This window comes from Microtus oregoni, unplaced genomic scaffold (genome assembly GCF_018167655.1).
Source record: "Microtus oregoni isolate MIOR12 unplaced genomic scaffold, Mior012 000012F_ref0000307, whole genome shotgun sequence".
Lineage (NCBI taxonomy): Eukaryota > Metazoa > Chordata > Mammalia > Rodentia > Cricetidae > Microtus > Microtus oregoni.
Window position 1 is genome coordinate 44,970,227 of NW_024543071.1, and position 72,089 is coordinate 45,042,315.

The following is a 72,089-nucleotide window of genomic DNA, read 5'->3' on the forward strand; positions in this document are numbered from 1 at the left end:
AATTTTAGATCACACATCTAAATAAAACCCATATATATCTTCAAAGCTTTCTAAGAGAGCACTTTATTCAGAAATATACATTCTAATTCTCATAAATAATATAAAAATATTATACTCCTTTGAGTATCATTTTGTCATATATTAAAATGCAGGTTAAAATGGGTGATTAGTTCATAGTTCACACATAGATTGTACTATACATGGTGCAGACAACTAAGCAGCCATAGAAAACTCAAATTAGTTGAATAAAATTTCCTCCAGGTTGAAGTAGACAATATTTGGTTCTTGCAAAAAAAAATCAATATGCTGGAGAGTTACCTGCTCTCAGAACTCATTAGAAGGAAAAGAGCAGGTGGGTGGAAAGAATGGACTAAGCAAATGAATTTCCAGGCTTAAAGAAACAAGTTAATGTTTTCTGGTATCCGATCAAATGTTAAGCAGACAAGTAAGGAATCCATTTAAGAAGAAAAGACAAAATTATGAAGTTGTGGGAACTTGGCCTACATTAATTAATATAGGAAATCTTTACTTTTTCTTGTTTTATATTAGTGCACATTGAGGTAAATATCATGAATTCCTTTATGTATTCAATGTGCTTTGGATATATTATTCATATATTATGTCTTTTTCCTCTTATCTCTCTTCCACTTTCTAACTAGCCTCTATGTCATGTCTTTCTTTCAAAATGTTTTCCTACATGTGAGAAAAAACAGTCAGTATTTGCATTGTGATTATGAATTGTTTTGCTTAACATGATGATCACCAGTTCCAACCATTTTTTTGAAAATAATATGATGTAATTCTTTTTTATGTCTGAAAATTTGTCCATTATGCACATATACCACATGTTATTTATATATTAATACATTGCTGTACACCTTGACGAAGTCTATAAGTTAGAAACTGTGAAGAGTGCTGCAATAAATAAGAGGATATTTTTATGTTGTGTAATTGCTTGTATTTAAAATATATATATACAGCTGTGATATAGGTGGATTATATATAATGACTGTATTTTAGTTTCCATTTTTTTTTTAGTTTTTTGAGACAGGGTTTCTCTGTAGCTTTGGAACCTGTCCTGTAACTAGCTCTTGTAGACCAGGCTGGCCTTTAACTCACAGAGATCTACCTGCCTCTTCCTCCCAAGTGCTGGGATTAAAGGCTTGCACCACAACCAGGCTAGATTTGGTTTAATTTTTTGTATTATTTTTTCATTTTTGTTTTTGGAGTTTCTTTTTTTTAATTGATTTTTATTGATCTGTACATTTTTCTCTGCTCCCCTCCCTGCCTCTCACCTTCTTCCTTCAACCCTCCCCCAAAATCCCCATGCTCCCAATTTACTCAAGAGATCTTGTCTTTTTCTACTTCCCATGAAGATTAGATCTATGTAAGTCTCTCTTAGTGTCCGCATCGATGTCTAAGTTCTCTGGGATTGTGGTTTGTAGGCTGGTTATTCTTTAAAAACCACCTGTGAGTGAGTACATGTATTAATTGTCTTTCTGTGTCTGGGTTACCTCACTCAAAATAATGTTTTCTAGCTTCATCCATTTTCCGGCAAAATTCATGATGTCATTATCAGTGTTTCGTTTTTTCAACACAGGATTTCTCTGTGTATCTCAGGTTGTCCTGGATCTCACTCTGTATATCAGGCTGTCCTCGAACTCAGAGAGATTCACCTGCCTCTGCTTCCCTGAGTGTTGGGATTAAAAGCGTGTGACACCACCACGTGGCTTAGTTCCTAAATTTTTTTAAAATAATTTGAATATACCTTCACACTAATGGGTTTTTATTTCCTCTATTTTGTTTTTGCTGATTTTCCATTTCACTTCCCTATCCAGTTCAAAAGTGCCTTTCATCTATTTTTGATCTTTTGTGTTTCCATTTGAACTGTAGGATTATTTTTCTTGCTCTATGTAGACTTTTCAAGAAATTTTAAGAAGATTTTATTAAATCTGTAAACCACCTTTGGAAATATACATAAGAAATAAATCTTATTTTTTTAAGACACTAAGAGTTTATACAACTTACTTCAGTAGTGCAGCTTAGCATAACTTATTTAAAAATCTGACCTCTTGGGAGAAGAAAAAAATGAATAAGTAGTCTGTAAGATAAGTCTAGAACATACCTTCTATATATCAAAAATTTTTAGTACTTTTTAATTTATTCTTTTCTCAGGCAATTCTGACTGCAGTTTTTCTTCCCCCAAGTTTTCTAAGATCCCCCCACCTTATCCCCCAGATCGACTCTCCCCTCTTTCTCTTTAGAAAATATCAAATCATTGAGGGATATCAACTGAATGTGGAATAACAAGAAATATTGTTATTATTTCATTTATATTTTACATTTTAACAATATTTCTGACATATAAAACACATTACATAGAAAAATATACATGGATTTTCTTATTTTTACATGTATTTTTAGGTTGAAAAATATATTTCTGAATCAGAAATACAATTCCAACAGCTCTATCAGAGGCCAGTCTGGTCCTATGTACCAAAGTAGAAGATTCAAGCTTTACTGGAGGCCAGGCCTGGCCAGATCTAGGAAGACTTTTGCTTTTTCAGAGACCAGACCCAATCAAGGAACCCAAGGCCCCCAAACCCCAGAGTAGAAGCCCTACTTTTGTGGCTATTGTTAGGGTATTGTTTCCTTGATTTCTTTCTCAGACCTTTAATTTTGTATAAGAGAGCTACATATCTTGAGATAGCTCTATCCAAGCAAGTGAAAGACCTGTATAACAAGCAGTTCAAGCCTTTGAAGAAAGAAATTGGAGAAGATATCAAAAGACAGACAGATCTCCCATGTTCATGGATCAGTAGGATTAACATAATAAATAAGGCCATTTTACCTAAATCAACCTGTAGATTCTGTTGTTCTTAATTCCTGCGGGTTAGACGAGGGTTACGCGAGGAAAGACACAGACACGCGGCGGTCCCACGTGGTACACTTTTAATGGGAGGGGGAAACACACTAGGAAAAGTGAAAGGAAGGGGCAAAAGGGAAGGGACAAGAAGGGGCGAACTCGTGGCTTGTCTTTGCTTTTAATGGGGGATGCAAAGGCTTCTGGGAAATGTGTCCCACGCTTGCGTGTGCTGGAGTCCAGAGGGATGTTGGGAGTTGTAGTGTTGCAAGAGAACAACATTTCACCCTTTTGGTTTGATTAAAAAAAAATTGGGGGACCTTAAAGGGTAGGGAATGGGGGCGTAGTCCAGTCTCTCATGGCTGCTTCCTGCTGGCTTTGGGCCAACGTTGAGGGGTCCAGGGAATGTCCGATTATCTTGGCAATGTCCCATTGGCGTTTGTGGTCGCTGGTGTAGTTGGTCACTGATGTCCAGGGTTTCTGGCTGGTGTAGTTGGTCAATGATGTCCAGGGTTGCTGGCTGGTGTAGTTGGTCAATGATGTCCAGGGTTGCTGGCTGGTGTAGTTGGTCAATGATGTTTGAAGTCCTGGCTGTCATCTGAGGCAGCTGATTGAAGAAATCTGTGTGGCTTTTCCTGAGTAGCTGGGTCATCATTAAGATGCTGGAAGGCAAAAGTTGCATTAGTAAAAGAAAAAAAAATTAAAAGAAGGGGGGGAGTTTTTGGGGAGCTGGGGTGAAGGGGGGGGGAGAGGGTCTTAGGATGTCCGGGGTTAAGAAATGATAAAAAAAAATTAAGTGATACTTATTCCTTTGTGTTTGATCTGTTGGGCTGGCATCTTGAAGCTTAAGGAAACTGTCTTAAAAGAACTAGATTCTAACCATACATCTCTTGACATTTCAGGGGCCACTGCTGCAGTCAGCGGCTGGCCTGTTATGTTAAAGAGCTTTGTAGAGGAGAATCTGCTTACCACTTGACTTCGTATTTGATGGGGGTACCTGTAACGACAGCTAGACGGTTATTTATGAATTTAAAGAAGGGAGGGTGTGTTAACACAGCGACGGATCGGGACCATTGTTTTCCTTAGACTGTAGTAGGGGGGCTGAATCCGGCGTCCTTTGGAACTTAAGAGTACAGGGTCTGGTTTGAGTCACCGTGTACGAAGGATTATCTTGAGCTGTGGAGATAAACGGTTTAAGATGTGACAGGTGAATCCAATGAGGAATTCCTTTAAGCTTGGCAGCTGTGGGAGTTAAAAGAATTACTTTGAAAGGGCCCTGCCATTTAGGGGAAAGGGGTGAAGGGCGCTGGCCTGGGGGTGAGAGTAATACCTCATCCCCTATTTTAACTGGCGGCGGACATGTATTAGCACATGGTCGAGATAGTGAGTGATCTGTGAAGTCCCATAGTAGTGAGCGTAAGTGGAACAGGAGGGGAGTGAGCAGGTGGTCAGGAAGGGGGGCAGTCTCCGATGAGAAGCCGGGGGTTAAGACCGGCCACCCATACATGAGTTCAAAGGGTGAGATGAGGAGGGGGCCCCTTGGAAGGGCTCGGAGTTGGAAAAGAGCTAAAGGCAGGAGCCTTACCCAGTCGAGGTGGAGTTCTTGTGACATCTTAATGAGGGCTTCCTTTAAAGAGCGGTTAGTTCGTTCTACCTTACCTGACGACTGAGGATGGTACGGTATGTGAAAATTCCAGGGGATCCCGAGCGCTTTAGACAGATTTTGAGAAATCTGAGAAGTAAACTCTGGAGTGTTATCTGACTGAAGAGAAGTTGGGAGTCCAAACCGAGGAATAATCTCTCGGAGAAGAATATCAGAGACTGTCTGGGCCCTCTTGTTAGAGGTGGGGAAGGCTTCAACCCACCCAGACATTGTATCCACCAGAACCAGGAGATATTTAATCCTTCTGACTGTGGGCATATGAGTAAAATCCAGCTGCCAATCAGTTCCCGGAAGGGAGCCCCTTGCTTGGTGGGTAGGGAAAGGGAAGCTACGATATTTAGTCCTGGGATCTGACTTTTGGCAGATCTGACAGGAGGCAGTGGTGGCTTTTAGAAACCTGATGTCCTCAGGCATGGGTTTGATATGTGTTTTTACAAAATGAAGCAGAGCTTTTTCATTAGGATGAAAAAGCTGGTGCAGGTAGGACAGGATCTGTTGAGTGTTAGGAGGTGTCTGTGAGGTTGTAGGCTGTGCTGTAAGGACTCCCTGAGGTAACTGAGGCAGGTCTGAGCTAAGTGCTGCTGTCTTAGCTGCTCTGTCAGCCCGATTATTTCCCTTGGAAACAATAGAACTGTCAGACTGATGAGACCGACAGTGAATAATTCCTATAGCTTTAGGTAGATAGGAGGCCCTCAGCAAGTCCATAATATACTCTGAGTTGGTAATAGACCCTCCCTTCACTGTGAGAAGCCCGCGTTCCTTCCAGATGGCCGCGTGGGACAACAGGATATGAAAAGCATATTTAGAATCTGTATAAACATTTAAAGATTGTCCGGCGGCTAACTGGAAGGCACGGGTGAGGGCTATCAGCTCAGCCTGCTGGTTGGTAGTATGAGCAGGGAGTGGCTTTGCCTCGACTATCTCTGTGTCTGACACTATGGCATAACCTGCTCTGCGTGTCCCATCACATAGAAAGGAGCTGCCGTCCGTGTACCAGGTGTGGGTGGCCTGGGGCAGACTGCCCTCCTGTATATGTGAGGGGTGGGGCAGTAGGTCCTCTAGGACCTCAATGCAGGAATGGGATGGGGAATCATTAGCACCAGGTTGAGGTAGAAGATTTGAAATGTTGGGAGGTGGGCAGCACTGGAATGTGAGACTCGTATCTTCCACCAGCGTCACCTGAAGTGAAAGAACTTGAGAAGGAGGTAGGGTCTGTAGGCCTTTGTAAGTTAAGAGGTTAGACAAGTTATGATGGGAGAAAACCGTAGTAGGTGCTCCGAAGGTTAACTTTTTTGACTCACGAATAAGAAGTTCTGCAGCTGACAAGGCCCGTATGCAGGGTGCCCAGCCCCGAGTGGTGAGGTCCATCTTCTTTGACAGGTAAGCTACAGGTGCGAAGGAAGGTCCCAGTTGATGGCCTAGAACTCCCAGGGCATAGCCCTCTTTTTCTGCTACGTAAAGAGAAAAAGGGCGGGTTAAATCCGGAAGATGGAAAGCTGGGGCCTGGGTAAGGGCCTGTTGGAGTCTCCGGAAAGGTTTGGTGATGGGGTGAAGCAGGGGCTCATGAATAGAGCTGAGGGCTGCTTCGTATAGGGGGCGGGCGAGGAGAGAGAATGAGGGAATCCAGGATCGCAGGAAACCGGCCACTCCCAGGAATGACAGAACCTCTTCTTTGGTGGAGGGAACTGCAAGAGATTGAATTAGTCTCTTTCTGTCTAAGGTGATAGCCTTTTGTGTTGGGGTTATAGTTAACCCCAAATACGTTACCTGAGTGGTGGACAATTGAGCCTTCGAAGGCGAGACTCTGTAGCCCTTTTTGGATAAAAAATTTAATAAGGTGGCAGTGTCAGTCCTGCTAGTCTCCAAAGAGGGGCTACATAGCAGGATGTCATCAACATAGAGTACCAGTTTTGATTTAAGGAGGGAGAGTGAGAGCAGATCAGAGGCCAGAGCCTGGCCAAAGAGGTGTGGGCTATCCCGAAATCCCTGAGGGAGGACGGTCCAGGTTAGTTGTGTGGAGAAATTAGTATCAGGATCTGTCCAGGTGAAGGCAAAGATGTTCTGAGACTGAGGGCTGAGAGGAATAGAGAAAAAGGCATCCTTTAGGTCTAAGACTGAAAAGTGGGAGGTCCCTGAAGGAATGTTAGACAGAAGTGTGAGAGGATTGGGTACCACTGGGTGTAGGGGAACGACAGCAGAATTAATGAGCCGGAGGTCCTGAACCAAACGATAAGTTTCGTTAGATTTTTTGACAGCCAGTATAGGAGTGTTAAAGGGGGATGAGGTGGGGCAGAGCAGCCCCTTCCTCAAGAGATCAGAGATTATAGGTTTTAGTCCTTTGAGGCTTTGGGAAGGAAGCGGGTACTGGGCTTGAGTGATATACCCAGTAGGGTTTTTTAACTGAATAACAACGGGGGGGGGTGTTTAGCGACAGCTGGGTTTTGGATGTCCCACACGAGAGGGTCCACCTGGGAAGCTGGGAGGGGAAAAGACATGTTAGTATCAGAGGGTCGCGGAGCCAGGAGAAGCAGCAGCTGTGTCACTGACGGATCTGAAACGAAACGGGTGGGGGGGGGCAAAAGAAATGGAAGCTCCCAGCTTGGTCAGAAGATCCCTTCCCAAGAGTGGAACTGGACAGATTGGTAGAACTAGGAATGAATGAGTGAGAAAGATACCTTTAAATATGCAATTGAGAGGTGGAGTTTGGAGAGGTAGATAAGGCTGTCCCCCTACCCCGACAATAGGGGAACGTGAGGGGGAGGTTGGCCCCCAAAATTCCCTTAGAACCGAATATGTTGCTCCGGTGTCCAAGAGAAAGGAGATGAGGCGCCCCGACACTGTAAGAAGTACCCGCGGCTCCTGGTTGCAGATGAGCGTAGCAGTCGGGTTGTCGGTGGAGGAGCCCGGGAACCTTCAGTCTTCCAGAGCCAGACCCAATAGGTCAACCTGGGGGTCCTCTGGGGCGGCTGCCCCAGCGTCATCGAACGCACGAGGGCAGTCTGTGGACCAATGACCCTCCCTGTGACACTTTGGGCAGGGGCCCCTTGGGTTGCGATGGGGATTGGGGCACACCTTTGACCAGTGACCTGTCTTACCACACTTGAAGCATGGGCCGGGGGGCGGGGGAGCCGCGCGCGGAGGGCGGGCAGTGGAGTCCATCACCTCGGCTGGCCTGGCGGGTGCGGTGATCACGTGGCAATGATTTCTGGCCTTGTCATTCCTTGAGTGGTAGATCTTGAAGGCCATCTCCAGGATCTGTGCCTGTGGAGTTAAGGGACCCTTCTCCAAACGTCTGAGCTTCGCCTTGATGTCTGAGTAGGACTGGTTGACAAAGTGGGACATCAGGAGTTGTCTGCCCTCGGTGGATTCTGGATCCATGTTTGTGAACTGTAGCATAGCTTTGGTGAGAAGGTCAAGGAATGCGGAAGGATTCTCCTTTGTATCCTGAAATATTTCTGCAAGTTTAGAAATATATAGCTCTGGTTTGAGAGCTGCCTTTCTTAATCCCACCAGGAGGCAGGTTAAGAATCAGTCTCTGGCCAGAATGCCCCCGGGGGAGTTGTAATCCCAGTGGGGTTCTTGTTTGGGCACCACATCTGCACCGGGTGGATGAGAAGGCTGAGTCTGGTGTACTTCGTCAGCATGCAGTCTCGCCTGCTCCCAGACCCATCGGCGTTTCTCAGGAAGCAAGTTGTTAAAGAGAATCATATAAATATCATGATAAGTTAGGCTGTAAGATTGGGTTAAATATTGAAACTCTTTTGTGAAATTAGTGGGGTTAGCCGTATACGACCCTAGTAGCTTAGAAATATGTGAAAGTTCCGATAAGGCGAAGGGGACGTGCACCCGAAGTGGGCCCTCGACCCCAGCTACCTCTCGTAAGGGCAGAACGGTAGCTGGTTTGGGTTGATCAGGGTCTGCTGCTGCGGCAGCGGCTCGTGAGCATGTAAGGGGAGGGGTGAAATTAGGCGCAAGGCGGCAGGTGGGGTTAGTGCCTGAGGGGGTCTTGGAAGACCGAGGCAGAGGGGTGGGGCGGGGAGGTGAGATGGAAGAATCCGAAGTCGATTCAGCCAGCCTGCTGCGCCTCCTGTGATGGGAAGAAATTGTTAATTGTCTTCGCAGTCCAGTCCTGCTGGGAGAGAAGTTAGGTGAAGCTGGATCGGAAAGGCTGGGATATATGAGACAGGGGAATGAGATTTTTGGGGGGATTCAGAGGAACGGGAAGGCGACCCAGAAGGATGTTTACGCGGAACCCCTGGAGACCTAGGAATGAAGCATTTAGAGGCATGGGGAGAAGGTGTAGGCGACTCCTTTTTGTACCTAAAAGAAACTTTTGAAGGAGGGGGGATAGAGGAGGTGGCCCCCGATTGGGCAGGGCTGGAAGGAGTGGTCCCACGAGGTCGGGGAGGTGGGGGGTCGTCAGCGGGGTCCATGGTCGGAGCGGAGGGTTCCTGGAGGGAGGGTAGAGCCAAAAACATGTGAGCTGGTGAACAGTGTGACGAGGTAGATGGGTCAGTTTTTAGAGCCATATAAAAGAAGGCCATCACGTACATTAATTCCTTCCATTTAGCTGACCGGTGACAAAAATTTGCCAGCTCCCACAGAGTGTCAGGGTCAAATGATCCCTGGGAAGGCCAGCGGATGGAACCTTGTAAATTGTATTTAGGCCAAGTCTTGGAACAAAGCTGTGTTAACTTGGAAAGTTTTATGGAGGGAATGAGGGCGTGAGGTTCGAGAGCTTCCAGAAGCTGCCCGAGCGGGGAAGATGGAGGGATTGGTTTAGAATTTTTTGAGCCCATGGCCGAAGTGTAGCCCAGCCGCAAAAAGGTACCAACAGAGTACCGCGAACATGGCAAGCCAAAAACGCAGGTGTCCGAGCGAATTTGGGGTGTGTTAACACTTAACTGCCTCGAGCCCAGCAACTGTAAGGGGAAGAAAAAGCCCCGGCTGGGAGGAGGCGATTAAGCTCTTTAGGAGGTGCCGCAAGGAGCGGCCTGAAAGGGGACAGGAAAAAGTTAGAAAAAAAGGAAGAAAAGTAAAAAAGAGAAAAAGCTGAGAGCACCGAACTCCGGGTGCGCGGACTGAGTGTTTCGGCCGAGGGCAAAAAACCGGGGGAGGCAAGTTAGCAACCCAGCCCTAGCCCGGGGTGCGCAAAGAAAGCCGGCCGGACAGTCTTTGAACGCCCCGGGGGGTAAGGAAGCCAACTCAGGGTAACTCACAGATCAGGATGAAGCAGTGGAAATGGCCATGGAGAACAGGTGGCGGTGAGCAAAGGCTGTCGGTTCTTTAGACCTTGTCGGTGAAACCCAGAGGCAAAAGCCTCGGGCACCAGATGGAGAGGTCTCTGGGTTGAGGACGGCACCAAAATGTTGTTCTTAATTCCTGCTGGTTAGACGAGGGTTACGCGAGGAAAGACACAGACACGCGGTGGTCCTACGTGGTACACTTTTAATGGGCGGGACACATTTCCCAGAAGCTTTTGCATCCCCCGTTAAAAGCAAAGACAAGCCACGAGTTCGCCCCTTCTTGCCCCTTCCTTTCACTTTTCCTAGTGTGTTTCCCCCTCCCATTAAAAGTGTACCACGTGGGACCGCTGCGTGTCTGTGTCTTTCCTCGCGTAACCCTCGTCTAACCCGCAGGAATTAAGAACAACAGATTCAATGCAATCCTCATCAAAATTCTAGCACAATTCTTTACAAACCTTGATAAACAATACTCAACCTCATTTGGAAAAACACAAACTCTAAGACAGCTAACAGAGTGCTTTACAATAAACGAACTGCCAGAGGTGTCTATCCTTGATCTCAAGTTCTACTATAGAGTAGTATTTTTAGTAATTAGTAATACAATGAAATAAAAGCAGACAAGTGGATCAATGGAATTGAGTCCAAGTCCCAGACATAGATCCATATACCTATGTACACAGGATTTTTGATAAAAAGTCAAAATTATACAATGGAAAAAGAAAGCATCATCAACAAATGGTGCTGGTCTTACTGCATGTCACCATGTAGACTTCAAATAGATCCATGTTTATCCACATGTACAAAACTCAAGTCCAAGTGAATCAAAGACCTCAACACAAATCCGGTTATACTGAATTTGATAGAAGAGAAAATGGGAAATAGCCTTGAAATTATTGGCATAAGAGACAACTTCCTGAATAGAATATCAGAAGCATAAACTCTAAGATTGAAAATTAATAAATGAAACCTTTTGAAGGTTTTGTATAGCCAAGGACACTGTTAATAGGACAAAATTGTAGCCTACACAGTAAACATGCTACTCAGAGCAGAAGCAAATGAAGTGTATTTAGACTATCCCATACTCAGTCTCACATTCAATAATCACATTTCCTTATGAAATTCTGAGTAGATAATGAAACTAGCTGTTCAGTCCTATGTTGTGACTGTATAGCAAGACTGAAGGTAAATGTGATATAAAGAGACTGTCATGGAAAGTCCTCAACTCCAAGCTCCAGTACCAATACTGACTCTGAATAACAAGTTGAGCAGAACCTGAGTTACGTCAGTGCCAAAAGTCAATTCCCTGGAGGAGTTGCTAATTAGATATATAACTCAAGATGTTTAGGAGTTTCCATGTAATCCCAAAAGGTTTTCTTTTATCGTCTAGGCTGAGTGGAAGGGATGAGATAATGAACGTCTTCTAGGGTTCAATCTCTCTGTAGGGCTTGACTTTCCACAGCAGCCCCAGAGGCATCTTTGGAGCTGATTTTTGATCAAAGGAAGCCTTTCCATGTTTTTGTTCCCACAGAAACAAATACCAAACAATTTTTATAATATCCATTTGATTAATAAGAATAAAAAATAAAAATATATGTGTTATGTTGAGCCATGTGGGTGATTTTAGATGCTTTCTGCAAAATGTTGTTCAAAATTGTTTCAACAACAATTATTAGTTTGAATTCAAAATCAGTCAACTAGATGACTTTATTAAGTATTTTTTAAATAACTATTGCTCTGGAAACTCTGGGAAGATACTGGCTCTAAAATAAGGGGTACACAAATTAGGGAAGGGGAACAGGAGAGAAGATTTGGCCATGGACAATGCAGACAGTCATCACACGGGACTTTGTTTATCATAGGAATATAATAGGTAAGATTGAGTTACTTCTTTGAAACTTTTGGTTGAGACTATAAAAACATAGTTTTGTGCAAATGAGTCTGATTATATTATATAGTATTGTATTATATTATATTAGACTATAGAGTTTATACACAGATTTCCCTGTAATTATTCTATGCTGTATTCATCCACTTTGAGGAACCAACCTTGTACATTTGATTTCTGATTTAGAAAGATTATGTAAGGTTGAAGATTATTTCCCAGACTAGCCATGAAAACTTATTCAGCTATTTGAGTCCAAGTCTTCTTAAGGACAAAATAACTGTTTCATAGGATCATAGAATTGTGTAAGATAATATGTGCAGAATGTGTCATGTTGTGATTGGCTCAGGACAGGTGTTAACCAAATGACCACCAGTATTTGGAAAAGAAACAAGACCTAAAGGAGATCATCTGTAGTCTGGGAAACCAAGGTAGAATCCAAAAAGCTTTTTTTATTAGTTGTCGTATGCTTGAAAAATAACTGAGTATTCAAAGCTCTGATTCTTTATATCTAAGGTAAGGTTGGCTGTTGTTACCTCATATTGTTATTGTCAAGTTGAATTGGGACTGGCACCTTTAAAGTGCTTAGCATGTGCTTGAAGCAAAGTAAGGACACAATATTTAGGTAGAATAATTTTGAGACATTAATTCCATAAGTGAAGAATTTAGCATTGTAGAGCTTGATTGTCATCAATGATAATTATCCTTTGGAAGATAAAGAAGAAAGAGTTTGAGAAAAGGTTGCAACTAAAAGTGTAAGGTAACTGGGGCATTGTTCTTGGCTAAAATATTTCTCTTTCCCTAGGGATCTCTCAGAGCCTCCATCTTATTCTGTGCTGGATGTTGTATAATAAAAGCATATCACAGGTAATAAGTACTGTCAACTCATACATGTTTTAGGATTTATTAAAATGTTTATAAGCCTTGTAGTCCACGCGTCACATCTGCCTTTCATAATTTTTCTATCTTATCTTCTGTAATCATCCCTGAGCCTTGGGAGGAGAGGGTATGTAATATGCAGCTCTGATTTATGGCCGAGCATTCTGAAGTTTCTGATTATTTGTTCATCAGACAGTTGTTGGTCTTTTTGTTCACCACATTTTACTGGAAAAAAGTTTTAGGAACTCTTGGCAATTAATAGATGCTGGAGGAGGGAGAGTCAGGTTTTAGATCATGTTCCAGTAAATGATGCACGTTCTAGAGCAGATTTGCAGCACAACGTAGACTTTATGGATTTAAACAAAAAGGATGATACAAAACTGGGTGGGTAGGGGAAAGGGTGCGGCTCTAGGAGTTGGGATAGGAGAATGAATATTATCAAAAAAACATTTTTGCAAACTCTCAAAAAACTAATAAAATGTGTTGATTATCCAATTTTCCATTTTAAAGCAGTTTTCAGTTTAAGGAGGCTATTCCCTCTCTCTACTCTGGCCACAATCTAAAATACTAGTTCCCCAAAACTCTTCTTAAATAACGTCACACAAAATATGAATATACCAGGTGGGTCGTCAAAATATTCCTTCTGTAAACTATGGCTAAATTGTCCTTAGATGAACCTAGGCAGCTTTAGAACATTGGTTCTAAGTTGTTGAAACACTCATTCATATTTGCCTCTTGGTTAAGCAATTTACTTAAAGACCCACCAAGAAAAACATGGGGCAAGAAGGTCTATGTCAATCCAGAATCATGAAAGAAAAAAAAAAACCCACACAAGTATTGCAAAAGTTCAAAGCAAACCTTAATAATTATTTGCCTAAAGATCTTTAAGAAGTATGTGTGTGTGGTTAAGTTTTGGAATGGGGTATGCAGACAATTTTGTTTCTGAGAACAGAAATACAATGTGGTTGAAAGAGTACAGAATTTGGCATTAGAAAGTCCTAGGTTCAAATACAGTATGATGAACAAGTTCCATAGTCACTCTGAACTTCACTGTGTTTGTTCATCATGTATGTATTCCTGTCAGAAGCAGGAGAGGTAATATGATGTGGGTTTGGAAAGAGAAAGAGAGACAGAGAGAGACACACAGAGAAACAGAGAAAGTGACAGGAAGAGGCAGAACGACAGAGACACAGTCTTAGTGTCCTGTATTTTTAGCTGTACCCAATTTGCTGACATTTAGTCTCTGCTCAGGTACTTTGAACACTAAACCTGTCACAAGGATTCCACAAGCCAGTCATTAGACAGAAAATGTAATTAAAAAGTTTACCAGTTAGATGATAAAAACATGTTAATAATTAGCCAATTTTTTTCATCGTTTCAATGTAGGAAGCTTGCAATGAACCACAGGGGAACTTCTCCATACTGTGGATATGAACATGTGGGAAAATATAGTAAAACAAAAATATAGTACTTCTGATGCGGGATTTTCCTCTGTATGCTGTGATTTCCATTAACGAATAAAGAAACTGCTTTGTCCTGCTGATAGGCTAGAACTTAGGTAGGGATAGCTAGGCTGAATGCTGGGAGAGAGAAGGGCAGAGTCAGAGAGACGCCATGGAGCCACGAGAGATAGACAGAAACTTTGCTGGTAGGCCATGATCTCATGTTGATGCACATATTAATGGAGACGGGTTAAATTAAGATGTAAGAGTTAGCGAATAAGAAGCTAGAGCTAATGGACCAATCAGTACTTTAAATAATATGGTTTCTATGTGATTATATCGGGTCTAAGCTAGCCGGGTGACCAGAACCAACAAGCAGCCTCCCTGCAACATATTTTCTTATTATAAATTGTAGCAAATGAATATAGATTTAAACATACACACATAGTGGCATAAAAATAGAAAGGGCACTTATGGGGCAAGAGGATGTAACCTGGATAGGAGAGAGAAGGGAGGAAGAAATGGTTACTGAGAAAGAAAATCAAAGAGTATTTCTTTTCTTTGGTATGAGGAGGCTGTATTATTCAGAGAGTGTACTATTTCATGAAAGGAAAGGTCCGGAAGAAAAACGACTGGGGTAAGTGGTGGGTAAGAGCAAAGAACACTTACATGTATGTATAAAATATCACAACAATGATAAAAGAATTAATGATGGAAATGAATGCAATCACAAAGGAATAAAGAAACAATAAAATTAGATTATGTGACCCAAGTCACAGAACTAAGGCATAGGAAGATTGTGGATTTGGATTATTTAATTTTAGATGTTGTATATTAAAAACTCTTGAAGCACAGTATATTAAATGTGATGGGTAAGAATTGAAGTAGAAAAAATTGTTCTAGTATTATCTGAATAAACAATATCCTGGAAAATGATATAATAGTAAGAAGAATATATGGATGTATGTATTAAGGGATTATTCAACACAAAAAAACAGACTAATCAACTTTCTATTTCTTTATCACTTTCATGAAAAGATGGGTTACATTGATTTGAGGATAATGACAAAAGCTAAGGTCAGTGTGTGGAGGGGAGAGAGAGAGACAGGGTCCAGTTTCAAGAAGAGAATTGTACAGGTTGTACTGCCTGAGGATATGGTGGCTCATATGGACAACAAATAAAAACATGTTGGCATCCAGCAAAGAAGACTCCTTCCTGTAATGGGGTTGGAATGGAGGTACAAAGGGTCATTTTGGTCTTCCCCAAACCTGAGGATCATCTCTCTTGTCCTCAGAGAAACCTACAAATGTAAAGCAGAATTCATTTGAAGCAGAAAGAGCAACTGAAGAGTCACCTCATATGCTTTGGAAATGTCTAAGGAAAATCACTGAGATTCAACAATTCCTGAAAAACACTTGTATAAATAGCCTCAGAAATACAAATTAACACATACTGTAGAGAAAAAGATTGGTCATCAGTCCTGGATTCATTGCATTTCACTCTTATATTCTGATGAGTATATAGTCCACACTGAATATGACCAATAGTAATTATACCACAGTAACTGAATTCATTCTTGTAGGTTTTACTGACTACCCAGAGTGGGAAATTCCTCTCTTCTTAATGTTTTTGAGTTTCTATCTTGTAACCATCCTGGGGAATTTGGGTATGGTCATTCTTATTCTGGTGGACATCCAACTTCACACCCCAATGTATTTCTTCCTGTGCCATCTCTCTGTAATGGATGCATGCTACACCTCGGTTATCACCCCTCAAATTCTGGCCACACTGGCCACAGGCAAAACCGTAATTACCTATCATCACTGTGCTGCTCAGTTCTTCTTCTTCACCTTCTGTGCAAGCACAGAGTGTTTCCTCTTGGCAGTGATGGCCTATGATCGCTATGTTGCCATTAGCAATCCTCTGCTCTACACTGTGGCCATGAGTCCGAGAAAATGCTGGAGTTTGGTAGTGGGAGCCTATGTGTGTGGATTGTCTGGGTCCATTCAGAGGACCACATGTACCTTCTCCCTCTCATTCTGTAAAGACAATAGGATAAATTTCTTCTTTTGTGACCTCCCACCTCTACTGAAGCTCTCCTGCAGTGATACAACAAATGCTGAGATTATCATTGTGTTATTTGGGAACTTTGTCATCTTGGTTAATGCTTTGATCATACTCATTTCCTACCTGCTCATCATCAAGACTGTCATCAGGATGAAGTCTTCAGGTGGCAGAGGTAAAACATTCTCCACATGTGTCTCACACCTCACTGCTGTGGTTCTTTTCTTTGGGACCCTCACCTTCATGTATATAAGAAGTGGCTTAGGAAAATCCCTAGAGGAAGACAAAGTTGTATCAGTCTTCTACACCGTGGTCATCCCCATGCTTAACCCACTGATCTACAGTTTGAGAAATAAAGATGTAAAGATTGCCTTCAGAAGGGTCACTAATAGACGACAGATGTCCTAGACTGTATAGAACTGAGTGAGATGACTTCTCCTCATTGTCAATTTTCTATGAAGATCATTAATTACATAATAGACAGCAACAATATAATCATCTTCTATCTATGAACAGAGTGGATGCTTGCAAGTTGTTTCAGGCAAGATGAAAAGTTGTCATGCATTTTATATCCAGAAAATAAAGTATCTTTCTTTCTTCTGTCATGGTCTCCTGATGCTCTCTGATACCATCACTTAGAGAAGGTTTAAGAGACCTCATGATTTTATGCTCTAAATTCTGTTATACTTTCCATATTGTCTTTGCTGCTGTGCATGTCATTGTGCTTATTGTGTCAGATATTACATTTCAGGACTCTGTGCATGGAGTTATTTGACTTTTTTGTTTCCTTTTCCATATGTAAAGTATACAGTATAAGCTTCTCCTTCAATATTACAATGTCTTTCTTTTTTCTGGGCTTATAATAAAAGAACTTTCAAACTGTTTTTATAACCCACTTATTTTCTTTTCTATTGATATGTTGATGACTTCAGAATGAACCTAGCCACTTCACCTATAGAAAGGTGTCTACAAGGGTCAATTCTGGCCTTAGTAGGATGATGCACTGTCATTCTTCCTCACTCTAATGCCTACCTTGTTGGAAGCTCTCGTCCCAGTATCATGCCTTTAGGATTAGCGATGTTAAGATAGCACAGAAACAGACAGTTAAACCACTCATTCCCTTTTTTTGTAGTAGACTTTATGACCTGTGAATACAATACCAGGCTGTAAAACATAAGATAATTTTCTTTCTTTTCTTAATTTCCATGTCAGAAGTCAGATGAGATATCAGTAATTGCATTTGAAAAAGATTCTGTCACATACATAGTTCTATTTGCATTTCATTTTAACTTCAGAGGCAGATGAGAAGATGTTGCCAAATAGGAAATTTTCATTTAGTAATAAGTAAAATATTTCCTTCAAACCCAGAGTACTCAGAATACAAAGCACACACAGCAGTAAGCTAGGTATGGGTAGTTTGAAGATAAAACTAATTTTGTCTCTAATTAATTGTGAGAGTTTGGATAAATATTTCACACTTTTTATATATATTATATATTATAAAATATATAAATATTTTAGACTTTCAGATCTAAAATAAGTATAGCAATTCCAAATTTAAATACACTATAATAATTGAGTAAGATGATAAGTAAGAAATTTCCTAGTGTAAGTCAAGTGTCGGTATAATTTGATCTCTTTCTTTACATTCTCTAACTCTATGAAATTAATGCTATTCTCTTGCTGCAACTGCATGACTCATTCAATATTGATATAAAACAATAATGACAAAAGGTAATGGATAGAGGAAGATGAATTAATCAAACATATTTCATGTTTATCTGGGGAATTATACTTATGGCATCTCATATAACCAAAATAACTGAAGAACTCCTTCTTTGAATTTTCTTTTTTTTTTAAATTTATTTATTTATTTATTAAGGATTTCTGCCTCCTCCCCGCCACCGCCTCCCATTTCCCTCCCCGTCCCCCGATCAAGTCCCTCTCCCTCATCAGCTCGAAGAGCAATCAGGGTTCCCTGACCTGTGGGAAGTCCAAGGACCGCCCACCTCCATCCAGGTTTAGTAAGGTGAGCATCCAAACTGCCTAGGCTCCCACAAAGCCAGTACGTGCAGTAGGATCAAAAAACCATTGCCCATTAAGTAGGTTCAAAACCCCGTGCCATTGTCCTTGGGTTCTCATCAGCCATCATTGTTCGCCATGCTCAGAGAGTCCAGTTTTATCCCATGCTTTTTCAGTCACAGTCCAGCTGGCCTTGGTGAGCTCCCAATAGATCAGCTCCACTGTCTCAGTGGGTGGGTGCTCCCCTCGTGGTCCCGACTTCTTTGCTCATGTTCTCCCTCCTTCTGCTCCTCATCGGGACCTTGGGAGCTCAGTCCAGTAATGTGCTGGCTTTGTGGGAGCCTAGCCAGTTTGGATGTTCACCTTCCTAGAAATGGACGGAGGGGGGAGGACCTAAGGACTTACCACAGGGCAGGGAAATCTGACTGCTCTTTGGGCTGGAGAGGGAGGGGGAGAGGAGTGGGAGAGGGGGAGAAGGGTGGGAGGAGGGGGAGGGAAATGGGAGGCTGAGAGGAGGAGGAAATTTGTTTTTTTTTTCTTTTCTCAATAAAAAAAAAGTTAAAAAAAAAACATTGCCATTGTTCTTGAGTTCTCAGTAGTCCTCATTGTCCGCTATGTTCAGCAGGTCCGGTTTTATCCCATGCTTTTTCAGACCCTGGCCAGCTGGCCTTGGTGAATTCCCGATAGAACATCCCCATTGTCTCAGTGTGTGGGTGCACCCCTCGCGGTCCTGAGTTCCTTGCTCGTGCTCCCTCTCCTTCTGCTCCTGATTTGGACCTTGAGATTTCTGTCCGGTGCTCCAATGTGGGTCTCTGTCTCCTTTCATCGCCTGATGAAGGTTAATATTCAGGAGGATGCCTATATGTTTGTCTTTGGATTCACCTTCTTATTTAGCTTCTCTAGGATCGCGAATTATGAGCTCAATGTCCTTTATTTATGGCTAGAAACCAAATATGAGTGAGTACATCCCATGTTCTTTTCTTTGGCTTTATTTTCAAATTATGTGTTTGGGTGTTTTGTCTGCATACTGCATGTGTGCAGTATCCATAAAAGGCCAGAAGAGGGCATCAAATCACCTGGAATTGGAGTTAGAGTTAGCCATGAGCTGCCTTGAGATGCTGGAAACTGAACTTGAATCTTCTGGATGAGCTGCCATCTCTTAACTGTGAATCCATCTCTCCATCTCCAATGACAACTTTTTTTACTGAGCATATTGTTTTGTTACACTGAAATCTTTACCCTGGCTGCCATTTTTGAGACATTGTTTCTTTTCCTTCCATATTGAGGTCCTTTGGGGTCCAGTCTCAAGGTCCTCTTCAGAGTTCTTATTGAATGCTACAGCAAGAGCTGTTCCAAACAAGTCTCTTTATTCTTCTGCTTCTATTCTAATTGTCCTTCCTTGATTCTATTTCCCCTTGTAGGTTTTTGGTATGTTGTGTTTTCACTCAATTCTTATATTTTTTAACGTTTCACTTTTTTTATTTCCTCAACAACCCTTTTATCACTTAGTAGTATATAATCTTCATAAGCTTCTGTATATCCTATAGTATCTTATGCTCCTGAGTTTTAGCTTTATTTCACTGTTGTGATCATATAGAATATGGCATACAAACAAATATTTCATTATTTTACTCTATTTGTCACATTGTCTTTGGGTCCTAATAGGTGATCTACTTAGAGAAAGATCCATGGGCTGCTGAGAAGAATCTAAATTCTGGAGTATTTTAATTGGATAGTCTGTAAATGTTTAAAAAATGTACTTGATATACAGTGTCATTTAATTTAGATATTTCCATGAATTTATGACATGTGCGCATGTGTGTGTGTGTGTGTGTATGTATGTGTGTGTGTTGACCTGTCAATTCATTTGAGTATTGAGGCCAATCACTACTATTGTGCTGTGGTTAATTTGTGACTTTGCATCAAATAGTATTTCTTTTATGAAACTGGATTCACCCATGTTTTAAAGCATGCATGGGTTTAAAATTAAGATGTCTTCTTGATGAGTAATTCACTTAATTGCTATGAATTGATATCCTTTATCTCTTCTGAAGTTTTGCTTGGAGTCCATTTTGCCAGATCATAAAATCACAACTATTGCTTGTTTCCTACATCCCTTTCCTTTGACTATCTTCTCAATGTTTTTATCCTAAAGAAGCATCTGTCTTTTATGTTTAGTTACATTTTTTGGGGGGCAAATGATGGTCCTAGACCCAAATGATGGTAACCCAGACCCAAAAAGATGAATATGGGATGTACTCACTCATAATTGGTTTCTAGCCATAAATAAGGGTCACAGAGTCTACAATTGGTGATCCCAAAGAAGCTAAGTAAGAAGGTGAACCAAAGGAAAAACATATAGTTGTCCTCTTGGCTATGGGAAGTAGACAAAATTGCCGGGGAGAAAATTGAGATCTTGGGGGTGGGGTGGGATGGGGGTAAGGGGATATGGGGAGAGAAAAGTGAGAAGGGGAGGATGGGGGGAACTTGGGGAAAAAGGAGGATTGGGATAAAGGAAGGTTGGATAGGGGAGCACGGAAGCACAATTTTTAGTTAGGGAGCCACCTTAGGGTTGGCAAGAGACTTGAACCTAGAGTGGCTCCCAGGAGCCCAAGGCAATGTCCCCAGTTAGTTCCTTGGGCAGCTGAGGATAGGGAACCGGAAATGACCCTATCCTATAGCCATACTGACAAATATCTTGCATATCATCATAGAACCTTCATCTGGTGATGGATGGAGATTGAGACAGAGACCCACACTGGAGCACTGGACTGAGCTCCCAAGGTCCCAATGAGGAGCAGAAGGAGGGAGAACATGAGCAAAGAAGTCGGGACCACGAGGGGTGCACCCACCCACTGAGACAGTGGAGCTATCTATTGGGAGCTCACCAAGGCCAGCTGGACTGGGACTGAAAAAGCATGGGATAAAACCGGACTCTCTGAACATGATGAACAATGAGGGCTGATGAGAAGCCAAGGACAATGGCACGGGGTTTTGAACCTACGTAATGGGCTGGCTTTGTGGGAGCCTAGCCAGTTTGGATGTTCACCTTCCTAGAAATGGACGGAGGGGGGAGGACCTAGGACTTTCCACAGGGCAGGGAACCCTGACTGCTCTTTAGACTAGAGAGGGAGGGGGAGAGGAGTGGGGGGAGGGGGAGAAGGGTGGGAGGAGGGGAAGAAGGGTGGGAGGAGGGGGAGAAGGGTGGGAGGAGGGGGAGGGAAATTGGAGGCTGGGAGGAGGGGGAAACTTGTTTTTTTTTCTCCTTTTCTCAATTAAAAAAAAAGAAAATTCATGTTCAGAGATATTGTGGGAAGATATGTATCAATTATTGTTATTTTGTTGATTTTGTAGAGCTTGTTGTTTTCTTACTCCTCTGTTATGTAACTATTATTCCAGTGTGCTTTCCTTCCTTTGGGCTTATGAATATATTTTTTTAATTCTTTCTCTTCAAGTCAAAACTTTCCTTCAAGTTTCTTAAATAGCTAGCTTCATGGTCATAAAATACTTTAGCTTATTTTTTATCACAGAAATTTTATTTTAATCTTTTAATGATGACATAGCATTACTAGTTATAATAGTTTGAATTGATAGTTATTTTTCAGAACCTGAACTGTATCATTCTCTGGATTTCTATTGAGAAACTCATGAGGATGCCTTTATATATAACTTGGTATTTCTCTCTTGCCACGTGAAATATTTTTCCTTCTTTTTTGTTTATTTGTTATTTAATTATGATATGATATAAGATCTCTATTGTTTTCTTTTTTTTTTTTGGTCTTCTCAGCTTGCTGTTCTAAATGCCTATTTTATTTAGATTGTATATCTTTCCTTATTTTCTGGATAATTTTCTTGTTTGATTTAAAATATTTTCCATGCTTTTAAAATGAAATTATTCTCTTTGCTTTGTATCCATAATTGTTAGGTGTGATATTTTCACACTTTCTCATATATCTTTTAAGTCTCCCTTTATGCCTTCTCTTAAATAAATTAATGAAATGGAAGTTTGGGGCGCATTTCCTGGGAATATTTGTGGAGGTCAGAGGACAACTTGCAAGGAAATGGTTCTCTCCTCCCATCATGTGGCTTGTAGGGATTGAACTCAGTTAGTTAAGGCTCTGCAGAAAGCATCTTCATCCTCTGAGCCATCTTGTTATGCCAACTTTTGCATGAATACTGTCTTTTTCCTCATTGGATTGTTTTGATTCCTATATCTTTTCTTCTGCTCACATATTCTATCATCTTCTCATATCATCCTGCATCTGCACGCTCAAAACCATGGCTAAGCCAAATGCTTGTTAATTATCAAAATATTTATTCAAACTTCGATACTTAGGAAGTATATTACATCATTGACACTTCTAGTGCTAGAATACTGTGAATCTTAGAATTCCAAGTAGATGAAAGCAAACAGGCTAGGCTGAGTTAACTGAAAAGAACATTTGAGAATTTACCATGAAGCTGAAGAAACAAGACTAACTACCAATGAATAATGACTATGTAATGCAAATGCAATTTTGGCAAATTGTATGTTTCTAACAAAAATATTGGTGGTTTCAAAGGCAGGAAATATAAAAACGGAACAAAGAACGTTAGTCACAGAGCTCTGGAAATGGATCTTGAAGGAGGTGGGAAAGTATTCTGCTCAGTGCAGAAACAGTTGAAGTATGGTTATACCACCATAAATTTGCTGCCCTTTGAGTAAAAACTCATACTTCCTTATGAAAATTGAAACCTTCTGTGCTGTTGGATTTCAGATCTGAGTTGTTGTAACTGGACAATGGCTGTAAAAATATGTATACTGTAAAGATACCTTTATGTGGGGACCTCTGATCTGAATTTCAGGCCTTTGACTAACTGAGCAGAACTTGTCTGTTCCCCGTAAAAGCTATGGTTGATCTCCAGATCCTAGTTGGAAGTTGCCATGAAATATCAAAGGTAAGATTTTATCCACTAAGAGATGTGTAGAAGACAGAAAAATAGGCTTCTGCCTGAGAGAAATGGCTGGGAAAATGATGGGGGAGCTTTCCCCAAGAGTTTTAGAACCTGTTCCTGGAACTGATTTATGATTCAGGGGAATACTTCTTTGCTGCAAAGCTTCTACTTGGCCATCCCCCAAAGCATTTTAATTACCCATGTTGCTATTCAAGAAGAAATCCCCAAATGATCCATTACATTGAACTATGTGTGCAATCTTAGCTGCTTTCTAAAAATACTTAATGCATTTGTTAATTTGAATTCAAAGGCTTCAATTGAGTTCAATAGGTAGATTCTACCACCTTACAATCTTTTAAAGATAATAAAAATTTCTAGACAAACCAGCAAATGACAATTAGGGCTAGAATAAGGCCATTGCTGCTTGACCTTTTTTAAAATTTCTTCTTATTTGTGTGTATTAATGCTTTGCCTACACACAGTATGTGCACCATATATGTGCCTGATACTTGCAGAAGCCAGAACATGGCATCAGATACCCTGGAACAGATGATTGTGAGATTCCATGTGGCTACTAAGGGTGGAACATAAGTCAGTGATGAAAGATGAAAGAAAAACAATGCTCTTAATCAATCAGGTATCTCTCTGGATCCAGACAGTCCCATCTTAGGGTAGCATAGCCATTCGAAGAGATCAGTTTTCATCTAAATGCATGGGTATGTACGGATCATTTTGTTTTGCAAATACCATCTTTCATGTCTTTGCAGTTGGGTATCAATAAGTACCTTTTAGAAAATAAAGTTTCTTAAGAGATATTCTCACCAGATTATAGAGTTTAGTTTTGGTATTTCTCTGAGGACATGAATTTTGCCCTTCTAGTAGCTATGCTGAAAGATGCAATAACCACATATATTACAGTTACATCTTTGGATTAAGATAAATCTACATTAGATTCCAGATTTACTAGTTGCTTTGACCTTGAGAAGTATCCTTTGTTATTTAATCTTAAACTCCTCAAGGACAAAAATAACACCTCTTTCCTAGGTGTAAGATAATGTGTGATAAACATGACACATGGTGATTGTCAAAGAGCAGGTACTCATTGAACAAAATACTAGTGTTTGGTAAGCATAAAGTCATAAATTGATTTACTTGCACTCAGGGGATCAAGGTGGGACCTTTTTTGTTCAGTAGTAACATTTCAGGAAAATTATTTAGTATCTCTGGGCTTCATTTTTATCTGTAAAATAAAAGTAAAATTTTGAATATTGTAATATGGGATTATCAAATTGAAAGGAAATAATAGCTTTAACATGTTCAGCATCTACCTCACTCCATGAAGAAGCTCAATAAGTGTGTAGTAGTGTTTTGAGAAACTGATTCTGGTGAAGTGAGGAAAGATACTATTTTTGAGCTCCTTTGATGATAACCCTCCAACCTCCCAGGAACTCAATCCTTGCAAGAAATAGGAAGATGTTGAGGGTAGGTTGAAAGTTAGACTAAGTATAATTTTTAGAATTAATCTCCTTTTTAAAGTTTCTATTTAGATATCATACCCTTTTAATTCCCCTCAAGGATCTAATATTCTTTATTGTATATTATAAATATGATATCAACTCATAAAAATCCCCTGTGTTTTTATCAAAATGTTCACTAGGAGTAAACTGGTTTCAGTAAGGCTGTTGACTTCTATTACTCTAGGGTCAAACCAACTTGATGTTGCCTCAAACCCTTTAAAAAACATCTAAAAAAAGTGGATATTTCCAGTCACATTCTGACAGTTTCCTTTGTAAAATACCTTAGATATTTATCTGTCAAACAATAAGGAGTGTACAGGCATTTGTAGAGGTGTATGTTTATAAATATTTATGAAAATGGTAGAGACACATTACATTAAATTAGTCATTTTATTATGATAAATTTTATAAAAATGGTAATTCCATGTTACTACAGCAAATAATAATTTATTTGTAATATATTTTGTGTGTTCATGTATTTTGTTAAAGAATCAGCAACTTTAAGTAGTCAAGTTTTAACCCGAATCCCATGTAGGGAATGTGGTGCTAAGCTAATGGGCAAATGGTTCTAGGGAAGAAGTTTAGAGTAATAGAAACAGGGCTCTTTAAAATGGACAGTGATTCCTCTGCATGTGAATTCAATGGGGAGTTTTCATATCTGGTTTTAGTTTCTCTTCCATAAATAATGTATTGATAGCAACTATCTAATGATATTATTGACAGTAATCTTTAAAATATTTAAATATCAATGCCTTTAAAGTAAGGATTATGTATCTGGGTTTCCATGAAGAAATTTTCAATGACCATTTGGATGTTAGGAACGTTCATGAAAAGACAGAATGCATATGAGAGATGGTAAGTAGCATGCATGTTAGTGATGATGTGACTCGGATCTGTGTAGTGGCATTTCATTTGTTTTAATAAATAAAGCTTGCCTGAAGATCAGAAAAGTAAAATAGTCACACTGGCCAGCCTTATGTACCAGGCAGTGGTCACACACAACTTTAAACCCAGTAGTACACTAGCTTGCCATAGAAACCAGGCGGTAGTGGTGCATGCCCTTAATTCCAGAACTAGAGATGAATATAAAATAGAAGGAGAAAGGTCTCAGTCTCTGTCACATTCTGAGGTTTCCTGGAGGCAGGATCACTATTTTCAGACTGAGGTTGAGGTAAGAGCCAATGGCTGACTGCTTTACCCTTCTGGTCCTCAGGTTGAATCCCAACATATGTCTTTGCATTTTATTAATCATATTATAGATCTGTGACATATGGCAATAAGAAATTGTAGGAAATTCAAATTGCCATAACTCATTATGAAACAAGTTAAACATAATTATCTTGGAAAAGTGATAAAACATAACATAAGAACATTAGTTTCACTTGATATTTGAAATATCTCCCCAGAATCAACAGAATCCCTTTAGTGTATGGTACATATGCAATCATAATAGGAAAACACCACTTAGCATTTCCATAACTGAGCAATCAATTCATGAATCTAGCCATAAGAACAAGTATTTGTACAGGTATGGAATGAAAGACAAGATTTCTTCTAGGAGAAAAAAACCTGAATTAAGAGGGATTTACTTTATGTAATGAGAGGCCAAAATAACTCATTATTGTGCCAAACTTGCTTATGTAAATCAATCTGTCACTCAAGAAATTTCTAATATGAAAATACATTGTTAATGAGATGCATAGGTAAATATAGAGAATTTATATGAGGGAAATATATTATATTTAAGCAAGAGAACAATATGTCATATTTAAAATCTATCATAACATTAGCAATAATAATAAATAAATATATTTAGGTCTTTTAGAACTGAACATTATATCTCTTACACACATTAAATTACTTAATACTAATAGAGCAATGGTGATGTATGCTTTTAATCCCAGCACTGGAAAGGCAGAGGACGGTAAATCTCTGTGAGTTTGAGGTCAGCCTGCTCTATACAGCTAGTTCTAGCACAGCCAAGTCTACACAAAGAAACCCTATCCCAAAAAGAAACAACAACAAAAAAACACTTAACACTCACAACAATACTTTAGTATAGGCATAATCTTTCCATATTATAGATAAGAAATTGATGCAAATAAGGAAATACTAAAGCCACATAATAAGGAGAAGAATGAAAACACAACATGTTGAATATGGTAGCTTTTGAGTTAGATGCTAAAAGACTGAAGTGAAGATAAAAAGGAATATGTATTTATCTATTGTCTCTCTCTTCTCTCTCCCTCTGTGTGTGTGTGTGTGTGTGTGTGTGTGTGTGTGTGTGTGCGTGTGTGCGTGCACCCACAGGCACTCAATGCTCTCTGTGGAGATCAGGGGACAACTCTTTGTAGTTGATTCTCTCCAGGCACCTTGTGAAATATGGGAAACTAATTCACATTATTAGGCCTGTGTGCAAGTGCCTCTATTAGCTGAGCTGTCTTGCTGGTCCCTGAGAAGGTATTTTTTTCTCAGCCTGCTTAAATAAACATATAAATTAGAGAAAATATACATGAATGTGTGCTACAGGGACAAATAGAAGAGAAAATATATCACCTTCAAATTTCTGTCAAAAGTTCATGAAAAGAAGGCATTAGGTGAATTCAAGTGTCATGAAAAGGTAAACTGAGGCCACTCAATGAGAGGTTTGGACAGACAGATTCCATTTTTATATGTAATGATAACACTGTGATACAAGAGATGTTGGAATATATGTTGTCTTGGTCCTTTTCAAGCCTAGGGTCACTTGTGTCTTTTCTTCACAGGAATTTCCAAATATAAACCAGAATTCCATTGAATCAGAAACAGCAGCTTAATTCTCAGCTCTGTCAAATTTAGGAACTGCTATAAAAGAATAAGCCTGGTTCAGAATTTCTGAAACAAGCATTGAAAATAAACTATAGTTGCAAACTCAGCTTCTACCATAGACAAAGGGGGTTTGTACTTTATTCCCTTATTTTTTAATTTTACTTCATTCTCATACTCAGACTAAAGGTCACATTGATTGACCTGTTATGGCCAATAAAAACCTCACTACAGTATCCAGGTTTGTTCTCATGGGCTTTATTGACCTTCCCAAGTGGGAAATGCCCCTTTTTTTGGTTTTTCTCATGGTCTATCTTATCACCATTTTGGGAAACTTGGGGTTAATCATTATCATACAAGTGGATATACAACTCCATACTCCAATGTATTTCTTTCTGAGCCACCTTTCTATGCTGGATGCCTGCTACACCTCAGTCATCACCCCTCAGATCCTGGCTACACTGGTCAAAGACAAAATGGTCATCTCCTATGGCCAATGTGCTGCTCAGTTTTTCTTCTTTACCATTTGTGCAGCAACAGAATGTTTCCTGCTGTCTGTGATGGCCTATGACCGATATGTTGCTATTAGTAACCCACTGCTCTACACTGTTGTCATGAGCCCTAGAAGATGCTGGAGTTTGGTGGCTGGAGCCTATGGTGGTGGGCTGTTTGGGGCCATCTTAAGAACTACATGTACCTTTTCTCTCTTCTTCTGTGAAAATAATCAAATAAATTTCTTCTTTTGTGACCTTCCACCTCTGCTGAAGCTCTCCTGCAGTGACACAACAAATGTTGAGATCATTATTGTTTTCTTTGGGAACTTTGTCATTTTGGTGAATGCCTTGGTCATACTGATTTCCTACTTGCTCATCATCAAGGTTGTCATGAAGATGAAATCTTCATGTGGCAGAGTCAAGACTTTCTCAACATGTGTCTCCCACCTCACCGCTGTAGCTCTTTTCTTTGGGACCCTCATCTTCATGTATATACGAAACAGCTCAGGAAAATCCCTGGAGGAGGACAAGATAGTATCTGTCTTCTACACTGTGGTCATCCCCATGTTGAACCCTCTTATCTATAGCTTAAGGAACAAAGATGTGAAGGCTGCCTTCAGAAAGATCACTGGTAGATTCCAGGTTTCTCAAACCTTGCACAATTGAGTGAAAGGATGACTTAGTCATTTTTGTTCCTACTATCGGTATTTCCTAGGTGGTATACTATTCTTAGAATAGAGGAAGCAAGTAAGTATTGGAGAGTGCAAAGTACATAGTGGTGAAATGTGTATTTGAAATACTATTGTATTCCCTTTTTACCTCTGTTTGTCACTGCCAGTTTGTTAGTTGGCTCTAGTAACTACTGGTATTCTGCCTCATCATTTATAAGATCAGATTTTGCATTAGTTCACTTGACTTGAATTCTGGACTATCTTTCTCTCTTGTCTTAGTTTTCATCAACATTGCAACTTATTTGTGTAAAAGTTTATATCATGGGCTTGCTTTAAATAGTGAAGTATGGATTTTCACTTCTCTTTAGATGTATAAATGCTTGGTCAATGCAGTTATGTAGCATGCTGATATAGTAACGATACAGTACCAATTCCCTGCTTCGTTAGATTTTCTATCTGCTCTGGCCAAATTAACAAAGTTTGCAAATTGCCTTGCCACTCCTTAAATCACTGTATTTCCTTTTCTTTTTTGTCATCTTCTTCTAAGAGTTTCAAGATGAGATAAGCCACCTTTTATATTCTTAGGCCTCCACAAGGGCTAATGTAGTGTAGTTTTTGAAAGACACAATACATTGCTGTTCCTTCTCACACTTTTATCCTGGTTGTAAGAGGCTCTTACTAAGCATCCTGTGTCATGCATAGCACAGTGACTATAGACAGATATAGATAGTTTAAGCACACCTTATGTTCTGGGTCAAAGATCTGATTAAGGAGGAGAGTAACTACGTGCCCTTCACAAAACTGAGAAATACTTCAAAGCATAGTATTTATTTCCTTCACTTCTAAGTACAGGTTCTACATCAGTCAACTGCTTTGGAAATATTTTTTCATTCCTGGAAATGGTCTCATTTGAGTTTCAAGAAAATGAGAAAGACATTGTGACAAATAAAATTTTCATTTTGAAATCAAGGAAATAGTTTCTTGTTCTTCAGTGTCCTCAGATTATATAGGAGAATCTAAATCCTATTTTCTTTCTAGTGATACTTTGGGTAAATTAATTTCTCAGTCTAAAAGAGGTATAATAACTCTGAATTAAGGAGATATTACAAAATTCATACAACGACGAATATGAGAAATCCCAGAAAAAATCAGCTCTCAGTATCACCCATTCATTTTCTTTTCCATTTCCTTAGTTATTTATGTCAACCTATGAGCCTTGCAAAAAGTCTGTAACAATTGACCAGACTGGAAATGTTTATAAACCAAAATGGTAAAGAGAATGAACTGAGGGAAAGAATTAGTCCATGATTCTCAACATAAAACAAAATCAACTTGTATAAAAATCTGGCAATCTACAAGATATGTTTCCATTGTATGCATTATTTTAAAAGTAACATTACTTTGTATTTAATATATTAAAATTTTCACAATGAATTTTATTTGTTTTAAACAGATATTTATGTTAAAAATTCTCTTTACAAATGGACAGTTTTTCTAAAGGGGTGGCTACTATATAATTCCTGTCAATTTTTCCAGGTTAAACATTAAGCAAATAGCTGTAAATTATAAATGAGTTGCCAAAATATTTCTAAAGAATGATAAAGACAATATTGGGACTTTGTGAATAAAACCAGTATGATTTATCTCTTAGAATTTTTGAAATACACGGAGTTAACAAAGAAAGGAAATGATGTGCAAGGAAAAGTTTTCCCACTATAGAGGAAAAATGCCTTTCTTTTTAAAAGGGTTCATGTTAATTATACAAAATAATTGTCTACCTATGACATTTTCATATATGCATTATATATATATGATTTTATTTGCATATTGTGTCCATAGAGAATACATTCAGTAGTTGTTTCTTAGGAATATGGTTATTTCATTCAACATGATGATTGTTAGTTCCACCAATTTTCCTTCAAATGATATGAATTTATTCTTGATGACTGAGTAATACTCAATTGGGTGTGTATACCATTTTTTTCTGTCTATTCATCTATTGATACACACCAATCTACCATACTGTCTTCAATAAAAGCATTCCCTGGTTCTTCCTTTTGATTTCTTTCCTTCTAAGTGATGCAGTGTTGAGTAAGAACATTATTATAATAATCAATCTCTGAGATTTTATCTGCATATTTGAGTTATTTGGGATTCAAATTGGTATTATTTGTAATTGAGCCTAGTGTATTGTGCATGGCAATGGAGCACTCTATCACTTAATCAACTCCTAATATCTCTATTTGGATTTTAATCCTGCTGACTTTTAAATTATTTCATAAACACTTGGACATTAAATGTGACAAGTTCTTTTGTTCTTTGAAATACTGTCTGGAGTGGTTTATGATGGATTCACGCACTTTAAATGTGAATGATTAGATTTCATGTTGGGAGTAAAGGGCAGGAAAAATGAATTTTTAAGACACCAAATTTTCATATTTTGTGTAAGTCCTTGGAGGACTAGCATGATGTATAAAGAATCAGCAAGAATCCTTAATCCTCTATAAGTTTGTGAAGTTTATATACAGATGCTCTGATTGAACTGAGAAACCTCATAACAATAGCATCAAATGATAATTATCTCTCAATACATATATCCATGAGGATTTTGGGTGTCAGGATGGCAGACCTTAACGATTTTCAATAAAATTTAGTTCAATTTTCAGTTTCTCTATATGTGGTGTCTTCTGAATTTTCATTTCTCTCTATCTGTGGTGTCTTCTGTGATCAACAAGGGATTTGTGTGTAAAGTACTGGTTAATTAGATGGTTCCTAGATAGTCATAGCTTGAACATAAACTCAATCATTGGCAGTCTTCTTATTTGGAATCTTAGACCATTTGCATGCAAACCAGAAAGCTTGAACTATTTGACTTATAATACTCCTTTTAATTTTAATATCTTATGATAACCTACAAAAACCCTGCAGGTCTAAAATATGTAAACTGACAGCAGGAAAAACCATTGTGAAATGAGAGGGAACTCTGAATCAGGGTGGTGCTGCCAAAGTTCTTTCTAGGGATATTTAGAGATACTAGTTGTTTTAAATCTTTATGACCCACCCAAGAAGATTTAACCATGAAAATTTACATTCAGACTTAAATGCTACTCAGTCACAGGCCCTGACTTTTTGCCTCAGAGGCCCAGGTATGTATGTATAGTAGTTAAATGAAAAGATTGCTTAGAAAAAGAGAGCGCCACTGCTTGTAGTCAATTGACACAGGGTTGTGTCCTTGCCCTGTTGGCTGTGGCTGGGAAAGTGATACTATTAATGTAAGCCCAGCTCATCACCAGGGAGTGTGCAGATACTTTACAAAACATGCAGCAATGTGGTCAGGGAGAGGAAGAATTTTCTGCCACAATCTCCTTATTCTGTAGCTTAGGTGCCACCCATAAGCATATCTCCTTCCATTTTCTGACAGAGAAATGCAAATCTCCCAAGAATTTCTAAATGGAGAGTTCAGAATTAACCTCTTGAGAAATATGAAAGAGAAGTCAGGAGTATGCATTCTGCAACCAGACTTAGGGGCTCAAATCCAGATGTATGCCTAGTATGAGACTATTAAAGGGCTGCTTCTGCTTTCTATGCATAAATTACCTTCTCTCCTTAAAGTCAGGCTAGTAATGTAATCAAGCTGTGGTAATGTTGCATGGATTACATGAGCTAAGATGTTTAATTCAATAATCTACTTTACAGTTGTCTTTCCAACTATGTCTATCTCAGAAGACAGAATTTACACACACATATGCTCTCTCACACACACATGTAAACAGACATGTATGTGTGCATATGTATATATGTACATGTATATTTATATCACCTAATGTAGTCCTTAGGCATACACATACTAGGGCAGACCCTAAAATTTGTTGGACTTCCATTTCAAAGTTTAGTCTCAGGGAAAACGTTCTTGGCTAAAACTATTTCATAATCCCCAATTTTAATCAATTGTTGGGGTTTGTTTCTCATCTTTTATTAGTTCTTTGAGAATTTTTAGCTCATTGTGTTTTGATCTTATTCATCCTTCCTCTACCACCTCCACCCTGCACCTAAGTTCATTGTATCTTTTACACCGTGACTGACTTTTTAAAAATTATTATTGTAAAGTCAATACAATTTTTTTAAAATATTTTATGCCAAGTCTTGGAGGTACCTACCTTTAATCCATTTACATTGGAGGAAGAAGCAGGTGAATCTCTGAGTTGGTGGGCAACCTGGTACACAGAGTGAGTTTCATAACATCCAGGGTTATACAAAGAAAGCCCCCAAAACAAATAAAACTCTTTTATGTCTATGGTTTTTGTTTACATCATGTGTAATATATATATATTACATATTATATATATTACATATTATATATATATATATATATATATATATATATATATATATATACTTGGTGCCTATTGAGGTGAGAAGAGACACTGGAGATGTAGATGATTGTGAGATACCATATGGATACTAGGAATTAAATCTGGGTCCTCTGAAGTATCAGCCAGTGCTCTTGACTGCCGAGCCATCTCGGTGATGTGAGATTTCCCTCTGTATGCTGTGATTACCGTTAATGAATAAAGAACTGCCTTGAGCCTATAGCAGAGCAGGGTGAGGCAGAGCAGAGCTAGGCAAGGAGGACTAGACTGAATGCTGGGAGAAAAAAAGGGCAGAGTCAGAGAGAAACCATGTAGCCCTGCTGGAGCCAGATGGAACTTAAGCCAAAAAGCCACAGCCACAGGGCAATACACAGATTAAAAGAAATGGATTAAATTAATATGTAAGAGTTAGCCAATAAGAAGCTAGAGCTAATGGGCCAAGCAATTGTTTAACTAATACAATTTCTATGTGATTCTTTCAGCAGCCTCCTTACTACAATTGTGAGATACCATATGGATGCTGGAAATTGAATCTGCGTCCTCTGGAAGATCAGCCAGTGCTCTGGACTTCTGAGCCATCGCTACACTCTCTCTTCTTACCTGGAGGAAGTATGTGCCACAATGTGCATGTGAAAGTCAAGAAACAACTATATAAAGTGAATTCTTTTCATACACCTTTATGGGGACTCTGGAGATTGACTCAGGTTACAAGGCTTGCATGGCAAATATTTACTCACAGCATCATCTCTTTGGCTTCAATATGCCTATTTATGAGGTATGTATTTAATATATTATAGAAAGATGCAATATCCCTAACTAGATAGGTGAAGTTCCTCAGATTTATTAAATGCTTCCTAAAACAGGGCTTCCGTCACCTGAATGAACTCAATACTGCTTATGAAATAGAACTTTAGGGACTCAGCTATGGGATCCACTTCATGACTCTATAGATCTGGAAGGATGATACTTCTACAAATACATCCCAAGACTTTTCCCAAAAGAGGCATTTGCTTCTGAAAAGATAGTCACACTGTGGCCTAAAGGAGCCATATCCAGAGGTGAATTATATGCAATTATAACCTTACATAAAATCATAATAAAATTCTGTGTTTTATTAAATTAATTACTGCTTTGCTGTTTGCCATTTGGACAATTTCTGAGCCTTTTAAAATCTGAACTGTCTAATGGGTACCCTTCCCCAGGAATACCAGGCTGTTATTGAAATAGAAGATCTATGCTTAATTGCTTTTGGAAATTTGTGGGTTAAAGTTGGTATGGTTTCTTGATTATAGGGCTTTATACATGCAGTTACACGGTATGATTTTCTACCTAATGAATAAGTAACAAAAAGTTGGTCTTTAAGTGTTTGGGAATACTAAAACCATGTCCTGAAACATCTGACGAAGATACCTGAGAACATGCAGGAGCTTCTGACTGACTCTCAAGCCTTACTTCATATTGTAGTCACTTAGGGAGTAAAATCAAAATATACTGGGACTTGCTCTTACACTCAGATACTCTCATGTAATTATTACACACTAAAATATGGGCCTCTGGATTCTAACAGTTCCTAGGGGGATTCTCTTTTATTATTTATTTATTTATTTATTTTTACATACCAACCACAGTTTTGCCTCCCTCCCCTCCTCTTACTCCCCCCACCACCTTCCCCACATTCCCCATCCACTCCTCAGACCTTCCATGGGGAGTCATCAAAATCTGGCATATCAAGTAAGGCAGTACCAAGTCACTGCCCCCTGTATCAAGGCTGAGCAAGGTATCAATCACTCCATAGGGGATGGGTTCCAAAAAGTCATTTTGTTCACTAGAGATAAATTCTGGTCCCACTGCTAGTAGGCCCACAGAATTCCCAGGCCATAGAACTGTCATCCACATTCAGAGGGCCTAGTCTGGTCTTATGCAAGTTCCCTAGCTAGAAATCCAGAGACTGAGAGCTCCAGTTAGCTCAGGTCAGCTGTCTCTGTCTGTTTCCTCATCATGATCTTGACCCCTTTGCTCATATCATCTCTCTGATCTCTGCCCTTTCTTAGACTGTACTCAGTCTCAATATAATTTGGATATTCATGTGTAGCCTTGAATTTCCAAAAGTCATCCTGCTTCTGTTTCTGAGCTCTGAAATTACAGGTGTCCACACCACAGACACCCTGGTGTTTTTTTATATATGTATATCATATGCTTTGATCATATTCAGTAAACAGTGAACCTATACAGTCACGCATTTTAGGATGTCTTTAACATACAAGCAAGAACTCATTCTTAAGAAACTACATTTTTTGTGATCAAGTCAGAGTTGATTATACTAGCATCAAGGTGAGATATAAGAGATCTTCCTTCCAAAAATGAATTGCTTTTTGAACAAAGTAAGAGAAAGATAATTCTATGAACCAGCTTCATTACACTGTACTCCATGTCATGCCATGGGGATTTGAGAGTTTGAAATTAGAAAGCAACTTTCAAAATTATTAGATACCTTGTTAGGAAGTCACAAAATTGCTTTCCCTGGAGAGTCACCTCAGGAGCTAATTAGAAGGCAGTACTGTGACAGTGACTGTAAGATGCGTATCAAGCTTCTTATATTCAGAATAGTTGGAATCAGAACCTTAGGGATACTTGCTGGTTCCTTAAGCCCTACTATTGTAGAAAGAGTATGAAGCAATCTCAGGAGACCAGGGTCAGGTTTGCTAATGTTGAGAGGGTTCCTTGCAGTGAGAGTAAGACATAAAAGAACTGGCTGTGACCCATTTCAACCATAGTGCTATAAATATGAGGAATAGCAGTATTTTTAACAAAAAGAAGAAAGTCAAAGGAAATTAAGACAGAAAGGAAGTATGACTTGCCGATGGCTCCACGTGGTGAACTGGATGAAGGAATCACATGGAATAGCAGGCCACAAGTAGAAATACCACACCAAGAAGAAAAGTACCAGCAGAATTCAGGAAAAGACAACTCAGAGTTTGTGTGTCTGTTTTTCTTTTTCTGTGTTCTCAACCCCATCGGATCAGTTCATCATTGGCCTGCCCTTTGTAGTAGCTGTTTTTCAAATCATCAGCTACTCTTTACAGCTCTGTTGTAGAACATTATCAAAGAATGCGAAATCTTTTCATTCAAACTTCATTAGTTCATCAATACTAGACTGCAGAATACTTTCTGTTTTATTCTCCTTTCAAATATGTAAGTTGTTTATTATTAAACTTTTACTAGAGGTTTTAAAAATAATCAACCAATCATCATGAGGCTTTGTTAGATACCTGTAGGAGCTTATGTTTGCTCTCTTGGTTGCAAGGCTAATGCTAGTGTGAGTATGAGTATATACATTTATAGAGAGTCTTAATTACTCAGCCAGCTTAAAATAAGACAGCAGTTGTCGTAAAGAATTCATACAGTAAAACTGAAAATAAATATTTCTATAAGTAGGGACTATTGTTGATTAATAATGCTTTTTGACTAATTTTGACTCATGCTGTTTTGTTTACAAAAGATAAAATACTCATTTGGACAGGACTGGTGAAAGAAATTCTCTGGTTGCTCAACATAATTTCTTTTTTTAACATAATTTCATTAATGTGCATATTGCATGTAGAAAGAATGCTTTTCAAGGAATTAAAAGTTACCAGATACCATTAAGATGAAATAATATGCTGTATATTCTAATCCTTTTGGTGACCAAATAGAGCATACAATATTATCAATATGATAATTTCTCATTATGTTATTTACGCAAAAATGTTGGGCATTCCAAACTTCTTGTGATTAGAAACAAAGTTAGACACAAGTCTATTCTTGGGAATATCCCCTTGTATTATTTGTTTTGTTAGATGGATATTTAATCACCTCTTTGGTAATTCACTGACATGGTAATAATTGAACCCAGAAGATTTGCAGAACTTCTCAATGGAATTTAAGTGGTGTATGCTGCAGAAATGCAGGTTCACTGATACTTAAAACTCATAGGATAATATTGTCTAGAAATCCTAAATTCTCTATTTTGAAATTTATGGCCTCTTGTGTCTACTACCATCAAAAGCAGCTCTATAAGCTTTCAAACACAGAAGATTTATTTTTATTATTCTTTAGTTTTATTGTTCTTATTTGGAAGAACTATATATCTGCATGCTTTTTCTAGAAGAAAATATACTTCAAGGATCGTATTTCTGAGTGTTTCACATTATGCTTTCACTTGAAAGACAATTTGACATGAAATTTTATTATTAATAAATATTTATTAATAATAATAAAATTTAGTAACAGTGGTTATTTAAAGTCAAATGAGAGGCAGTTAGCAGAAGATGCTCACTTAAAATTTAAACAAGCAACTTTATGCCTATTTAGTGTATTCTAGCATTTCAGTGTCTAGAATCTGTTTTAATCAGCATATGGCTATATTAATATCTTTTGACAGAAGAAGAAATTGAGGTTTAGAAAGGTTAAGTGTTCCATATAATCTAATGTAGCTAATTGGAGAGCAGTTGTAAATGCAAGATCTAAGATGTCAGTCTAAGATCACTTGCTCCCCATTCCTCCTCTAATAGAAACATCCATTGTGTTTTATCTTATCTTAGAGTGAGCTCTGCATTTCCGGAAGTCTTCCTCAGTCTTCAAACTCTGTTGTAGTCAAAGACCACATATCAGAGACTCAATTTAAGTTCTATTATTTGAAATAACTTAATCTTCCCTTGTGAGTCTCTTCACTGGATCTTGTCTTAGCCCTCACAGGTAAACTTCTAGATGAATGGCTGGGAGGAATTACACCTTCGTGACTGAGTTCTTTCTGACTGCATTCACTGAACATCCTGAGTGGGGGCTTCCTCTCTTCCTTTTATTTTTGAGTTTCTACCTCTCTACTCTGCTGGGGAACACAGGAATGATCATCCTGATCCAGAAGAACCGTCGACTTCAAACCCCAATGTATTTCTTCCTCAGCCACCTTTCCTTTGTGGACGTATGTTACTCCTCTGTTATCATCCCTCAGATGCTGGCTGTATTATGGGAATGTGGCACGACTATCTCTCAAGTTCGTTGTGCAGCTCAGTTCTTCCTTTTTACCTTCTTTGCTTCCATTGACTGTTACCTCTTGGCAATCATGGCCTATGACCGTTATGTGGCAGTGTGTCAACCATTGCTTTATGTCACCATTATGACTGAGAAGGCCTGTTTAGGCTTGGTATCTGGGGCATATGTGGCTGGTTTTTCTAGTGGCTTTGTTCGGACTGTCACAGCTTTTACTCTCTCCTTCTGTGGAAGCAATGAGATCAACTTCATTTTCTGTGACCTCCCTCCTCTGTTAAAACTTGTGTGTGGAGACAGCTACATCCAGGAAGTAGTGATTATTGTCTTTGCCATTTTTGTCATGCCTGCTTGCATTGTGGTGATCTCTGTGTCCTATCTCTTCATCATTGTGGCCATCACCAAGATCCGCTCGTCGGGAGGCAGGGCCAAGACTTTCTCCACCTGCACTTCCCACCTCACTGCTGTAGCTCTTTTCTTTGGTACGCTTATCTTCATGTATCTGAGAGATAATGCAGACCAGTCCTCAGAGGGGGACCGAGTTGTGTCTGTGTTTTATACGGTGGTGACCCCATTACTGAATCCACTCATCTATAGCCTGAGGAATAAGGAGGTAAAAGAGGCCATTTTGAAATCTCTGAGAAGATCAAAGATTTCTGGAAGGCCATAATTAGTTTCTGTAAGTCTTTTATCAAGCAGAATCTTTCTTTTGTTTCTATGTTTTATTTTTTCTCAAACATCACTCATTTGGAAGGCTTCTGTAGACTCTAAGATAGACTCAAACATCCCACCTTCACTTTCAGACTTATTGCTCTATGTGCTACTTGCTACTGAATGATGAAAACATTTTATGTATCTGATATGGACTATAGTCAAAATTGGAAAGTAGATAACATGAGAACAGAACATTCTTTGTCAATCTCTCTGCTTCATATACAAATCATCTACAAATAGGAAACATTCTGCACATATTTATTGCATGAATGAATTATTCCCAGATTTCAGTATTAATCTCTATTTTCTAGCTTCTTTAGTCCTTAGTTTCCTAAGGGCAAGATGGGTGAACTCAATTAATCAAGTTATAGTTTTGAGGCTCCAATATACAAATAGCCAGGGGTTGGGAGCCACGAGGCCCAGTTTTGGACCAGTGTACATGTGTTTATTCAGCATGGCTCCAGATGAGGCAAAGCCCACAGGGACAGTCTCATTCAGCAAAGACCAGTGGATTTGGGGGCAGCACAGACTACTGCTGGGACTATGTGGCCTGCATGCTCTCTTCTCTCTCATAATATTGGTGATTCTCTAGGTAGTTTTTAGTGTCATTATGTCAGTCACCCATGGAAGAGATGTGATCATTCCTGGAAACACCATTTTTCTCAAATGTTTTCCCCTAAAATTCTTTGGGAGCTGATGCTTCCTGGGTTTCTTGTGATAACCATCTGTCACTCCAGACACTGATTCATTGCTGACAGGATTGGAGGCGATTCACCCCTATTTCTGTAACTATGCTTTGCTAACTTTTGAAAGTTATTGTTGTTCTTGAAAATATGTGCCTATGTTTATCACCTTCTAGTTTTGTAAAGACACTGTACCTGGATCAATATTTGGCCAAGCTAGCAAATTGATAAATGTTGTTTTTGATTTAAAAGATGTTTTAATGTAGAAGTTGGGAAAAAAACATATTTGCCACATTTGTTTTTGCCAGATGTTAACACTGGGAAAAACAAATCTGTTTGTATGAAAAAACATGCTTGTTTTTTAAGTATAAATAAAGATGGCTCAAGCTGTTCAAGGTCATCCACATGTGTGAAACTCATCTGGTAGTCAAATACTTGACTTGTTGCCAAGTGATAGAAAAATCTTCAAAATTTTGTTGTTAACCTGGTCTTTCTTAGCTCACAGAGTTTGGACCAAAAGCTAGGTATTTGGCATGGGACTGACTTCAGCCCTCTGTATGTGGGTAACACTGTGTAGCTTGGTCTTTTGTGGGGTCCCTAGCAGTGTGAACAGTACATATCCCTGACACATGAGCTGGCACTTTGGAACCACCAATTCTCTACAGCGGAGTGTCTTACTCATCTTGTAAGGGAAAGGAGTTTGGTCCTGCTTCAACTTGATGTACCGTGCTGTGTTACTTCCATGGGATACCTTGCCCTTTCTGAATGGAGATGGAGTTAGTGTGGATTGGGAGGTAGAAGGGAGGTGCAGGGAGAGAATGTCAGGAAAGGGGAGTGGGGGAAACTGTGGTTGGTATGTAAAATAAATATAACAGAAAGTTTTAAAACATGATTTAAATTCTTAAAATACATGGTGTTTCTTATGAAATTCAAAGGCTCCCAGCACTTTTGTTAATAGTCTCTGAACAATTTCATCATTATCTTGTGCTAGAGGGTCTGGTAGACAGGTAAGGGATCTGATGTGTGTTATATACACTGGATGGTTTCTATTTCTGATTACTTATTTGAGTTGCATAAAAAGCAAAAAATAATTCTGAGTCATCCAGAATAACTTAGTTAATATGTTAATATTCTCTATTTTCCAGATTTCTTTTTAATGCCAAATAAAGGAGAATTCCAAGGACAAGTCAATTCTTCAATATGTCGAACATTTAGCTGCTCCTATAGCAGCAGTCCTACTTCCTACAATTTTTCTGATGTCAAAGGCATTGTTCCCCCAATGGAGAGTTAGCACCTAACTGTTTTAGAGGTGGGGAAGCTGGTACGTTGAAAGTCAATCAGCTATTATGTTCCTGCTTGTGAACAGCCCGAAGAGTCTTGATAAAACCTTTCAATATTTTTTCTCAGAAGTGTTCTTTATTTTATGGCTTATTTCTGAGACTGGAGGAATGTTAACCTGTCTTTTCCATTGCTACAACAAATCAAGTCCCTAAAAATTCATGGCTGTATTAGATTCATATAGTTTTAACTGTCATATTTTTCCTTCTTGCCCTATACACTTGACTCATCTTGCAATTTATTTTATTTGAGTCATAGTTCTTATCCCTAGAAGCTGAATATTTACCTCCTGAAGAGATCAATGCCGATGGCAGTATTTTGGTGAAAATATTATATCTGCTCCTCTGTCAACTGAGCCTTCAATTTCAATACCATTTATTTGTAATTTTAGCTTTGGTCTCTGATTATTTATAGCAGTATGTTAAAATAACTTGTTTTCTCAGCTCTTCTGGAATTTTGTTTTGTGTACTGAAATTTTCTGTACTTGATTACATCCAGAGCAATATTATTTTCAACAACAAGCAAATGAAAATTCTTTTTATTGCTCTATGGATGAGTTTCTGTTATGATAACAGGGAATAAATGAATCCAATTTGATATCAGGGGACCAGTGGGAAGTCCTTTAGGGTATTTTCTGATAGCAAAGGGTTACCTTGCCTTTACCTTGTTGAACTGCATTCTTTATTACAATTACAGTCTTTGCTCAACATTTCAGAAAAACGGGACTGCCATTTACATTATCAATAAAAAAAATTGTTACTTGGAATGCCTTGCCTACAATACCTTTTCAAATGACCTTGCTTATCACAATTATAATATTTTGGTTTTTTTCTTAAAGTATTTCAAAATTCTGCTATCAGAGTAGCATCATAATAATGAGATCTGATATGCCATTTTTCTAATCCATTCACCTATTGGTGCTAATCTTGCCTTTAAAGACCCAATCACCCTTTTGCATTCTGAATTAGCACTTTCAAAAGCAAAATATTTGATTAATAATTGTTTGATTTCTGGCTCTGATACTACTCCTCTTATAGCTGTAGTTTATTTTGCAAAAAAAAAAAATCATTGAAGGCTGTCTTTGTAACTTAGCATATTGACCTTCACCTAGCAACTGATCTTTAGAAATAATAACAGCTCTAGCCCTATTTCATTGTTCTATGGCCCTAGCTTCCTTTTTCTACCATGCTTGCCATTGTAACTGAAGACCAGCTTCCAAGATGCTGTTTGTAAATCTTTCCATTCTTGCTGGATAATTCTGTTATGACCTGCCCACGAATTTAATACCTGCTTAACATAGGGTGAATGCATACCATATGGAATGAGTGCTTCCATAAATCTCCTCAAATCTAATATTTCTACAGATTACATTTAACTTCTCTTTAACATTGGGGATGCCTATATCTGCTGGTCGTTCTTGTATAGTGACTGGTTAAACTAAGGTTGGTTTTCTAATAACCTTGTCTAAATTCCTTTTTGTATCTGAGTATTTTTTATTTTCATTTATCAGACTTTTTAAGGTTTGTATCTTATCAATCCACTTTTCATTTTTTTTTTGTTTTTGTTTTTTCGAGACAGGGTTTCTCTGTAGCTTTGGAGCCTGTCCTGGAACTCACTCTGTAGACCCAGCTGGCCTCAAACTCACAGAGATCCCTTTACCTCTGCCTCCTGAGTGCTTGGATTAAAGGCATGTGACACCGCCGCCCAGCCCACTTTTCATATCTGCCACAATTATCAAACTGCTTTTCATATTTGTCACAAAAACCACTATGGCTATTAAGAATAAAATATAGATTATCAGACAGATTTAATAATTATAATTAGCATTAGGTCAATCTCTGTAAGTCATTTATCTTTTCATTTTCTGTTCCTTTTTCAAGTCATCTAAGATAGCACTATGCAGGGTCCAATGCACTATATTAAAATATTTTCCATCCTTAACATGAGAAGTATTTTTCTCTTTTAGTATCACTTAACTGTTTTCTTAAAGACTTCCCAGGTCTCTTATCAAATCTGATAGCATCTCAAATTGTTCACAGCTGGTGTGATTTCTCTGTCCATATGGTCACACCATAGACTGGAACACCAAATGCTGTTTTTAGCAAAATTTCAATCACTTGATTTTACCAATACAAGCCCAAGATCCAGATGCTGGGGTGAAAGCCTGCTATCTCAGAGAGGCAGAAAAAGCACCCAGCTGACCTTCCTCCTCCACCAACATCCAACCGGCCTCCCTATCCTATGGGATTTCAAATAAGTTTCTTCAAATTTAAATGTCCCTTCCCTCTACTTTCTGTGCCTCTCTATCTCTGTACTCTTGATTTCTTGTTATCCTCTATGTATTTTTTTAATCATTTTATGTTCATTTCCTGTCAACCAATTGCTTGCTCCACCTCTTGATCTATGATTGACTTTATTTAATCTTGTTTACACTATCCAAGCAGAAAGCTCTTTGATTAAAGGTGTGTACTAAGGCTGATTCACACTGCAGCTAGAAGACAGTGTTTCCAGTAAATAACATAATCTTAGGTTTCACAGTGTGATCAAATATCCTGCAATCTCTCAGTGCTTTATAGAATTTGATTGGGGTACCTTAAGATAGCTTATAAATGTGACATAAATGTGAAAATATGAAATATACTTGATTTTCATTGTGTGTCTATGTACAAGATCTAGGGGAATGTTTGGCCTCTTTGAGTAAGCCTGATTGCCTCTGATAAGCTAATATCTTCCAAATTCCTTCCCAAATGCTTCCTAGGTCAAAACCTCTTCCTAAATAGTTAATTTGAAATCTGCTACCAGACAGTGACTCACCGCATCTGGACTTTAGATCTTGTTTAATCACCAGTCAGTTTTTTCTCTAAAATTTTAAATAAAACTAAGGCATTCAAGATATTTTCCCAAAATAATGATCATTTCTATTTTTCACTAGTTAACAGAATTTTAAAATATTGAATTATGCATGTATCAGTGATTTTTTTGTTCTATCATCACTGTATTCTCTAAAACATGAATGTGACTGACTTGCTGTGTCTTCTAGACATGACCTAGCTCTTTCACTCATTTGAATTCAGAGCAGTTTTAGATTCCTCTATAATATCTGCAGAAGGTCAAGTTGTTTAAAATTTCCATCATGGAAAGGGGAAGAACTCCTGACGTCCCATTCACACATAAAAATATATTTTTAATTAAAGGCTGCTGGTAGATATAGAGTCGTTTTTCTTTGGAAAGTACCCACTGGTATGTTACACATGTTACATTAGATTTCCAAACAACACTCATGTTTAAACAGGCATACTAATTGTATTAAATAATCTATTAAAAAGTAAATAAAGTTTGGATAGGATTATATTGGCAAGTGTGAGAGTTTGCAGCAGGAGCTATTTGAGGTTAGTATCATGATAAATTTTATGCATGTATAAATTCTTCAAAGAATAAAATAAACACAAGCAAGTAGAAGAGGATATGTGGAAAGAAGTGTGATATGTTTACTTCTCTAAAACATATTCTGAAGTAATTTTTGCTTGATTTAGATGTGGTAACTGAATTGAAGAAATTCTTAGCAGACAATAGGAATAATAGCAGAAAAGTTTAAATTCTTTAAAAAATTTTTATTCCTCAGAAGTTTTGTACACTTATACAATGTATTTTAACCATACCCATCTATTACCATATCCTACCAACTTGTATCACGCCCCCAGCTTCATGTCTTTATTTATTTATTTATTTATTTATTACTAATAACTTACTGAATCCAGTTTGTGCTGTTCATATGCCCATAGGTGTGTAGCAATCCATTTAAGAAGGATCTTACATTTATGCTATCTGTAGTTAGATAGTTAGATGACAGAGGTTATTTGTGATGTGTTTACAAAGCATAGATAGGTTTTTCTCAGCACGGCTAGTACAATTGATTAAAAATAGGATAAAGTGCAAATTTCATAGACTCTTTATGCACACTTCTTTGATTAATGACTTTAGTAGTGGACCAAATGTTACCTTTCCTTATTGATATTAAAAATGATGCAAAATTAGATTTACTTTTTTGTTTCATTTGGTAATAAAATTATACTATGGGATATTCAGTCTTTTAATTTCTGGAATACCTCTCAAGACTGGTAAATAAAAAGTTCTTGGACAATGTTTGTTGAAAATATTGAGTTGAAGAATTATTCTGGGAAATACAGACATTTAGATATAAATCCAAGACCTTTTCTCTGTGAGAACTCATCAAGGTCATCATGAAAATTTGTAAAACTATTTCTTTCAATTACACATTTTTAGGCAAACCACAACTTGCATACAACTCTATTACTGGTCAAGTTAACCTTTTCTTATCTCATGACTCACTACAAATGGAGTATAGTTTCTAATCTTACACAAAATTTATAAGCCAGGCAATATAGATTAGGATGTCAGGCCCAAAGATATACAAACCAATTTAAATCATATTTCCTAGACAACCAAGCATATTATAAAATAAAAGTACATGGCTCCTGGAGCAGTTGAATTGTTGATCCAGGTGAGGTATGGAAGATAATGATAAAATCTTTTTTGAAATCTTTTTCAGCCAGATAACTGTTTAAACTTTGGTCAAAATTCTACTGCAATTAATTTCTATTCATGAGAAACCTAACTGATTGGAAACCTCTGTTTGAGGAGGTGCAGCTACACTAGAAAACAAATTGTCTTAAGTACATATATGACTATCAAGGACCAAGAAATACTCAAGGAAATCCTGGACTGAAGGTCTTCTCACTTGAGTTTGTTGGTTCTTTCTCTTTATTTTTAATTTATATTTTTAAAATTTATTTATTCAGGGGTAGGTTGATCCTGAATTTCTTGAGAAACCGAAACACTGCTTTCCAGAGTGGTTGCACAAGTTTGCATTCCCACCAGCAGTGGGTGAGTGTACCCCTTTCTCCACAACCTCTCCAGCAAAGGCTATCATTGGTGTTTTTTATTTTAGCCATTCTGACAGGTGTAAGATGGTATCTTAAAGTTGTCTTGATTTGCATTTCCCTGATCGCTAAGGAAGTTGAGCATGACGTTAAGTGTCTTTTGGCCATTTGAAGTTCTTCTGTTGAGAATTCTCTGTTCAGCTCAATGACCCATTTTATAATTGGGTTGATTAGCCTTTTACGGTCTAGTTTCTTGATTTCTTTATATATTTTGGAGATCAGACCTTTGTCAGTTGCGGGGTTGGTGAAAATCTTTTCCCAGTAAGTGGGTTGTCTTTTTGTCTTAGTGACAGTGTCCTTTGCTTTACAGAAGCTTCTCAGCCTCAGGAGGTCCCATTTATTCAATGATGCCCTTAGTGTCTGTGCTGCTGGGGTTATACGTAGGAAGTGGTCTCCTGTGCCCATGTGCTGTAGAGTACTTCCCACTTTCTCTTCTATCAGGTTCAGTGTGTTCGGACTGATATTGAGGTCTTTAATCCATTTAGACTTGAGTTTTGTGCATGGTGATAGATATGGATCTATTTTCATTCTGTAAAGCAGTTTCTGTTTTTGTTGTGACTTACCATGTAGATGACAGGTCTCATTTCTAGTACCAAAATTCTTCAAAATGCACCTACCCTTCAGAGGTTGGAGTAGGAGGCAATTGGGCAGATAAACAAAGAGTCACTAAAAGTTGGGTCAACATAACTATTATACAACCTTTTGATTCTATCATTCATTTAGTTATGTAAGTCAAAAGAGTTCAAGTGCTCATGACATCAAAGGGAAGAAATGTCTTTTATTTATGAGTTTTTTCAAGGCACCTTTCATGTCTTTATTTCTCAAGCTATAGATGAAAGGGTTCATCATGGGTGTTACCACAGTGAAGAGTACTGCACCAATCTTATCTGTGTCCTCAGGGTGTGCAGATGAAGGGAAAAAGTAAACCCCTACAATAGTTCCATAGAAGAGTATTACGACTGTCAAGTGAGAACCACAGGTAGAAAAGGCCTTCCACTTTCCCTCTGTGGATGAAATTCTCAGTATATCCCTGATAATGCGGACATAGGAGAAGAGGATAAGAGCAAAGGGAAAGGTGATGACTGATAAACCCACAATAAATTTCATAAGTTCATTGATCATTGCATCTGAGCAGGATAGTTTGAGCAGAGGAGCCAAGTCACAGAAGAAGTGTTGGATGGTGTTGTGGTTACAGAAAACCAATCGATTGGCCAGAAGAGTATGTGTCAGGGCAACAACATTGCTAAGAACCCATGGGCAAACAGTGAGCAAAAAACAGAACCTAGAGTGCATGATGACTGTGTAATTCAGAGGGTGGCAGATGGCCACAAAGCGGTCATAAGCCATGACCCCCAAGAGAAAATTATCAATGACAACAAATACAATAGAAAAGTACATCTGTGTAATGCAGCCTTCATATGAAATGGACTGACTCCTGGTGTGAATATTTATCAGCATTTTCGGGACTGAAGTAGAAGAGGAAGAAATGTCAGCAAAGGATAGGTTGGCAAGGAAGAGATACATGGGTGTATGTAGATGTACATCCAAGCCAATGGCCAGAATGATGAGCCCATTTCCAACCACAGTGACAAGGTACATACTGAGGAAAAGCAAAAAGATGAGTTTCTGCTTCTCAGCCTGGTTGGAGAAACCAAGGAGGATAAATTCAGAGATGGTGGTTTGGTTTCCTTGATTCATATTTCTGTTAATCTGAAGAAAAGAGCATAAACTTTTTTTTTATTGAGAAAAGGAAAAAAAACAAAACAAGTTTCCGCCTCCTCCCAGCCTCCCATTTCCCTCCCCCTCCTCCCACCCTTCTCCCCGTAAGAGCATAAACTTTTTACAAACCACAAAATCAAGCAAGCAAAGAAAAGTCAAGTGGCATCGTTTACCTGTAGCTAATTTGTGGGTGGTACTTCCTTGATGCTGAAGGAGAATGAGCTTTCTTCTGTGTCAAAGTAGAAAGGCTCCTTACTACAGAATTATATGAGAAATGCGGAGGCTAAGAAAATTCCTCAGCAATACCGGAAGGATAGTGTTTGTCAATGGTCATGTTCTGACCATAATTTTAATAGTTGGCTCTAAATTTTTAAATACCTAAACTGAGGCAGCTTATAGTTGCTCCATAGTATAAAGATACTAGATTGCCCCATATTATATAGATACTAACATTAATTATTTACAGTACACAAAGAGAGGACATGAAGGTAGATTAGCTGGTAAATTGCTTGATGTGTAAAAAAAATGAGGACGCGAGTTTCATTTAGAGCACTCATAGAAATAAAAAATCATGGTGATTGTGCAGGCCTTAAAGTAAACTTTCTCTTTCCTCCTCTCTTCCTTTCTCCTCTCTTCTACCTCCCTCCATCTTCTTCTCTTTGTGTTCACATGTTCGTGTGTGTGTGTGTGTGTGTGTGTGTGTGTGTGTGTGTACAGGAGAATCCCTGTGGCTTTCTGATTGGACAGACTAGAAGCGTCATGGCCCAGTGAGAAAATCTGTGTCCAAAAATTAGGAGGAATGACACCTGAGGAATGACACCCAGCATTGACCTTGGGTCTTTTCACATACATACAACCACATACATCTGTACACAGATGTATACTCTGCTAATAATGACACAAACCTAAAATGAAGAAAATGATCCCAAGATTTTCTCTATTTTCACCCTTTAAACCTGAGAAATTGGAGACTTGAAGAATCACTGTAGTGCAATATCCTGAGGGACAAAACCAACTGAGGTTCAGGGATAGAAACCTGAAGACAGGGATATGTCTTCCACTTCTGAACATGGGAAGCTCATTGGCCCACTATTGAAGGCTTGGGGAAAAGGTGAATGGTAGAAGAGAAAGCTTGTATTCTCACTCATGACACAGCAGAAATATTATGATCTTTGTATATGGTAAGAAAATTCTCAGGAGGTGATTATACTTGGGTCACCTTATTAGACTCAAATCAAGAGGCATATTAGTGGGATGGAGGAGGCTAAGGTGGTAACATACATGAGCAGTTCTCTTATTAAAGGAATAAGGAAAAAAATGAAATTGTGCTTGTAAAGTAATTCTACTACTCAACAGTCTCCAAAGTAGGGCTTCTATAGAAGCCCTAAATGATATCAGGGCTATCATAAAAAAAAATAACCCACTTTCTGGAAACTTCCTTGGATAGTGTTCCCTTTTCTGCTTCCTTACACCTTTCTGCCTCTATAAAACAGAAACGAAGGGTGAGAGGTTAAAGGAGCAATTACAATGCTGAAAATACACGTGTTCTGGGGGAGATGAGGTTAAAGAAAGAGAGCAGGGTAAAGGCTCCTGCCCACTGCACAGCCCCTGACTACCCAGGGCACAGTCTCTATTGACTACAGTATACCCACTGACTACAGAAGTTATAGACTCTGACTACTCATTTAAAACACTTACTGCCCAAGCCCGGGTTGTCCTTTACCCACTCCGTGACTGCACAGCACAGCTCCTGACTATATGTGGCATAGCGATTTACTACTCAACACACATCCTTTAATGATCCCCAGCACAGCCCCTGACTACTCACTCCTAATCACATTCCCTTACTACGTGAGGTCAAGAGAGAAGACATGCTTTGAACTGAAGTGAAATGTCAAAATGGGACTTTTAAAATCTTGAAATAAGTCCTTAGTACCAAAAATTATTAGAACACAAGTGGTCAATTTTTTTTTTCAATTTATAAGTTGTCACCTAAAGACAGGTGAGATTAAACAAGTTGATTTTTCTCGAAGACATTGGTCTCTATCTTTCTTCTCTCCTGATAGAACTTTAGCATCACCCCTCTCCTTTCTCCCTCTGTCTCTCTCCATCTCCATTTGTTCATATCTCTTCAAGTCACTGTCTGTCAAATGGTTCTTTCCATGGAGGAAAGACAGTCAAACATTGCCACTGGGATTCTGAAATATGGAAGGGTAGTAGGGAGAGGAGTAGGTCTGAGAACTTCTTACTTCAGAGAAACCCAGCTTGCAAATTAGACGGGAAAATGCAAAATGGAGACTCCATGAGGAAACTCAAATTGGGGTAAAAAACTGAAAGTGATCTGCACCTGACATAGAGAAAAAACTGAGAAGTTCCTATGGTTCTAGGTCCTAGGCTGGTTTGGATTTGCCTAGAATGGGGACTTATAAGAAGATTCTGCAGGGTTGGCAGAAACCTGGCTCTAGAGAAATTCCCAGGAATCCACAAGGATGTCCCTGGCTAAGACCCTCAGTGATAGAGGAGAGAGGGCCCGATTTTGACTTGCTCTGTAGTCTGACTGATGAAGATATTAAGTATCACCATAGAACTTTCACCCAGCAACTGATGGAAACAGAGGCAGAGACCCACTTCAGAGCACTGGACTGAGCTCTCAAAGTTCAGTTGAAGAGTGAAAGGAATGAGAATATGAGCAAAGACGTCAAGACCACAATTGGTTCACCCACTGAAACAGTTTACCTGAGCTAATAGGAGCTCACCAATTCCAGACAGGCTAGGAAGGAACAAGCATAGGATTTGTTCCTTTGAATGTGGTTGAATTGCTGGGACAGACTGAGAGGCCACTGGCAGTGCCACCAGGATCAATCCCTAATGCATGTACTGGCTTTTTGGGGTTCTATTCTCTTTTGATGTATACCTTGCTCAGCCTAGATATTGTAAGGAGGGCCTTGGACCTTCCACAAAGCAATGTGCCTTACCTTTTCTGAAGATTAGATGGAGGAGAGATGGGAGGGTATGTGGAAGGAATGCGAGGAGGGGAGGGAGTGGGAACTTGGATTGGTATTTTTTAAAAATCTAATAAAAAAAGAAAAAAGATTTTGAACATCTAACTTTAACCTCACTTTCCTATTCTCCTTCTCCCAGCTATCAGCAATCTTGCTCAATCCATTCTAAATTTCTGTGGTAGCTGTATAGATGGTTAAGACCAAAGGTAAATTCTAAGATGCTCACCTGTGAATGATGGTTTAAAAAACCCAAAGGTTTTTTGTTGTCGCATTTGTGACAGTAGAATGATGCTAAAAGCAGTCCTTCTGTGCTTCTCAGTTAATGCTTCTATCGTGCTGGATTCACATGGGGCATTTAGCTCCTACCAAGTCCTCAGGGACAACATCCCCTGAAGTATTTTCCTCAAGACAAACAGTAATTTTGGCATAATGGTTTGCATAGTTAAATGAGGGAATAGACACACAGTTGTTTTTCGCTTTTTCTTCAAATCCTCTTTCTATGCTGAGGATTCCCTGTTGTAACTGAGTTGGTCATTACTATTTAGAAAAAAATGAACTGTTTTTTTTAGAAAAAAAATGCTATGTTTTGATTTCCAGTAATATAGGATCATTTTGAGATTTTCTTTTTAGTTCCTTTATGCTGCCTAGTAAATAGGAATGCTTAGTTAACACCCTGAAAATTGAGTTGCATTCCTTTACCACTGGTTATGACTCCAACAAGATGGCACCTGCAGTGGAAGGAGGTCATGGTCCGTGGATTGCTGAACGAACGTCAGCATTCTAGGTTCAAGTCTCTTGCCAACCCTAAGGTGGCTCCCTTAACTAAGAATTGTGCTTCCGTGCTCCCCTATCCAACCTTCCTTTATCCCAATCCTCCTTTTTCCCCAAGTTCCCCCCATTCTCCCCTTCTCCTTTTCTCTCCCCATCTCCCCTTACCCCCATCCCACCCCACCCCCAAGATACCAATTTTCTCCCCGGCAATTTTGTCTACTTCCCATAGCCAAGAGGACAACTATATGCTTTTCCTTTGGTTCACCTTCTTACTTAGCTTCCTTGGGATCACCAATTGTAGACTCCGTGACCCTTGTTTATGGCTAGAAACCAATTATGAGTGAGTACATCCCATATTCATCTTTTTGGGTCTGGGTTACCTCACTCAGGATAGTGTTTTCTATTTCCATCCATTTGCATGCAAAATTTGAGAAGTCATTGTTTTTTACCGCAGCATAGTACTCTAATGTGTAGATATTCCACACTTTCTTCATCCATTCTTCCATTGAAGGTCATCTAGGTTGTTTCCAGGTTCTGGCTATAGAGTGGCTCCCAGATGCCCAAGCCGAGGTCCCCAGTTAGTTCCTTGGGCAGCTGAGGATAGGGAACCTGAAATGACCCTATCCTATAGCAATACTGACGAATATCTTGCATATCATCATAGAACCTTCATCTGGTGATGGATGGAGACAGAGACAGAGACCCACACTGGAGCACTGGACTGAGCTCCCAAGGTCCCAATGAGGAGCAGAAGGAGGGAAAACGTGAGCAAAGAAGTCGGGACCACGAGGGGTGCACCCACCCACTGAGACAGTGGATCTGATCTATTGGGAGCTCACCAAGGCCAGCTGGACTGTGACTGAAAAAGCATGGGATAAAACTGGACTCTCTGAGCATGGAGAACAATGAGGGCTGATGAGATGCCAAGGACAATGGCACGGGGTTTTGAACCTACATAATGTGCTGGCTTTGTGGGAGCCTAGCCAGTTTGGATGTTCACCTTCCTAGAAATGGACGGAGGGGGGAGGACCTAGAACTTACCACAGGGCAGGGAACACTGACTGCTCTTTGGACTGGAGAGGGAGGGGGAGAGGAGTGGGGGGAGGGGGAGAAGGGTGGGAGGAGGGGGAGAAGGGTGGGAGGAGGGGGAGGGAAATGGGAGGCTGGGAAGAGGAGGAAATTTGTTTTTTTTTCTCCTTTTCTCAATAAAATAAATAAATAAATAAATAGATAAATAAATAAATAAAAAGATACAATAGTAAGAGAGAAAAAAAAAGAACGTCAGCATTCGAAGAGAGTCTGAAAACCAAGCGATTCAGATTCTAAACTCTCTCTTTTTTTTTTTACTTTCATTGATTGTTTGTGGATTTCACAGTATACATTCTGATCTCACTTGTCTCCCTGTAGCCCCATATCTGTTATCTGCCCTTGCTATGTTCCCCTCAAACAAAATCAGATTTAAAACAAAACCAAAGACTGTGCAAAACAAAAAAACCAAAACAAAATAAAAGCAAAAAAAAAAAGGATAAACAAAAAAGAAAAATCATCTCTTGGAAGTTGAAGTGTGGGTCAGTGAGTCACACAGTTTACCCTTAGTTCACATATCTTTTAGTTTTATTTTTTATTGATTTTTATTTAGCTCTACATTTTTCTCTGCTCCCCTCCCTGCTTCTCTCCTCCCTGCTTCAACCCTCCCCCAGGTCCACATGCTCCCAATTTACTCAGGAGATCTTGTCTTTTTCTACTTCCCATGTAGATTAGATCCATGTAAATCCTTGTGTCCTTATTGTTGTCTAAGTTCTCTGGGAATCAAGACCAGATAAAAAGATTAAATAGTTCACATATCTAAGTGTTCATTGCTATGGATCATTGGGCTGGTTTCAGGCCTCTGATTTCTACCACACCACCAGTAACAGGTGCTCACTGGGGCTTCTCTTGGATATCCTGTTGTCCTGTGTCATGGAGATCCTGCTGTTTTGGTTTTGTAGGGTCATCCCATTCACATCCTCCACAGTTCCACAGATTTGATGGATGTTGGGGTGGGCTGTTGTGGAATAATCCTTTTGTACATTGTGAAAATGTGTCATCCTCATTGTTAACAAAAAAATGATTAGCCAAGAGCTAGGCACGATTGCGGCGCGGGGGGGGGGGGGGTAGAGAGAATGCTGGGAAGAAGGGCAGAGGTTGAGGAGTCTCAAACCAGACTCAGAAGAAGCACCATGGGAAGTTCATAGATGAGATAAATAAACCTTGAGGTGACACAGAGATGAATAGAAATTGATTAATTTAAGTTTTAAGAGCTGGCTGGAGACAAGCCTAAGATATTGAATGAGCATTTATAACTAATATTAAGTTTCTGTGTGACTATTTGGGGAGAAGCTGGTAGAACAGAAAAGTCTACATACAGAGAGCCAATTCACAGCCCTGGTTCTGGGCCTGAGTGGTAGCTGGCTTGGTCTTCATCATCATTACGCAAATGAGCTCTGTAGCACTGCCTTGGGTAGCTCACCCAATGTGGCCTTCAGCAAGAAGTGAGACTAGTTCCCCTGTTTTTAAGCCCTCAGATTTGGGTCCCCCTCAGTCATATCATTAGGGCCAGCTCTACCGTTTGGCCCAGGCAAGGATCAGGGTCCTCTCTCCTGATTACTTTCTGGGGCAGATGAGGACAGCATCAGCTTTCCTGCTCTCCCACCTTCAGGGCTGGATCACCTGTATCCTCTAGTGTGCTGCCCATGAAAAGCAAAGGTTGCTTTCTCATGCACTGTAGCTGGTGAGGGTCAGGGCTAATTCTTCTACTCTTTTGATCCCAGGGCCAGCTCTCTCACCTGTTGCAGGTGGTAATAGGTAAGGGGAAGGACATGTTTCTCTCACCCTGTCACCACATTGTAGACAAGTAGGAGCAGAGTCAACTCTTCAGTTCTGGGATGGCTCCTCTGTGTCCCCAAGCACAGGGTCAGCTCTAGTGTGTTTCCCAGGTGAAGCCATCTTTCATTAGTGCATGAGTGAGCTTTCCACTGAGGTATAGGGCTAACTCACGTGCTGCAATATTTGGCAAGAGGTAGAGCAATCATTCCTGGCCCAGTGAAAAGAACTGACATAGTTGCAATAATTTCCATGCTAACATCAGTCATGAACTTCACCACAGACCCCAGGTTCGGCAGGACCATGGATCCAGACATATTCCTCAGCAGCAACTAAGGCCTAGATGTCACTAGTCCTGCAAAGGCCCCTCAGATCAGCACAGCCTTAGTAGTAGCATGGCCCTTGGGCATCAACATGCTCCCAGGTGGCTGGCTATATGCCTGACATCCATAGAGAGCCTTCAGTGACAACTAAAGCCACTAAAGGACACCTACCCACAGACCCCATAAATTCTGTCAGTGATTCCCACCCTATACACAACCCCACCCATCCTTGTTTCTTTGTCCCAACTTCAAATTCAGATAAAGACCATCTAATTGGCCAGAGGCCATGCTAGCTACTAGAATTCCAGTTCCCAACTTTGGTGGAGACTCCCTTGCTCAACCACAGACCACACAGACTAGAGCAGAGAAGAAACAGAAATCAAAGAACAAAACACCCACCTTGCAAACACAAATTCAGAAATTGATATTTATACCTATAATTAACACAAACACAGATGCCTGGATTCAGCATAAGTATACAATAAATAATGGCTAAGGAAATATGTCAACACTAGAACACATCTATTGTATTTTAGAAATCTCTACATATTTATACTCAGTTGAACCACAATAAAAAAGCCTTAAAATCAACTTTATGAGGATGATAGAGGTCCTTTAAGAGGAAATTAATAAATCCCTTCAAGAAATGGAAGAAAAGACAAACAAAAATGAAGGAAATGAATTAAACTCTTCAAGACTTAGAAGCAGAACTAGAAACAATAAGCAAAACACAAATTGGGGGATTCTCAAAATGGAAAATCTAGATAAATGATGAGGAACTACAGATGCAAGCATTACCAACACAATTAAGAAATATAAGAGTGACTCTCAGACTCTGAAAATATATTAGAAAGAATAAATACTTTGGTCAAAGAAAATGTTAAAGTTCTATAAAATTCCCAACATAAAACATCCAGGGACTCTGGGACACCATGAAAAGACTAAACCTAAGAATAATAGCAAAGAAGAAGAATCCCAGCTTAAAAGCCCACAAAATGACTTTAAGAAAAGCACAGAAAAAAATTTTCCTAACCTAAATAAGGAGGTGACTATAAAGGTACAAGAACTTAGAGAACACTAAAAAGATTAAACCTGAAAACGAAATGCCCTCACCATATAACATAACACTAAACACATATAACAAAGAAAGAATATAAAAAGTTGTAAGGGATTGATTTTAGTTTGAAGTCAATTTTGTTAGAAATTAGTATGGCCACACCCGCTTGTTTCTTAGGTCCATTTGCTTGAAAAACCTTTTCCCAACCCTTTACTCTGAGTAGATATCTGTCTTTGTGGTTGAGGTGTGTTTCTTTTAAACAGCAGAATGTTGGATCCTGTTTTTGTATCCAATCTCTTAGTCTGTGCCTTTTTATAGGTGAATTGAGTCCATTGATATTAGGTGATATTAATGAACAGTGGTTGTTGACTCCAGTTATTTTTTTGTAGAAGAATTTATGTGTTTCCCTTCTTTGAGTTGTGCTGGTGAAGGGTCGCTAGATGTCTGAGTTATTGTGGGCATTGTTGGATTCCTTCATTGTGATTTTCCTTCTATTACTTTCTGTAAGGCTGGATTTGTGGCTACATATTGTTTAAATTTGTTTTTATCCTGTAATATTTTGTTTTCTTCATTGACTTACACCTGACTTCTCTATAGAAACCATGAAAGCCGGAAGTTCCTGGATAGATGTACTGTAGAAACTAAGAGACCATGGATGCAAGCCCAGACTACTATACCCAGCCAAGCTTTCATTCACTATCAATGGAGAAAACAAAATATATACCATTCGTAGGTCAAATGCATGCAAACTTATTGAATATATGTCTTAATTAGTATAACTTACATTTTCCTTTATTAAGACAAGTTTCTGAAGTATACTGAGAATATATTCACCCAAAATAACCCATTTAGCAAAAACCAAAATTCTCTTAAAATGTCACAGGTCATGGAATATACCATTTGTAGGTCAAATGCATGCAAACTTATTGAATATATGTTAGGAAAATATTTATTCAAAAGACATTTACTCATCTTTTAGTCTGTTTGCAGAAACTAGTGTTACCAGAGATGAAAATGTTTTCAAACTATTTATTAGGTGTTGTCATAATTAAGACAAGGGTTTCCTGAAGCAAACAAGCTGATTGTACTTCACCAGTCGAAACATTTTAACTAGAGGTGAATTTTAATGAGCCCTCCTGGATCCATTGTGGAATTGTGGATGGTCCAGTCTTGTGTAGTCAGTCCTGATCAATTTGAGTTCCTGAAGGCAACACTACGTTATGTTCAAAGAACAATTTTGCAGGAATTCTACTCAACCTGTGGTTCTTACAATCTACCTGGTTCCTCTTCTGCAATGTTTCTTTGCACTACATGGAAAGCAGATATGACACAGATATCTTATATAAGCCTGAGCAATTCATGGAGTACCTGAGCTATTAATATTAAAGGTTAATATTAGAATTTGGATTCATGATATTGAAAAGGAGAATAGAATAATTCCTAATACACTGGAAAACCAGAATCAAACCCTAAAGTACACAAAGAGAAGGGAGGTTGCCCATTGAAAAATGCTACAAAATTGCTTTCTTTTCTTCTAATAGTAACATATGTTATTGTCATTCAAATAAAATCATTCATTCATTGTGCACTCAATAGGAAGAAACAAATATGTTTATTAACTGTTATTATGACATGCATGTCACATATGTTCATAATTTATATTTAAAATAAAGAAGTAATAGAAAGGAATACACATCTACTTATCTATTTATATATCAGCCTATTATCTTTCTACCTATCATATCTATATCTCATTTATCTGTTTATCTATCTATCTATCTATCTATTATCTGTACGTCTATATATATATCTCTAACTAGAAATAAAGAAATATGGATAAAGCTAGAATCTTTCATTTGGTGATTTGACTATGAGGGATTATTAAAAAGTAGTTTATTGTATGTCTAATTAGGAGTTTTATGGGGAGTAGAACCATAGGTATGATTTAAGTCTTCAATATTTTGACAGAAAAGGTTAAAATTATGAGGAGTATAGGAAACTTAGCTTAGGGTAAATGCAAATCAACCTAATAAAGTTTGTTTCTTAAAGAGTCATTTTTCACAACAAACACTTAAGAGCCAGGACAAGTTTTTCCTCAGATGTATTCATGAGATATTCAATCATGGTAGAAAGGGAAATCACACTTGAAATCCATGAATAGAAGAAAGGAATTGTGCTTGTTTTCACGTCCCTTCTTTTTTATATTTTCCATTACTCCAATTACAACACAGAAACTATTACTGAACTTTCATGTTGGGCTTGTATCTTATTAAATATGAAGTTTTTGTGTATCCAAGTAAGAAAGAAAAACTTGTAATTTTCACTAAGGCATTTATTCTGAGTCCAATTTGTGTGAGGATATTTTGAAGGTAAGTATTTGCTGAGTAATTCATTATCAGCTAGGACAAGGTGGAATGTCGCAGCAGAGACTGTGAACTGGGTGGTGCCATTAGATAGGATGAGATAGTAAACTACATAGATGAATCAATGGGTAATCGCATCCGCTGCAAAGACTGATGACTTGAGTTAAATTCCTTGTAAAAGTAGGAAGCTGACCCTACAAATTGTCGACAGCAAAATGCCATATATAGTTTTTAATTATGTCATTCCATCTAGCTTCAATAATATGAAGCATAAGATTAAATGTTAATTCAATGGCCATTAATTTATTATCATACTCTGGTGGATAAAATTTAGTTTCTTTGTGTCAAGCAATTTCATTGAGGCATTTTTTTGAATACTCAAAGACTATAGACATTTCTGGACCTTTGCTCAATAAAGTTTAATTATATTCAGGGAATTTATGTTAATTTCTCAGGGCAGCTCTAAAGCACATGGGCGTTAGAACTAATGAATCTGATTTATCTTATGGCCTGGACTTAGCAAATTCCTACTGCTGTCCTGGGAGAAGCTAACCCTTGGTTGAGTATTGTTCTCAATCTACTGTGAACAACAGAGAGAAGTGACTTCTACTGAAATGTACATTTGCTTGAGTATTGCACTTCTTAGCCTATATTATTTGGCAGGCAAGTACACAAGTGAGTACCAAACTCAAGCAGAAGTGGGAGGAAGAATACCTGAGTGCTTTCAGAACCTGGAGACATCAAGAAAGGGAGTGGAGAGGAGGTGGACCATCAAACTCCGATGCCAGAATTTGCAGCACAGAGGTTTTATGCTGTTGGCCACAAGAGTTAGATTTTGGTATACTAGCCTAGTTCACCATAGGTGCTTAGCCAGTGGAAGCTAATTCCTGCTTCTCTACCAGTAGAAGAAAATGAACTCACCAGTCGAAATATCTGACATTAAGTAAACCCATAAATTAATTAAGCAATTGAAAACTCTATCTTCACATCAAACACAGAGAAATATTTATTTTGGAAAATGTTCACTCTTTTAAAAATGTAAGTAGCTCTCTTTTATAGAATGGGCATCTCTGCCTCCTCAAGAGACTGCACATGAACATACAACAGCCTTTGTTAAAATGCAGCATATTTGTGAGGTCCCCAACAAAGCAGTTGGTACACTATGAGCAGAGAATCATAAAAAGAGTGATATAGACCAGTGCTTTCCATATGGAAGCTTTATTCACATTTTAAAATATTCTATAAGTTCAAAAAATTGAGGCAGGCTATCCTGGGCAACAAATGGTTAAAGTAACCGACTTCATCAAGTTTGACACTGGTAACCTGTGTATGGTGACTGGGGGTGCTAGCTTGGGAAGAATTGGTATGATCACCAACAGAGAGAGACATCCTGGCTCTTTTGATGTGGTCCATGTGAAAGATGCCAATGGGAACAGCTTTGCCACCCGGCTTTCCAACATTTTTGTTATTGGCAAGGGCAACAAACCATGGATTTCTCTTCACCGAGGAAAAGGAATCTGCCTCCCAATTGCTGAAGAGACAAGAGGCTAGCGGCCAAACGGAGCAATGGGTGAAACTGTCTCTAAGAGACATGCTGGAGACGTATTTGTACTCTTGCTAACAAACCTTTCTAGGCAACGTGCTAGATTAAACAGCATGATGAAAACAACAAACAAACAAATCCCAATGTGATTCTAATGACAATAAATAATATAATTGTCCTTTTCAGTTGAATGATTTAACTGACAGTCACCCACCCAACTACTCTGTTATCTTTTCATGTTTTTAACTCTCCTCAGACTGCTTTATTGAAAATGAAGTTTCTCAGGGCACCTTTGACATCTTTATTTCGAAGGGTGTAAATCAGAGGGTTGAGTAATGGAGTTACAAAGGTGTAGACCAGGGCAATTTGACGGTCCTCATCCTCTGAGGTGCTGGAGCGAGGCCTCAGGTACACCAAGCTACAACACCCATATTGAAGCAAGACCACAGTGAGGTGGGAGGAACAGGTGGAAAAGGCCCGCTGGCGGCCTTCTGCAGAGCGCATGTGCAGAATGGTGGAAGCAATGAACACATAGGAGATGCAAATCAATAGGAATGGAACTGTAAGCACCAGGATGCCCACAACATAGAGGACTGCCTGGTGCACATGGATGTCAGCACAGGCCAGCCGCAGGACGGGAGGCACATCGCAGAGGAAATGGTTGATTTCCCTGTGATGTCCACAGAACGGCAAGGTAAAAATTAAGGCAGTGAGTTGCAGGGACAGAAAGAGTGCCAGGCCCAAGGAACCCAGCACCATTTGGATGCACAGATTCCGGGTCATGATGAGGCTGTAGTGCAGTGGATGACAGATGGCCACATAGCGATCATAGGCCATGACTGCCAATAGAAAGCAGTCAGTGCTTCCTAGAGTTACAAAGAAGAACATTTGTGTTCCACAACTAGCTAATGACATGGGCTTCTGAGCTCCAAAGATGTTGGAAAGCATCAAGGGCACCACATCTGTGGTGTAGCAGATTTCCAGGAGAGACAGGCTGCCCAGGAAGAAATACATAGGTGTATGCAGGGAACTGTGTGTGCACACCACCCAGATGATGGCAGTGTTGCCACAGAGGATCATCAGATAGAGCAGGAGGAAAAGGGTGAAGAGCAAAGCCTGGAATTCAGGGACATTGGTGAACACACGGAACACGAACTCAGGGGACCCCGATTGGTTGAGTACAGGTTTCCTGGCTAGTATGTCTTCTGGAAAAAAGGTGGGTGAGGCAGGGTGGGGATCTCTCATTTACTGGGTTGTTTCGAGACTGACGAAAAGCAAGGATGGAGTTTTGCTTCGTGGTTTATTTCTTAAAGTTGAGTTTCAATTCCAATTTTCAGAGATGAATACACAATAAAAAGTCTGACATATTTTTCCTTAGAAATCTTCATTAGTAATGGAGATGCTTATCTATGGGAAAATTCCAGATAAAATAGATATATTTGTCAGCTCAATTACATTTATCAATTTGTTTTAGCATTTTAATTTAACTGAGAAATGCTCAAATTTTACTTGAATGTAAAAGAGTATATTTTTGCATACATTTTATAAGGTACAAAGATATATTGTTGCTATGTTTAAAATTATATAAGTGGCTTCACAGTTCACATTTTAGTATATATTCTTCTCATATAGGACATGTACAGATAGTAGTATACATGCAAAGTCCAAGTAAAGATCTTAACTATTTTTGCAATAAAACTAATTCATTGCTAAGATGAATATACACAATAAAAATATACAGACATTTTCCTATTCCTTTAAACTTTTTGTATCTGAATGGTAACCAATTTTTTTTTGGCTTTCATCATTGCAGATTATCTAACTATGTTTCAATTCCATATGTAATGATGATGTATGTACTTTATTGTATCTTGCTTCCACACCATAACTGCAAATGTTGTTCAGGTTTCTTTTGCAGTTTTGTGCAATAATACCCTTCTTCTCATAGCATTATTATACCCTACATCGTGGCCTTACTCTAATTTTTATGAACCATTCACTTTATATTCAAGTTGGACCTCATATCAAACTAGCAATCATCATCATTCTGATCTTTTATGACATATAAATTCTATGTATTTCCCCTAATTTGACTTTTTTTCTAGATTTTCTACTCTGACCCAAACCTTTTCAACTTAGATAAAAATTTACCTGACAATGAATTTAACAGAGTTGTATTATGGTTAGAGTAATATTACCTGATATGAATCGATAACAAAAAAATGTAGTAACAAATTGAATTATACATGAAAATTATAAAACAAATTAAAGATAATCTTATGTGTATAATGTATTAGATAATAATTATAGATTAAACATTTTCAGTTTTGATTGCAACTGAATTAAAAAATAAGGTCTAAATAGAGTGTTATGTAGTTTTAAGAAAAATATTGTTCAAAAAATCTCTACACCAAGTATAGTAATTTGTGTTTTAAAGTAATAGAAAAACAGTCTGAGATTTACAGGGACATTGGAATATGATTAACTGTAATCAAAACAACTTTTCAATAACTACTGTAGGTTTCTGAGTACTTAATTGAAATATATACCTCCACACTAAGAAATGATAAAGCAAAACAATATGTTTTGAAGAATCACACATAAAATACACATTATTTATATATTGTTAATATAAAATTATGAAAATCAAAAAATTAATTGCCAGTAACCAGAAAATATATATGATATAAAACTTATGTGTATTACAATAAATGTGAAAGTATGTATGTGTGTATATATATACATATATATTCTACAAATGTAAAATTACCTCATATATTTGAACCCAAAATTTATTTAATTAGGAAGGCCACAAAAATTAAATTATGCAAATTTTCTCCATCTAAATAAATAATATTCAGAAGCTATTATGATGTGACTAACTAGGCCCCTGCATTTCAGAAAAATCATACATAGTTGAAGACTTAGATTATTAATTCCAAAAGTCATATGCTTAAAAATGTGCCATACAATGCAAACAGTCAAAAAGAAAAAAAATTATTACATTTTATGTTAGAAAATGCTGAAAATAAACAAAACATGACTATTTCACTATGTATAAGTTGAAATTAGGCTTATGCTCTCTCAGAGACACAGTATATATAAGCACTGTACACCCAACAGAATGTGTAAGGACAGAAAGGCTAGCATCACTTCTTATTTTTTGTTTTTTGTTTTGTTTTTTACAGGCAGTAGTTCTATATTGACTCACTTTAAACTGACAGAGATCCACCTGCCTCCGTCTCCTGTGTGTTCTGATTAAAGGCATGTGCCACTACTTCCAGGCTAACATCATCTTTACAATTGTGATTTATCCAGTCTCTAGTTCCTGGCCATCAAGCAGTATTGTTCATGGGCTTCTTCTCGTGTATAATGAATATACATATATATTAGTACAACTTGGCAATGTATAACAAAAGATTTGAACAAACCTATACACTTTGACCAGGAATATTGATTTCAGAAATTGGTTTTTATTTATTGAGATAGATTTTTGCAATAATTTTCAATGGAATAGAGGAAATAAAAATCAAGTTTTGATAAAAATCAAAAAAGTACCGAGTTTGATAGTTGATAGGCCAAGTTTGTATATTATCCATAAAAGACTGGCTGTTTTCTGAATAGAAATGGAAGAATGGATGGATGGGGGAGGCAGAATAGATGTGTGGGCACTGGGAGGACAGGAGGGAGGGAAAACTGTGGCCATGGTGTAAAATGAGTAAATAAAAGAAAAAGTGAAAAATCAAAGTAACATCAAGAAAATGCTTATTAATATTAATAAATTATTATTATGCCTATGGATAAGTCTCTAAAATAATTTGAAATGATACTGTGTAAACTCTAACAAGATTGGACAAGCTCATGATAATGAGTTTGTAAAGAAATATACCATATTAAATTACATATATTCACAAAAATTAAGAAATATGCCTGGAAATATTAAATATTGGCATTGTGGGGTTTTATGTTTGACATTTCAGAGAGTGCAAGGAGACAGGATGGTAGAGTGATGATTAATTGAATTTCATGATCAGATCTGAGTTTGAAGCTCAATACACTTACCTGCTAATTCAGTTTTCACACTGATCAAATTACTTGACATTTCTTGTTTCTCTAATGTGTGGCAGGCATGTAACATGGTCTCTGTAAACAATTTATAAACACCAAATGTTCTAAATGTTTAACATTTCAGGCTTATCTGGGTCCCTACAGGGCTACTCCCTGCTCTCTCAACAGGATGGTGTTCCCCTTGAATACTTACTCTTTCATCTCTCTTTTTCTTAAATGAGGTGGGGGTGAGGTTTTTTAGGAATGCATCTTCTCAGACCTTTTGCTGCTCTCTAAGCCTTCAATAATAAGTAATAATGGGTATGAGATAAAGAAATCTAAAAGCAAAATAAAAGAAGAATTTCAGCAGGAAAATTATGAGCACATATCATTAAAACAAGGTAGAATTTGGTTCAGGAAAACTTTCAAATATTATTCTATCAACTTAACACATGAAAACCAAGTTAGCAACATTGCATCAATGGATGGAAAGGCAGTCATGATCTGATTCATAACAGATCCTTTCTGTGCATCAAGTAAGAGATGGATGTTTGGAGTCTGATGCCTGCCAGAACAAATCTCAATAGAGCAACTGCAAAAAAAAAAAAAGCACACATATTCAAGGTATGGCCATGCCCTAAAAGCATCATATAAATCCAAATTTGATTGGAAAACTTGATATTGACCATTCTGAAAATCACTACCAAAGGATATTAAAACATATTTGTGCATGCGCATATGTCTCTGTGTGAAATTCAAACACTTTTCTCGATTATTTAACAGTCTCTGAAAACCCACTGCTTGCAGTTTTCATCCTTCATATTCTATGACTTTCATGAAGACTGTTTATGGAGACCACCACAACCTTGCCATCATCCTCATATAAAGAATACATTTTTTTATAAGTGGCTGTATTGCCTCTTGAGAGTCTGATGCTTGATGCAATCCATTTCTGTCAAAGCTAGTTTGATAAACATTTTAGTTACTGTTATATTAAATTCCACAAGGCCATAGGCTATGAGTTCTGATAATTTTTATATTTCTACCTGTTTATTTGGTTTTGTTTGAGCTAAATGTTATTCATTTGTTAATTTCAATTTTTAAACCATATTTAAAAGCAAATATTAAGTGATGTTCTCTACGACCCAGTTATGCTATAATTACTTTAGACTACACAGACTATTACTTCTTCCTTACCAATGGTTATTCTGTTTATGTTTATCTAATATACATAGTATAGGAAACTCAGGTGAGATCACTGATTATTCCTTGATCCACTGATCAATGGACACTGGAAAGTGCAAAAATAAAATTTTGAATTATTTGTTGCACCAATAAGTTTTAAAGACTGTACATTGCAGCATTTCCCTGGTCATCATGTTTCCTCTACTCTGGTGACAGGTATGCCATTTGTGAACATTTTGGTAAGCTTATCCTTACCTCAACTGCCTGACCATTACAACTGACCAGCAAATAAAACAGGCAAACAAGCTGAGTCTAAACTATTAACTCAAGTCTTGGTCACAACTGAAAAAATAAAAAGTCATGGTTGCTAAACTTATCTTCATAAGAAAACACAAATTAAAATAGAGAAATTTAAAGACTCTGGGAGCTAAATCTAAATTGTTTCTTTTTCTCTTTTTTTCCTTTCTTCCTTTCTTTCTTTCTTCCTTTCTTCCTTTTTTTCTTTTCTGTTTTTTTTCTTTCCTTTTTTGGTTTCCTTGAGACAGGGTGTCTCTCTGTAACCCTGGCCATCCTGGAACTCTCTCTAGACCAGGTTGGCTTCAAACTCAGAGATCCTCTTGCATCTGTCTCCTAAGTGCTGAGATTAAAGGTGTGGAGCATCACCATTCAGTTTAAATTAGGTAATTTAGAACAAGAATTCCCTACCTTTCTTTGGAAATGAAAAGTATAGTGGTCAATTTGAAAACATTGCCTTATATTTTTTAAAGATTTACAGTACATATTATCATGATATTAGTTTGTTAGGAAATGGTGCAATTAATCTAACATAACATTTCAACATGGAACTTATAATTCTTACATAAGACTTTTCATGTTTCAAAGATATACCAAAAATGCAGATGATCCAAGATTTAATCTGACCTTATCATTTATGTGGTCCTAGAAAATTCAATCATGCATCACAGTTCTGGGCTCCATGTCTATAAATGCAATTAATGTATATTTTGACAACTCATTTGTGGTCCATATTTTAATCTGACATTCATGATTATTCACTTTCAGTTATAAGCATTGTAGAAATTATATTTTTTATTATTTGTTGGAAGAAAATTACTATGAAGGAAATGGAGTCTTTTACATACTCCCTTACCGGTTTCAAATTCATTTCATTCCATTTGCTGTCTAAGGAAACTCACCAAATACAAGTTGATTTTGCTGCTGAGGTGTTACTGCCACATATGATTAAAGGAGCTCTCTAAAGAAATTTCAGCAGTCTTCAAACAGGTGAATAGAGAATGATAGTCCACAAGGTTTTGGATTAAAATCTTAGAGATGGAATAAGAAGAGGGCATGATGCCTTTTTAAAGTCTCTGTGACAGTAGGAAGTGTTCTTCATATTCTGACAATCAGGAGAAAATTGATTCCTTAGAAATCAGTGGTTGGGGTAGAATTGAGTAAAAAGGAAATCCATGTGAATGATAAAATTAAAAAATAATCCAAGTTTTAAGTTCTGAGAAGACATATATCTTCCTCAATAACATAGAATAGATTCTGATATAATTGCTGAGTCCATTCTTGACTGATCTAGTCAGACCTCTTAGTGTCCTTTATGGAATTTCTACAAAATTAATGAGCCCCTGAAGAGGCAAATCCCTGGTGGTATCCCTTAAACTTAATACATCGAGAAAATGACAGAGGTTAAGGAGAAACTTTTCAGTGTGGTCACTATACAAATTATTCCCTTGGGATTCCAGGCAGGGATCTGTAATTCCTGTCTGACACCCAACAGGGAATTGATGGATTTAGGGTCCAGGTAAGATATCCCAAGAGAGTTTCTGAAGTCAGATATCCATTCCTGCTTCAGACCTCGAAGCATGTGTAACATACTTACCCAACACTGGCCCAGACTTTCTGGAGATCCGAGATATTATTTTTGGTTCTAGCATGTGGCAATTGTCATCCTCATGCCATAAGGAAGTTCATAAGTGTACATTCTCACCTTTGGTGGGAGATATTAGACTCCATTAACACCATAAGTCTGTTAGATTTTAAATGCAATGAACTGTGGCCTTTTTTCAAAAGCAGAGTGTGTAAAGTATTTTTAAATGGTCATTTTTTTGTAGTATTTGATACAGCTATTCCTTTTTTTCCTTTCTTAATCAAGTTTCCTTCTGTTGATTTTTTTGAATTTTTTTTCTCACTCTCAGTGACATTGTGGAGGCCAGAGAAGAATATAGGATATCCTCTTCTACTTCGCTCACTTGATAAGAACCTGGAGCTATGCTCATGTCAAAAAACCCCACAAATCCTTCTGTCTTTACCTCCCACAGCACTAGGGTTACAGGCATGCATAGCATGCCAGATTATGACATGAGTTCTAGGAATTTGAACACAGTTCCTCATGCTTTCACAGCAAGGGCTGCTCTTACTCACAAAGCCATCTCTCCACACAGATTTCTCTAATCTTCAAAGCATTTATTAGAACTGATAACTTTACCCTAACTCTTAGCATAATCATATATTTTCTTATTTGTTTCTTTTCACCTCTTCCCACATGTTTGAAATCATGTTCTTTATTATGGATGCTATTAACATTATATTTGTGGACCCTCCCTGCTGCTCCTCAACAGCCTTCTTGCTGTAACACGAGGAGCAGCAGAGAGTCACAAGAGTGATGAGATTCATGTGTGTAAGTGCAACATTGCCTATTTGTAGTCCAGCTTATTTATTCTACTAGTGTATTACTTTGAAAAAAATTATAGTTTCTATTTATATCAGTCCCCATATCTATAAATTGAGGATAACAGTAGTCTGAGCCTCCTAAAACATTTGCAAGGATTAAAATTCTTCAAAACATAAGCTTTTAAAAGGTATTGGTAATAAACAATACAAATGTTCTTTACTATCTCCAACTTCATTACTGCCATTACTACCACAATATAGCCACAATCATCACTTCCACCATAATCATAAATATCAGTTACCATGACCTCCACCATTATGTAACCACCACTACCACCAACACCACCAACATTGCTACCAACACCATTGTTATCATTCTTTTTTGGAGAAAGTGTTTGTGTAGCCCTGGATGTCCTGGAACTATCTCTGTAGACCAGGCTGACCTTGAACTCACAATGATCGAGGCTATGCTACCCAAATGCTGGGATGAAAGACATGCACCACCATAGCCTGGCTACTGTCATCATTCTTAAGATTTGTAGTATGGCAAAACACCGCGATTATTTTCCTATTCCTTTCTTTGTGCTCCACCACAGCCTATTTGTCTTTCTCTGTGTAATATACTAAATGCACACAGCTGGGACAAGTATAAGACAATGTAGGTTAAACAACAAATGAGATGGTATAATATTGGGTGACTGGAATGTATAAAGAAAGTTGAACTTTGTAGCCATATTTTACTATATAAAATCCTCAATAAATTAAAAATGAAAAGACATGTTGATTAATGGTAAATTGCTACTTCAGCAAGACATAAGTGTGCTTGACATGTTTAAATCCTATTACAAATTTTCAAAACACAGAAACAACACACAAATATATATATATATATATATGTGTGTGTGTGTGTGTGTGTGTGTATGAAAATACATGTATGCATACAATGATAATTAGTGAAAAGAGCCCATCATTTTGAAAGATAAAGGAGGGAAACATTGGAGTATTTGGAGGAAGGAAAGAGAAGGGAGAAATGTAATTAAATTACAATCTCAAAATTAAACAATATAAAATATGTGGCATGAAATTGATATTATAGATCTGTTTCTTGGCATAAAAATAAAAGTAAAAACAGGAAATGATATGAGAGGACCAATCTACAATGAGAGTTGCATATTTTGACCATAGACAAACTATACAAACACATTTCACATTGAAACCACACTATTTCTTAAGAATGGTAGCTCATGTGTATATTCTCAGTTCTTTGGGGACTACTTCCCTATTTAAATTCTATATAGCACACACAATGGGGAAAGGAAAAGACATCACCGTGGAATAATTTACTGTACAACATCAACTCTAACTGAATACTTGCTGCTGAGAACTGGCAGCTAACTATCTCCATTGATTATGGAGAAATTACACTGTCTAGGACAATTTACTAATACAAAAAACTAATAGTTATTTGAAAATATTGGCCCTGTTGCTTCTTTCTACCCATAAATACTCCTATTATTACAAAAGCAAATATTTCTGAAGATTAATATAAAATATGTTGATAGGTATGTATATTATATGCTATGTGTTTTGTTTCTACATTTATAAAAACATAAAAATTTAATTGTAACATTAATAATACATAGAATTTTAAGACAGAGGTAAAGCTGAATTACATTCCTTAATGAAAAACTGAAGTATTGTTTAATCAATACTTTATTAGAGAATGTTCTTTTATGTATAATAAACAACTTAGTTCATTTTGTTGCAAGGCCTCAAATTCCATTTCTACAAGCTTGTATGTCAAGAGAATGACTTCGTGGTAGCAGGCTCTCATGCATTCACTTGTGTTTCACATTACAGGATTGAGCAACAGACACAAAAGTTATTGTACTGCCCTCCCTTGTTTCCCTTGCTGTCATCATATTGGTTAAAAGATTTTTTTATGCCACTTAAAGTTACCATTCCTGGAACAAATTCCCTTTTGCATCAATTTCCAATGATTTTCTGATAACAATGTATTTGTTTTTCTTTTTCAGGTGTCTAATTGATAATGGCTCCCTACAATCAATCATTCCCTGATTCATAAGTGCTGCTGTAATTTTATTGTTTTATCAAAAACTTGCACAATAGACTAAATTTTTCCTATATAAAGTCATATACTGGCCAGTTAGCATTATTTTCGTCTCACGTACTTGTTTATGTCTTTCTTACAAGACTAATCACCCAGTCTAAAAGAAGCACATAGAGAACAATATCACCACACAGAGGTAAACATTAAGGTGCTTTATGTTTATTGTTTCCATGAACATCATTTCAAAATCAGCTGAGAAAATACTTTTGTAGGACACAGTGACTTGCTTTAGATAGGACTAAATTGTATTTTGTTGGATTTTTCTATCTTATCAGTTTCTGGGAGAGATAATTTCTGGTAAGAATTTTCCCTATGGCTCCTTTCATCTCACTGTTCCTCAGAGTGTAAATGAGGGGGTTGAGGAATGGGGTTCCTAGTGTGTATACCAAGGAGATGAACTGATCTTGCTTGGGGTGGTAGTTGGAGTTGGGGCGAAGGTACATGAAGGCACAGCAGCCATACTGCAACAGCACCACAGTGAGGTGAGAGGAGCAGGTGTTGAAGGCCCTGTGGCGACCAGCTGCTGAGTGGAGTTTGAACACAGCAGTCACTATCAAGGCATAGGTGGTAGCAATGAAAAGGAAAGGTACAGCAATGGCTAGTGTGGCTGCCACTAGCACAGAGAGCTCATGGATATGACTCTTGGCACACACAAGACGCATGACTGGTGGGACATCACAAAAGAAGTGCTCTATGCCTCTAGCCTGACAGAATGGCAGACAGAAGATGAAGACCACAAGCTGTAAGGACAGGAACAAGCCAATGACCACAGAAGCCACAACCAAGCGTACACAAAATGTTATAGTCATGATGAGAGGGTACTGTAAGGGGTGACAGATGGCGACATATCTGTCATAGGCCATGGAAGCCAGGAGGAAGCAGTCAGCACTACCAAGTCCAATGAAGAAAACCATCTGAGTGGCACAGCTCAGCAGAGTGATGGTCTTCTCTGAATATAGGGTGTTGGCCAGGATGTGTGGTACCACCACTGCAGTGTAGCATAGTTCTATCCCTGAGAGGCTACCCAGGAAATAGTACATGGGTGTATGTAGGCGGGCTTCTGTCTGTATAGATATCACAATGAGGACATTTCCAGAGATGATCAATGCATAAGCCAGGCTGACTCCAATGAAGCAGAGGGTACGTAGATCTGGGCAGTTAGGATAGGCTAAGAACACAAACTCCATCAATACTGAGTGGTTCTCCCAGGTCATTGAGTCCACAGGTGTTTTCTTTAGAATGGAAAATAATACATGACAGATGAGTGATATATTTACCTTATAAATAATGATTTAATTTTACTAATTAAATATATATTTAGATGTGAGAGACAGACTATACCTTTTATTTGTCTATTTTTACAAAATTTGGTCTCATGTAAATCTACATGTTAATGTCTACCTGGAAATAGTTTGGGAATGAGAAACTATTAACCAAAACCACCAGAGGAAATGGGGAGATCCAGAAAGTTATTTTTAGTGGGCATGGAGTAACAATTAAATTCTTTCTGTAAACACATTATCAATTATCAAGGATTTCTTGAGTCAAAAATCATTCAAGAGTATACATGAAGAATTTCATCCAATATTCCCTCATATAATATTTTTATAAATTTCACATATATGTATATATACTTCACTGTCTTTTGAGACATTAAATCAGTGACACGTGAATTTTATACACACAAATCATCATACAATGGAAAATTAAGATGGAAAGAAAGAAGCAAGACAGGTTATGGGAGGAATAGTCATCTCACATCAAGTTAGATTTGACAGTGACTCAACTAGATACAAAATATCATGGCCTCCTTTTATGAATTCTCTAAGCTTATCAGATAAGGAAGATACTTGTATTTTACAGTAGGTCATTCCCCTAAAACATTAAGACATGAACAAAACAAATGAAGACTTAAGAAAACTTTCTGTGAGTTTGCACAGAACTGCAGAATATCGATCTAGAATCTTTTCCCATATTTCCCTTCATTTTCCACAATGAATGTGAAATCAAGAGGGGAAATGTATATTCCTCAAAAGGCAAAACAGAACAAAACAATATAAACTCACTCCAAAATTTCAATAAATAGGCAGAACTTATAAGGTATGTCCATTTCACGTTTTCATTAACCAACATGTATTTAGTAAGACTGAAGAAAGGTTTCCTATAATCTTATTTCAAATTATGAAATTTTGATACTGGCAGTTAGCCAATATAGTCTCTTAAAAAATATTATTTACAAATACTCCTTTTAAACATAAAAGTCATTAACAGAAAGCCATGCTAATGTCACATTCATATTGGGCATTAAATGGTTTCTATTTGATCCATTTTATTGTCCTGAATTTCAAAAATATTTCCAATATTTTCTCATGATAGCACTTCTGACACTTCACAACACTATCAAGATGAAGGGTATTGTGTAAGTATGAAATTAAGACCAATTGTCTCTATCATGCTAGGAAATCTGGAATTTCTCTGAATTTAAATTTCTTAATTGAAAAATTGAAAGAACAATTATGCATAATTAAAAAAATTATTGCAAATTTAAGTGGGGTAGTGATCTACAATATCAATTTGAATCTATATGAAGAGAAACAGTAAAACATAACCTCATAATCATCAGTAAGTTCAAGGGCAATTATCTGCTTTATTTACATTTTTGCCTGTTACAACACCGAGGGGAATGATGAGTAAAGTTTCACAAAATAGTTGTACACTGGAGAGCTAAGCATTCATTTAGATATGACTAATTTTTGTTTCCACTTTTATGACTACTTCATAGTAAAATACTTTTCCAAGATTATTATGAAAAATGGCTTACATTCTATA

The 72,089-nt window shown here is 38.1% G+C and overlaps 6 protein-coding genes across 6 annotated transcripts; 3 read left to right on the forward strand and 3 right to left on the reverse strand.

Moving 5' to 3' along the window:
* The first annotated feature begins 15,512 nt into the window (after nt 1-15,512).
* Nucleotides 15,513-16,448, forward strand: LOC121454588 (olfactory receptor 9I1-like). Its single transcript, XM_041661997.1, has one exon. The coding sequence runs from the start codon at nt 15,513-15,515 to the stop codon at nt 16,446-16,448; it is 936 nt and encodes a 311-aa protein (XP_041517931.1).
* An 11,080-nt stretch (nt 16,449-27,528) lies between these two features.
* LOC121454604 (olfactory receptor 9I1-like) lies at nt 27,529-28,479 on the forward strand. The gene has a single exon (XM_041662019.1). It carries the CDS (start codon nt 27,529-27,531, stop codon nt 28,477-28,479), a length of 951 nt encoding a protein of 316 aa, XP_041517953.1.
* A 9,125-nt stretch (nt 28,480-37,604) lies between these two features.
* Nucleotides 37,605-38,549, forward strand: LOC121454612 (olfactory receptor 9Q2). The gene has a single exon (XM_041662026.1). It carries the CDS (start codon nt 37,605-37,607, stop codon nt 38,547-38,549), a length of 945 nt encoding a protein of 314 aa, XP_041517960.1.
* Nucleotides 38,550-46,325: 7,776 nt separating this feature from the next.
* LOC121454637 (olfactory receptor 1S1-like) lies at nt 46,326-47,303 on the reverse strand. The gene has a single exon (XM_041662055.1). It carries the CDS (start codon nt 47,271-47,273, stop codon nt 46,326-46,328), a length of 948 nt encoding a protein of 315 aa, XP_041517989.1. The 5' UTR covers nt 47,274-47,303.
* A 12,164-nt stretch (nt 47,304-59,467) lies between these two features.
* LOC121454723 (olfactory receptor 10Q1) lies at nt 59,468-60,460 on the reverse strand. Its single transcript, XM_041662154.1, has one exon. The coding sequence runs from the start codon at nt 60,458-60,460 to the stop codon at nt 59,468-59,470; it is 993 nt and encodes a 330-aa protein (XP_041518088.1).
* A 9,063-nt stretch (nt 60,461-69,523) lies between these two features.
* LOC121453809 (olfactory receptor 10W1-like) lies at nt 69,524-70,474 on the reverse strand. The gene has a single exon (XM_041660726.1). The coding sequence runs from the start codon at nt 70,472-70,474 to the stop codon at nt 69,524-69,526; it is 951 nt and encodes a 316-aa protein (XP_041516660.1).
* Between the last annotated feature and the right edge of the window lie 1,615 nt (nt 70,475-72,089).

Coding starts and splice junctions, on each gene's coding strand:
- LOC121454588 (XM_041661997.1), top strand. CDS start 15,513: ATGACCAATAGTAATTATACCACAGTAACTGAATTCATTCTTGTAGGT.
- LOC121454612 (XM_041662026.1), top strand. CDS start 37,605: ATGGCTGGGAGGAATTACACCTTCGTGACTGAGTTCTTTCTGACTGCA.
- LOC121453809 (XM_041660726.1), bottom strand. CDS start 70,474: ATGACCTGGGAGAACCACTCAGTATTGATGGAGTTTGTGTTCTTAGCC.
- LOC121454637 (XM_041662055.1), bottom strand. CDS start 47,273: ATGAATCAAGGAAACCAAACCACCATCTCTGAATTTATCCTCCTTGGT.
- LOC121454723 (XM_041662154.1), bottom strand. CDS start 60,460: ATGAGAGATCCCCACCCTGCCTCACCCACCTTTTTTCCAGAAGACATA.
- LOC121454604 (XM_041662019.1), top strand. CDS start 27,529: ATGGCCAATAAAAACCTCACTACAGTATCCAGGTTTGTTCTCATGGGC.